The sequence below is a fragment of the Oryza sativa genome, chromosome 2 (genome assembly GCF_034140825.1).
Source record: "Oryza sativa Japonica Group chromosome 2, ASM3414082v1".
NCBI lineage: Eukaryota > Viridiplantae > Streptophyta > Magnoliopsida > Poales > Poaceae > Oryza > Oryza sativa.
This window is the reverse complement of record NC_089036.1, coordinates 23,310,858-23,371,805: the sequence shown is the minus strand read 5'-3', so window position 1 is coordinate 23,371,805 and position 60,948 is coordinate 23,310,858. Positions and strand designations below refer to the sequence as shown.

Genomic DNA, 60,948 nt, shown 5'->3' with positions numbered 1-60,948 from the left:
AATAAAAAATAGTTTTCAAACAATTGTAATAGCTATTTTATTCAATGTTAGATTAAGGGTTGGGAAAAGAATATTTATAGTTTAAGGTTACCTAAGAGATGATTTTTAAGGAGGTAAAAAATATCAAGCTAACAATTTTTAAAGAAAAAGTATTAACTACAGCAAAATAAACCAATTCGGAGAGAAAGTACTCTCTCCGTTTTACTCAGTGTCATATTATTTCTTAGTCAAAATTCTTTACATTCATTCAATCAAATTTATAGAAAAACTAGCTTACATTCATTCAATCAAATTTATAGAAAAAATAGCTAACATCTACTCTATTCTTACACACAAGATTGGCTTTATGGGCATCGAGAAATGCAAATATGTAGATTGGCTTTATGGGCATCGAGAAATGCAAATATGTAGAATTAATTATTCTTGATCTGTAGATGAAATATGACTATAAGAAATAGATGAAGAGAGTACGTCATTCTAGCATTTTCTCTAATATTAATGAATATAAACATATAAATCTCTTTAAATTCATTAACATCAATACTCTTTAAATTCATTAACATCAATACAAATGTAATACGAATATAAAAAATGCTAAAATAACTCACATTAAATCGAAGTACTACAATTTAATTTTATTTTATATTAAACATATTTTAATACAATATTTGTTTTTATTATAAATATTACTATAATTTATTACAAATCAAATTTGAATTTTTTTAAAAAGAGTTCTATTTAATTAACTATAGCTAAATTTAGATTTGGTATTTTGTGGGTAGGGAGGCCCACACAGGCAAGTCCTGCAAAAGTAAGCAGTGTCAATACCCGCGCGAGCCTCTTCCCCTCGCAAAAATTGCCGTGCAGGGTTTGAGTCCCGCACCGCGAGCGGCTCTCACCGCAACGCTTTGTTTTCCTTACTCATTAGTTTAAGGCAAGTTTTTTCGTTGCACCTCACCCACCTTATATAGCACCAGCCGCACCCCGCATCTCCTCCGGCCAGCGAGGTGGGATTATTCACCACATTCCCCCTCTCGTTCGTTGCGCTGTGTCGACCATATATGGGCCGTGGTGGCCCATTGACCTGAGAGGGTTGGAGCCCAGCCGTAAAATGTGGGCCGCACTGCGTCGGCCCATAACTAGATGCGAACATGGGCTAGGCCCACTTAATTCAGGTCTCTGACCTTAAACCCTCCGCTCGCCTCCTCCGCGAAGCATATACACCCCCATTCTCTTCCTCGCGCCGCCGCCGCCGAAGCAGCTGCGACCGCCGCCGCCGCGATTCGAGCCCCAGCCATGGCGAAGAAGCGGAAGCGCTCCTCCGATGCGGCGGCCGCGGTGGAGAAGCCCGACGAGTTCGCGCCGCAGCGCCCGGAGCGCACCCTCTTCGGCTTCAAGGAGAAGCCCGCGGACGACGAGGAAGCCGAGGCCGAGGCCGCCTCTGAGGGAGAAGAGGATGCCGCCGCCGCCGCCGCCGCGGCGCCGTTCCGCAACAAGGAGAAGGTGCTCGTGACCTGCTCCCGCCGAATCAACTACCGGTGAGTGGCGCCGCACCGCGCGCTCGTTTTTTTTTCGTTCGGTGTGATGTGGCGGCGGATAGATCGATTGATGTGTGGATGTGTTGTTTTTGTGGGGGGATTGGGGTGGTGGGTTTTGCTCGTAGGTATCGGCATCTGATGCAGAACGTGGTGTCGCTGCTGCCGCACGCCAAGAAGGACAGCAAGGTCGAGTCGAAGCAGAGCAAGGGCAATGCGCTCAACGAGCTGCTCGAGCTCAGGAACTGCTCCAGCTGCCTCTTCTTCGAGGTATATATTTACACATATACTGCTACGATCTCAAGTTGCTTCAGGCCTCATCTTTGATGCGCTGATGGTTGCGTGCTTGATAGGAGAAGCATGCAATAGGATTATCACTAGCTGTTGAATCGTTCTATACTTCTGTTCTTAACATGCATTAAGCTAGTGATTTGTAGTTCTAGCGCTAAAACAATTTCACTCTTTAGTAATTCTATATTTCTTTTCTGCTGCGGAGATTACTGAGCTACTACTTCACTATGATAATAAAGCTTGGAGCTTCAAATTCTCTGTTCAGTTTAGACCTTAGTATTGCAATTCTGATGGTGGAACTTCTTCTATATGTATACTACAGTGCAGAAAACAGAAGGATCTTTACCTTTGGATGGTTAAGTCCCCTGGAGGACCATCAGTGAAATTTCTAGTTAATGCTGGTAAGTATGTCAAGTATTTGTGAGCTGTAATCTGTACAAGATTATGGACATTATTCCATCAGTGCCTAAATGTCCAGTAATGTTTACATGCAGTTCACACCATGGAGGAGTTGAAGCTTACAGGGAACCATCTGAAAGGGTCACGGCCTCTTATAACATTTTCTACAAATTTTGATGAACAACCTCACTGGCAGCTTGTGAAAGAAATGCTAACCCAGGTGCATGACTGATTTGATATGTTATTTTGCTCTACATGCATTCTTATCAATGAACAAGTTGATCATGCACTAGACTAAATAACTAATCTTTATCAACTTATTGTGACTTTAGTCTTGGTTTTTTGCCTGGTAACAGCGTTCAAACTTGAGTAGTTGAATTAAATACATGTTTTTTGATAATGTCTTATTGTACTTGTAGAACCCAGTTTGTGAATTCAATTCACAAGTATTGAGAGTGTTCTGTTGTTTATGGACTAGCCTGTAGGTATCTGCTGTACTGTCTACATGAAACACTTTACATCCATTTTTGACATGTTGATAACTTTGATTAAGAAAGTGTAATCCTTTTAAAAATCTGGTTCTAGACTTCACAATTTTTTAGTACTTTCCATCATACACCTTTTTCTTAATGCTGTCAGTTTTCAGAATTAATATTTGGTCATGATGCCAATATGAATGTTGTTTTAGCTTTCACATGTTATGAACTTTATGGAGAACTGGGGGAATGCAATCCGTGATGAAGTTATACATGCTTCTTTTCTAGTAAAGCAGTTGAGAAACAAACTTGCCCTAAAAAACATAAGAAACTAACTATTATTTGCTCTGCAGATATTTGCTACTCCAAAAGATCATCGAAAGGCAAAGCCTTTTCATGACCATGTGTTTGTCTTCTCTATCGTTGATGACCATGTTTGGTTTAGAAATTATCAGGTAATATATTAGTCTGTTTGTTTTCTTAATTTTCATTAACTCCTGCCAGTTACAAGCAATAGAAGTTCCTAGCATTGTCTGAATATTACCGTATGATCAACTTTGTCAGATTTCTGTTCCCCACAATGAGATTGACAAGGTTGATAAAGGAGGTCTGGACAAGATGACACTTGTTGAGGTAAAGGCGCATAGCTTCTATTTGTATAATATTTTTTTATGTTTCCAAGTTTAGTTTCAGTTTTGAGATCGAACTTGCTGTGTAGGTTGGCCCAAGGTTCTGTTTGAACCCAATCAAAATATTTGGCGGTAGTTTCGGTGGCCCTACATTGTACGAGAATCCATTCTATGTGTCTCCCAATCAGGTATCCCTTTTTTACCACCAATTGATTGCTGTGTATGTACAATACATATTTCTGAGCATCTTAGGTGAGCACCTGAAAATGTTAAAGCAATCTAGGTTTGTTTGTTCTGGTCATGCTTACGCTTTCTTTTGTGTATCATTAAATGGACCAACAAAAGTTTTTGCTGTTGTGTTTGCTCTGTTCATTGATTCGTCTAAGCATTGTGATTTTGATTCAACTATAACAAATCATTTACCCTCATGTTGCACGACTGCACGTGTAGTTCATATGTTTATTTTGTTATCTTCGTCAGATCCGTGCACTAGAGAAGCGGAAGAAGGCCGGCAAGTATGCCAAGAAGGTCAAGGCTAAGGTGAGGAGGAAGATGCACGAGATGGAGAACACTCTGGAGCCTGATGAATTTGCTGAACTTTGGAAAGGGGAGGACTAGTTCAGCTATAGTGATTGAACCATCAACCCCCGTTAAACTAGTTGCTCTCGCTGTCACCCGACACGAGTTTTGTTTACTATATCTCGTGGAATTTCTTGTATGACACCATGAGTCTATTATTTACATGAATAAGATTTTAGTGTCCTATCCTAACTCCATCTCGTCTCGTGCTTAAAAGTATAATTCGCATTAGTAGACTTATATGTGCTTATTGCTTGTTACGTTTTTTTGTTACCACTGTTTTACCATGTTTTTGGCACAATACAATTTGAAGGGCCTGTTTGGGGGAGCTTAAAATTCTGAGAAGCAGCTGTCAGCTTCTGGCTTCTTAGTTCATTTTTCAGAATTTGTAACTATAGATTCTCAGAAGCTATGGATTGTTTGGGGCAGCTTTTGGAAAAAGCTACAGCTGGGACAAGCTCCACTAAACAGGGCCAAAAACGAGGACCCGATGTGAGCAAGCTTATAGGAAGGGGAAAAAAGAGTCACTTTCCATCGTTTGGCGCTCTGCTCATAAGTCAGTTCTAAAGTTTAAATTTTAAAACTTAATTTTGAAGTTGATTATAGGTTTATTTTTTATGTTGGTTTTTAAACTGCAATAACACAAACATAAAGTTTACCAACAAATCTTTTTTCTTCTGTTGCTTATATGTCGTTTTATGCCCTATCAGACAAGATCATGCAACCGAAAGTAAGTACCAAGGATAGCCGTGAGGTAATCAAAAAAGATTTGAAATTACTTTTTGTCAAAATAACGAGGGGGAAAACATCTACCCGTAAAAATCTGTCTAGAGCAAACGCTTCGCTCTTATTATGGGCTGTGAACTTAGCAAAACAAAACGGACGGATTAGTTTCATGTGCGTCCCTGATATATGTCTGAGTTTCATTTGCATCCCTCAATCATATAATAAAAACGTTTATTTTACATTAGTTTTACGAGTTGGAGTATACTCTATATCTGGTTTTGCATCCCTCAACCGTAAACCAAATATAGATTACGTCCATTTTGTACTTAGTTTTACAAGTTGGAGGCATACCCAGTTTTGCGGTTAAGGGTCAAGCAATCAATACTTTTTGAGGGATGTTAAGTGGACTTTTTTTCCACGGCCGAAACATACCGCGTGCATACGTGCTGCGTTAAACGAGCCCAAGACCAAAATCCAGGAGAGCCCAAGAAGCTAGGGTTTCCGCCTCCACGCCGCCGCACGTATATAAACCTGCGACCAAACCCTCCCCTCCATTCTCCTTCCCACCCCACCGCCGCCTCCACCCTCTCTCTCGCGCCGCAGCGAAGCGCCTCCCGCAGCAATGGCGCCGACGTCGAAGCTGTCGCAGGGCATCAAGCGCGCGTCGCGGTCGCACACCTACCACCGCCGCGGGCTCTGGGCCATCAAGGCCAAGAACGGCGGCACCTTCCCCAAGGCCGGCAAGCCCGCCGCCGCCGCCGAGCCCAAGTTCTACCCCGCCGACGACGTCAAGCCCCGCGCCCCCAGCACCCGCAAGGCCAACCCTACCAAGCTCAGGTCTCAGCCATGCGACCAACTATCGGCTGCTCGTGATCTATGGATCGGTGTTCCTGAGTGATTTTTATCTGTTTGTTTGTTTGTTTGCGTGATGCAGGTCGACCATCACGCCGGGGACGGTGCTGATCCTGCTCGCCGGGAGGTACATGGGGAAGCGCGTCGTGTTCCTCAAGCAGCTCAAGTCCGGCCTGCTCCTCATCACCGGTAAACCCCTTCCCGCCTCTCCCCGTGCCTGTGATACTGCGATGATTGATTTTGGCTTGTGGCTGTGCCATCTGGGAAGCTTGTAGTGTGCGGATCTATGAATTGATTTTGTATAGTTGCACTTCGTTTGTTATTTAGTTCGGGAATTGTGAAATCAGTACCTGTAGCTTATGTCGATTTATATCTGATGCAAATGTGAGATTTATTACCCAATTTATAATCGAGTGTTCATTTCCCTAATAGATACTGTATTATTCATATCCATGCGATTGAGTCATGTTAATTGTTAGTAGTAACAACTGTATTATTAAGAAATAAAACCAAATAACTCAAAAAAAATGTAGGGCTAAAACTACTAAACTTTTGATGTTACTATGTTCTCTAAACCGCAATTTTAGTGCCTACTCTGAATTGCTCATAAGAGCTGGTCTTTCAAACAAGCAGGGACAATCAATCCATCATAGTTATTTTGGCAAATATTGTTTTGTTAGGAATCTTTTGCCTCATTGATATAGATTGAGCTGAAATTTGCATCTGTAATACAAAGATGTAAAATGGATTGTGCTGTTTTTTGTAATGGAAATTCCATATAACATGCACACTGAATGCAAAAAGGGAATTGTATATTTTTGCCACTCACCCTCTGGCATATTTTGATGTTTTTAGTAGAATGTAATAGTCTCACTTTGTTTTAATCAAGTTAATTTCATTTTGATGGGATCTGACCTAAGCCAGGAAATTGGTTAAGCTCTGATTACAATCAATGAATTGGTTGGGTTCAGATTTTTACAATCAAAGCACTGGATTTTGGCCTAAATTCTTATTGTTCTCCTTCAGGACCTTTTAAGATCAATGGAGTGCCCATCCGCCGTGTGAACCAGGCCTACGTCATTGCCACATCCACGAAGGTTGACATCTCTGGTGTTAAGGTGGATAAGTTTGATGACAAGTACTTTGCCCGGGACAAGAAGGCAAAGGCCAAGAAGACCGAGGGTGAACTTTTTGAGACAGAGAAGGAGGTATGTCTTGATTCTGTATGGCATTCCTCCATGGCCAGTTACCGGTTTAGCTCCAATGCTAACTCACCTGCCTATTCTCTGTTGAATCTTATAGGCAACCAAGAATCTGCCCGACTTCAAGAAGGATGACCAGAAGGCTGTGGATGCTGAGTTGATCAAGGCTATCGAGGTTGTCCCAGACCTGAAATCCTATCTTGGTGCCCGGTTCTCTCTCAGGGACGGCGACAAGCCCCATGAGATGACATTCTAAGTTAGTCGGTACAAGTTTCAAGTTCTGAGGAAGTCTTTTTGCCTAGTGTGTTTCTGTACTTCTGAATTTTGTACCCGGGTAGTGAACTCTCCATTTCTGTTGAAGTCTGCCTGTCAAATATTATGAGAAGATTAAGAGAAGGATTATCTACTTTGGTGGTTCATGGTTACCGTACCTACTCAAATGTGCAATGCATAACATTTGAGCCATAATTAAGCTATTGCGTTGCAAGTTGTGTACTGGTGTCTATTTGATTTTTTTTTTGCTTGTTTCCGCGAGGTTAACTTATTTAACTTTCAGTGCTTGATGCATGCCACTTAGGCCGGTGCAATGCTGACGAGTTGCCCTTAACGTTTCGGTTGTTTACAATTTGTTTCAACTTGTTTACGGATATATTGATTTAAACAAAAAAGCATGTATGAGTTTGATTTGCAGCATTAGTGTATAGACAAGATGATCTGATAAAAGAAGGGCGATTGCTGTGGTTGCAAACAGTAATAGCAGATGGCCGATTTCGCAACAAAACAAGGTAATAGCGGATTAGTAACATATCAGCGTGCTCGGCCAGATTTTGGACATCCCTATGGAGTGTGGGTGTCGGTAGGAGTACGAGGTTTATAGATTCAAGTATGCAAACGATAGTGAAGGTATGATCTAATAAGAGTGATTGCTCCGTCTCCTCCCGTAAAAAAAAAACAACTTATAACTGAATATGATTGTAACATAATACAACAAATCGTAACATTTATAATCGTATATTTGTCTTTTTCGGGATAGAGAGTAATGAAGATATAAGTGGTATTGAGGTGGTATATAAAACGGAGACAGGGAATGGTGGAAGTAGTGATGGTTGGTTGTATGTTTTACATGAGGAAAGGGAAATGAGTATCATTCAATTCTATATTTGTCTTTTTTGGGATAGAGTGAGTAATGACGATATCAGTGGCATTGAGGTGGTATATAAGACGAACTAAGAAAGGGTCGCCACCGCGGGAACGTGAACGGTTAGATCGACCCTACTGCGAGATCGAACGGACAATATTGGTGAGAACCAATATGTTATTAATAAAAACTTAGGGTTTTTTTTAAAAAATGCTGACGTGGCACGGTAAATTCTCAGTGATCCCATGGCATGTAGAGAGGTTAATATGTGGAAGGGCATGGGGAAGGGGCGAAGTAGTGATGGATAGCTGTATGTTTTATATGAGGGAAGTGAGATTAGGGAGAACGGATTGATGAGTGCATACAACGATAGATACATATTGTTGAATCTCAATAGAATGGACAAAAATGATTTAAAAAATATGCTAATAGCAATAATACATAGTCATATTTTGGCGCGAAAACTCAAAACTATGGTACAATCATATTTAATATATATTAGTGACGATGTGAGTGGCAGTGAGGTGCATATATGTGATAAATGAGTTAAAGGTGATAAGGCACATGGATAAAAGGGGTTCTTATTGTATCTTGTAACTGTTTATGATTAGGTGAGGTGATACTTGTTGTGTATGGGAAGGATGGAGAATCGGAGGCGGTGGTTGTTCATTTCCAGTATGTTTTACTCAAGAAATAGGAGCGTGGGAGAACGGATCAATAAGTCGATGTAATCATAAATAAAATACCATTGAATCTCAATAGAGTGACAAGTCAATTTTAAAATATGCTAATAACAATAATACCTTGTCTCTTTTTATTTGTTATGTGTTATTTTGGCGCAAAAACACCTAACAACGGTAACATCATGTTTACAATACATTTTTTCCAATTAAAACGGGAGAATATTTATTCTTTGTTTCTCTTTTCTATCCCGCTATTTGGAACAACGATCACTGTGACTAAACTACATTCTCTATTTTAAGATTACCTCTACATTAGTTTTCCTTTTCGTTTTTGTTCAGGTATATTTAATTGATGGCAAATACTATTAGTGCACCATAGTTGATGCAGAAACTAGGACTTTGCATTTTGCTTATCTAAATTAATAATTAAAAATAAAAACCTGAAATTGATATAATATTGTAAATACCGCTCTACAGTCCATCCATACATTATATATTTTTCAAATCCTTTTCTTTTGTTTCCCAATTTTTGTGTTGCTGGGTTTTTTGCTTTCCTCCCTTCCAAAATTCAAACGAAGCCCTAGGCTCCAAACAGCCCTAGGCTTTCCGCATTGCGGCGCGGCCTCAGCGGCGGCCGGCGGCGTGGGCTCCGGCGGCTCGAGCTCCGGCAGCGCCGGCGGCGGACGGCTTCCTTTTGGTCTTGCGCGCGTAGGTTGGATTGGATGTTTTTTTGCTGCCTCCGTTTCGATGATTTTTGTTTTTTTTTTGGTTTGCTCCATTTCCATTTACAGCCATTTCTTCGCCGCAGGAAATCGAAGCCTTCGTTTGACGATTCCTTCCCAAAGCTAAGCCCCTACCAAATGGAGAAGTTCCTCGTGGCGGCGCCTCCACCTTCCGGCGATGCTCCGGCGGCACCGGTTCCTCCGAGGTGCTCCCCCCTTCCCCGATCTCAGTACACCCGTTACTGAACTGGATTGCGTTTTTTTTTTCGCTTCTCTGACCTTATCTCGATCCGCAGACGGCACCGGTGGAGCCGCGTCGCCGCCGAGCTGGACGGCCGCATCGACGCTAGGTTTCGGCACCGGGAGTCCGTTCGCCTGCGCGATTCGTTCTCCGAGGTGACAGAAATCTCGGAAAAGAGCATTTGCTTTGTTTCCGTGTTGGTTATTACGAAGTTGTTTTCACTACTGGGATTACTGCATATGAGTTAGACACTGGAACTGGAATTCTCTAGAGCGGCTAACGACATATTTACTTTTTTGTTTCTTTTTAGTAATGCTAATCATAGGTTGTAGATTCCAATAGCAAAGCTGCTCCCTTATGTTTCTTCTGTTGCAATAAGCTGGTAGAAGTGCTAGAACTTGCGAAGTAGCACTTATAGGATGTCATTGGTCGCCCTGATCTCTTTCCGGTTGCTCAATGTTCTTTCCTGAGCTGGTGGTCAGGCATCAGGAAAGGGGTCCCTAACAGCTTAGGCGCGGGTTCGATACCGTCGTCGTGCTCGCTGCCTAGTCCATCTGGAAGGAAAGGAACAACAGGGTGTTCTATCAGCAGCAGCACTCGTGGCCGGACGTAGCTAGGGCAGCGGCAGAGGAGGCTGCCTTGTGGAGATCGGCAGGTCTGCTCCCGGAGTTGACAATCAGCATTAGGGTCGCAAAATTTATGCCGGGACATATCACCTTTGTAACCTTCTCTTTGTTTCTTTTTTCTGTCCGGGTTGGTTTGTAAGTTGTTGACTTTATTCCCTAATCGTAATACAAAGATGCGCAAATATTTTGCGCATTCTCGAAAAAACAAAGCTATGGCCCTTTTTGATTTAGTAGATCAAGAGTTTGTGTCAATGTCCTCCAAGGTTCAAATTGGTGCTTATGGCTCTATGCTCGCTGCTGGAGATGTGGAAAATATTGTTTAAGAGACCATCTCAACTCGTGTACAATTCTATAGATGTAATATGAATCAGCCAGTAGCATAAAGGTATAACTTGAAATAGAGCTTATGACATGTACTTTATTAACTATCCTAGCACAGTATCTTTCTTTGAGAATGGCAGAACCGTGTATGCCATCATAGCAGGGTTTTAGTTTTGAATTCTGCAGGACAACAAGGAGGGTGGTTTTAGTTGTTACTATGCCAGTTTTCCAGTTCTTTTTTTTTAAGGAAAACCATTTTCATGTTTTATTGCAACATATTTTATTGGATTTTGATTAATTTATTTATTTTTATGTTGGGAAGATAAGGACCTTCAGTCACAATTACTACATGGAAGGCCAGGAGCGATGTACAACATATGTAATGCTCATCCTGTGCTTTTTTAAAAATCTTTTTTAGTGTGCCTCTCCCCTACCTTATTTCTACCGACAAGGCTCATTATGTACCTTGTAATGTTGAATCCCTGTTCGTTATTTGACTGATGAGTTCTACCATTGCTCCTATCAGATGAATCGAGTTGTTAACGATTCAGTCCTGGGATTTCAAGCAGTAAGGTCAGCATTTTTATTTTATGTTATTTGCTGTATTTCATTATAAAAGCACAATTTTAAACTTTAAAGTAGTTGGCTAGTTGCTATAATCTCCTTCCTAGAGTTTCACTCTGCTGTTTGTAGCCATCCTTTTAATACACTAATAACCTTGCCTTTTTTTTTTCTTTTGGCAGAGAGGGGATTTCAGCAATGGAATTTGATAAAAAGGTAGCGTTGAAATGTCAGTTCAATTTTCCTTGTTTAGCATGACTGCCTACTGCAATTGCTTGTAGGCTGGAACATATATTTTTTTTTGAAGACTATTGTTACATATTGTTCTGTAAAAGGAAAAACAATATTTATGCAATAATACGTTGTAATTTAGAATAATGCCATTAAAAGTTTCCTTTTTCATACATGCCAATGCCATCGCATAGTTTCTAGTAAGAGACATGCCATTATGAGCTACTGGTGTGCACATTTTACCTAATTACCCCATCTTCGTCGCTTTCCTCCCAACCTTTCTCTACTTGGCTTCCATGCCCACGGTATGCACTACGATAGTGCAGCTGCCTCTGCCATCTGGTTCTACTAGATCTGTCATCTGAGTCTAGCAGGAGGTGGCTGAGATAGAGTGGCAGCATTGGAGGAGGATCGACAGCACCATTGGGGTAGGGTGGATGACGGTCCTTTGCATGCAACGCACCTATTGCAAAGTGCTGGCACCTTCCTTGCAGCACTGGCAGCCATGGACTTTGCTAGCAGATCTGTCCATGTGGCTCCCTTGTTGGCAGCACGTCCATGTTAACTCCAATTTGTCTTGTAGCGTTAGGCCGTCCACATCTTGAACGGCAGCCTCCACCTTTGAGGGATCCAATTCATGTCTCCAGCACACCTCCCATGCTCAAGAGGTGTGCTGGAGATGGGAGTGGAGGAAATGTGGAAACTGTGGGAACATGGGAGATGGTGGAGAGACTGAAAGGGAGGAGAGAGCAAGAAAAATGGGGCAAATAGGTCAATTTGGATATCCAATGGCATATGGTGAACACATCAACTTTGTAATGGCATGTTTCTAAGCATAAATTTGTGATGGAATATCTAAACTATAATGTTTGAAATGACATTTATCTATTTTTCCTATATAAAATGTTTACACACATTTCTTGTGTTTCTGATTGGCAGGGAATATACCTTGCATCAGTTACAGCCTCGGGATGTTTAACCGTGCATGATTTTGAGACCTTATACTGCTCCACATATGGTCCATCACGGGGTAAGTTAAAACAGAGCCCAACTTGACCATCTAAGAGATTAAATTGGATTATATCAAGTCCACAGACATGTCGGAATCCCCTTATACATAAGCAAGTACTCAAACCGTTATACATAAGCAGACCAAGAGTGTGAGTGTAGTTTTAAAATGTGGATATTTCCTTTCTAGCACAAACCATTATGTGTTTATAAAATTGCTTTTCCTTGTCACTGAGATAGACCTGCCTTTTCTTGTCAATGTGATATTGAAGTTAAGGACTTAATTCTTTTTCCAAGAATATGGGTACACTTCTGTAGTTTTTGTTACTGCATTATTGTTGGTACAAAATGATGCAATTCAGCATTCAAACTTCTACACATCTAGTTGGAATATATGCATCTGAGAGCACACCAAAAGAATTGCAATGGTGACCAATGCATCATTTCCATTTTTTTGGAATGAAACTACAGTTAGGCGCACCCAGCAGTTAATTTTATAAATTGGGTAAACAATTTGTACAAAAAAGGAAAAGAGACAAACAGTTTCAATTACAAAGTTTATAACCAGGCAAGAACAATGCATTGTTTCATTTTCCAACAACATACTCTAAGAGAAGGGATAAAGTGAGAGGTGGCACTCCAAATGTTCTTTCTCAAAAGTTGTTATAATTTCTTGATAAGTTGCTTTTTTTTGTAAGGTTCTCCATAACTTTCTGCCTTTGTATTTATCATAATCCTTCTGCAATTTACTGTTTGTTGGTAGGTTTGCCAGATGAATCATCAAACTATTTGCTACATATATCAAACTCAATGCCCCTATGTGCTGTCCGATGGAATCCAGCAAATCAAGATGAGGTCTGTAATTGTGCACTAGCTGAATCTTTATGTGTGTGGTATTTTAGATTTCTAGCTTATTTCAGATCAGAAAGTACTTTGTCGATTTAACATTGATGGGTTCATTTTGTAAGGATGAACCGTGTCTTGTATTATCTGTCATTCTATTTCTTATTGTTGTATGCCTGCTGAGGATAGTTTGTACATGTATACCAAATAACATGGACACCTGTTTGATATTGGCTATGTCCCATCAGTGGCAAATCTTCTTCTCCATCATTTATCTCTTATAATTGCATTCATGCTGCAGATAGTTTGTGTATCTAGACAAACTGACATGGTTCTCCTGTTTGATATTGGCTGTGTCTCGTCCACGCCAACTGAAGTAAGTGCCCTTTTCCCATTTATAGTTCGTTTTGTCTTCTCTCATTACAAGAACTGTATTCTAGTAACTCTAGATCAAATACTTTTGCTTTGCTTTGTTTGCCAATTTTAACTCACCGACCTTCTGTTATTAATAATTTAGATTTTACGGAAAGGAAGATCCAGATATCCTGTGCTCTCTGAATTCCGCAAAGGTTTGACTGATGTAGCTTTTTCTTCAGATGATAAGTCATGGTATGTGACAAAATTTGTATTGTTCACCCTTGGCATGCCAATTATGTTTGCTTCTTTTAAATAATGCAACCGTAAATGCATAAACTATTGCTAGCTAGTATTTGATGTAAAGCTTGGCTGTGATTGACAGCATATTGTGTTCTTTCTTAATTTAGAAGTTGAGGTTAATTTTAACCCCTATTGTACATACAATACTATGTAAACCCAGGAATTCTACAAATTTTGCACATTGCAATGATATTTCTTTTGTTGTTTGGGTGGGCATGGGGTATGTTAATATAGAAAATAGGATTATAGCCAGGGTATGTGGATTGACTGGATTCTGCTTATGGTGGTTGTTGGTTTGTAAAAGCAAGCTACTACAGAGATTGCCAACAGCGTCCCTCTTCTTGTTTTTTAAATGAAACAATGTTGTTACTAATATGCTATGCTTATTTGTGCTCCTTCCTTAGGTTATTTGCATCTGGCCTTGATGGAGCGGTCTTCATGTGGGACATGCGGCTAAGTAAAAAACACTGTCTTGAGCTCATAGGACATCCAGAATCTCAATTTAGCAGTGTCAAGCTAAATATAGATAACCGGGTACGCTAATTTAGCAGTGTCAAGCTCTTTGCCTCTTTAGCTTTCTGAATTATGTTCTCATATCGACCTATCTCTGTTTAAGATTCTGAGTTTCCAACTTGGCTTGTAAATTGAACTTAGTGTTACAGAATTTTAGAGATGTAAAAAGAAGTTTGGTTATTTGTGTTAAAGTTTGGGCCATTCATAGATGGAGGCTGACAGTTTATTTTCTAGACCGTGTTTGCTGCAACTAAAGAGGGCACCGTTCATGCCTGGGATCTCCGTGGAGGGAGGGCATCAGCTGCTTTTCAAAGCCATAATGAGGTACTCTGCTAGCTCTTCCTCATTTTTATGCGGTATCGCACCATCCTACTTGATCTTCATTTTGATAATTTTTATGATCATATATTCAGAATAGCAAACTTCTGTTCATGATTTTTTCTTTTGGGTCTAGGTTCAACAATTATCATCAGTGAAGATATCAACTTTGTTGGGCAAAATTCCATCGCTAAAGGTATGAAAAACAAAAACAAACTTATGATTGCGCATAAGGAAATTAATTTCTCCTTTTGCAAGTTTCCATTCTTGTGAGCATTTAGATGTTTCATGTAGTCACAGTATCGGTGAGATGTGAATTATCAAATTCATATAGAGTACTTATTAAATACCCAAATTTAGAATTAATGCTAGCTATTGTTTTGCATGCAACTATTAAGTTTGATGATATTGACTTGCGGTAACTCAGTAGAATATAGAACGCCAAACGGCAATGATATATCCCTCTTGAGCTTGTTTACTCTTCTGAAAACTGTTTACCAGAAAAAAAAAACTATATGTATGTTAACTTGTCAATTCTCTTGGGTCAAGTTTTTTCTTTTGAAAATTTTGAAATCTTGATATTTGGAACAAACCTAACAGTCATTATGCACATCTAGCTGAAAAGGGAGGTCACTGGGGATTTATTTAGTGCTTTAAACCAGTCAGATTATGTATTCTTGCTGCGAACTGGCAGTTTGCTTAGTTTTTGCCATATCAGGAAGTACCTAAACCCTGGACATACTTCTGTTGTCCTAAAATAAGTTCATTTCTTGCCATTGGGATTAAAATTAGTATGGAGGGAAAACAACAAAATGACACATCTCAAGTAATGAAATGGAGGGCATGGTTTCTACGGCTTGTTTGAAGCTATTATAACTCATCCTCCAATTGGCACCTTCATTAAATGTGAGATAGATGGTATATCATCTAATGGGGGTTTCCTTGCTACTATATATATTATTTTCTTTTAACATATTTGATCACTGTCTTCAGGACCAAACGAACATTGTGTCGAGTGAAATTCTTTCAATAGACTTCAACCCTAGTTGCTCATATCAGTTAGCCTTCCATCTTGACAATGGCTGGTAAGTAGTGTGTTGCACTGTTATTAATTATCTGACTGTAAAGCAAGGTTACTTTGTTGACTTATTGGAATTTTCCATCCACCATCCTTTCGGGTGACATATTTAATTACTCTTCTACTTGTTTAAGTGTTCTGTGCTATGGTCTAGATCTCAGTGACAATCTTTTCCATATGCATGTTAGGTCTGGAGCCTTGAACATTAACACCCTCAGTGTGAGTCACCTGCACTGCCCTCCTCCTGATTGGTTGTAAGTAGATTACTTCTGCCTTCACAAATCTTCTTAGTCAAAGTAACCTTTGCTAATTGGACCTATTGTTTTGTTGTTCTCTTCTGTTTGTTTTACTAGGGAGCACATGAACTTCATGTGGCAAAAGCTACATAGAAAACCGACCTGGTTGCCGACATCTTCAGTAAGAATATTATAGATCACATGCAATTCTTTTTATTAAATTTGAAACCTGCATATCTTGTTGCAAGGTGAAAAGGATTTCAATAATGCTGAATAAGGCACTTTCATTTATCACTGTAGTCATAATAATAAATATCTCATCTGGCATTGAAATACATTGGAGCTAGATGCATAACATACACTTTACATTATCCAGATTTATGCAGTTGGATCTGCCTCCAATACTGTTGGCATGCATCTACTGGATTTTCATCCAGATACAAGTTCAGCATGCCATGTCGACTACAAGTGAGCTGATATTTGCTTTCCTTTTCTTCTTAATTTACACAATCATACATTTTGTCAACAATCTTCTTTGGTCTTTATTCTCACTTGGCATTCCATGTTTCAGTGAGGAAATAAGAGGCTCCGATGAAAAGAAACCTGCAGCAAACAAGTTTATTCCTTCATCTCAGAGAGTTGTTTCCTGTGCAGCACATCCCTTCTGTCATACTATACTTGCCGGTACTCAGGTTAGTTCCCTTCCATCTTCAGTTACTAGAATGACCTCCATCTCGGCGTATAATTGGGAAAGCTATATGCATTACGCATCAGTTGCAGATCTGAGTCTGTTGGCAAAAGTTAACTTCTTGTTATCCTCTTCAGTTTTCATCTTTGCTCGTGTTATCGCAAAAGCAAGAGTCTATCAAAAACTCGGAGTAGCGGTGTCATGGAACAATCTTGATTTGCCTCCAAGACAATATCTCCAAATGCAGTCACAGTGCTCTACATTAGCTCGTGGGCCGTCCTGCATCGGAGAATGATCAGCCGCATGGGAGCACAATCTATTGGTCCCACCACAGAGGCTCCCAACCTGATCGACCGGTCAAAAAGAACTAAATCTCTTGGCGTTACATGATTCGATCTTCTGCCAGTGCATTGCCTCCAAGATGGGCGACAGATTTCTGTGTTGCAACCGACCATGTATGTACTTTCATGGCATGCTCCTAGGGGCTCTGAAGGTTCGCTTACCTGTACATGATTTCCCCCGTTCCCTGAACTCCCTATCTCTGTAGATCGTACATAAGTTGTGTTTCCCAGTTTCTCGCAATGTCGGTGTATCTCCTGGATGTAATACTGTATAATGAACTGCTTCATCCGTTCCAAAATATAACATACTGGTACTAGATTATACATAACCTAGTGCCAACATGTATCCTGTGCGGTTGATGCCGCTGCTGATCCAGACCGTGGTTGTCCTGGGCTCCTGGCCGGCGGCGCCGTTGGGGTGGCGGTCAGCAAAGGAGGCGGTGTGGGGGATGCATGCTCACCGAGCCAGGAGGCCCTGGACAGCTCTCACCGGAGGCGGCAGAGATGGCACAGAGATTTCGACAGGTTGAGCCGAGCAGGCATCAGTCAGTATAGTGCGCAGGCTTCCGTTTCCGTGCTCTGATCAGAAGCGAGCGGCTCCTTCCCTGCATCAGTTTCTGCCGCAGCGTGCGCCCTTCTCCGTGGAGGCCTGACATGGAGCGCCAGTGTAATCGTGTGGAGAGCACACGCTGCATGCGGTCGTCTCTGGCGCCGGCACCGGCACGGCGGCAACCGTCTCTTGCGCGGCCGGGCGCATGGTATCACCGGCTCACCGCTGGTGAAAAGGGAAAAACGAGATTTGGAGGGAGAGACACCCCTCTAAATACTTTTTTAAAGAAAAATTATGAGTGTGTCAATTGAACATGAGACTTTAGGGTTGAAATTATAGACCACTTGTCACTACACTATCAGGTGCATCTTGTAGCACCGCCAGTGTCCAGGTGGCCTCCGCCTTCAAAAAGTATTCGCCTTGTTTTTGTTCGCCCATGCGAATAATTCCTCTTTTATTAGAGAGCATGAGAAAGTTGCTTGAAATCATCGTAGTGTTAGCTAACAGCAACTGCCAGTCACTATTTTCTGCTTCGGTTGCTCTTCCCTTCTCTTGTCTAGCAAAAAGGATGATGTGATCTGCTGCTAAATCTGGACAAAATTTCCCTTTTTTTTTTGCCCAGATTTAAATATTGTTTGAAAATTTCGTTCAACAATCGTGATAAAAATCCTGAAACCTCCCAAAATTCAGAATATGGGTGCCCCAAATTTTCTTTTCCCCTTCCGAAAGTGCAAATCAGCAATGGGTCAAAGCATGTTTGTTTCAGATGTTTTCAACAGAGGAGTTATAAAAGCTGATGCACATAAATATGAAGATCGGATCCTTCAGGGCACTTCTTCGAGAATCTAGAATTCTACAAAGAAATGGTGTTTGCATGTGGCTGTGTTCTTTAGTCTGCTTTCTCTCATTTTTTCGCGCGCACGCTTCCTAAATTGCTAAACGATGTGTTTTTTTGCAAAAAAAAATCTATAGAAAATACTTAATTAATCATGCCAAATCGTTGGAAATGTTCCCAACTCCAACTAGGGAACACAGAGGATTGAGAAGCAAAGGACATTGGGGTCCTTGATAGAGGAGGCAAGCTAGGAAGGTGTATGAAGCTGAACAGGTGGAAATGCTGAGAAACGAGAAGCCTGCCATCCAGGAGGCTGAGAAGGAAGAAGTGATTCCCATGTGCACATTAGACCACTTCTTTTGTGTTTGTTCATTTTCAGTATCTTTTGTGTTTGCTTATTTAACATATGGAAAAAACTGATACGATCAGTGTATGCTTGTTTCAACTTAGATAAATCAGACTGGTGTTCCTCCTACCTGAATTAAAATCATATATTGAGGTGTTCGAGTCATTTTGATCATCTTTTCCATTGGAATTGTTGATTCCTGGAATTGGAGCTGTGCTAAATATACCCATGCTTGCCATGCCATGACGCAATAAATAACAGACCTAGCACACATCTCAGCGTGTATCATACGGTAAAAAAAAATCGAGTGATAGCTAAGAAAAATCGTTTCGAGTGAGATATATTTCAATGAAAAATCATTGGTTGAAACAGAAAATTGGGGTTACGGAAAAAAATATTTCAATGCCGCCTTTTCTCCCAAATAAAATCCCCATCTTTATTTAGATCGTCGTACCTTTTCAACCAAAAAAAGGGAAAAATGACAGTTGATCACCAAGACAATCTTAAAGACTGAATCTTGCTACCAGCTTGGAAGCATGCAAAACTGAGATAGGCCTCTATGATTTTCTAGTAAAGCAGTATAATTTCCATTGGGAAATCACCAACAACGTGCAAAGTTCTGATGATTTCTACTGCTCAATACTGTATAATCAAGTAAATCAGGACGTTATGCGACGAGTCACAATGTTCACACCAAAGAGAAGTTATGTTCTACGACAGAAGTGCCATACTGTAGTTAATACAATAACAGAGTCACAGAAAATCTTGTCTTGTTAGCTACTAACAGTTGTCGATGTCTCAATGGAGCGTGCAGTAAAAATATACAGAAGCTATACACAGTTGAAGGTCTGCTGCAGTAAGCATGTACCAGTACGACGAATGGTATTATCAACAGCTAATCCTATCTATGCCCTCAAGAAGAGAGCTAGGCTACCCCCCCATATCCCAGGGTCCTCAAGCAGAGATCCCCCTCAATGGTACACAAAACTGAGCACCATGCCTCAACAAGCCCAGGATCACAGCAGGGATGGAAGAAGAGCAGCTGATGCAAAGGGTTTGGCTAGGACTAGCGGCTAAGAAAGCAGCAGACAAGTGGGAAAACCTCGCAGTTGCAGGCCTGAGCAGGCCTCACTCTCTCCTCTGGACAGTGTGATCAGCTCATCTCATCTCATCTCATCTCATGGACAACAGGGTGCGCTTCTGGATGGTCACCTTGGAAGGCTGAGCAGCCTTCGGAGCTCTCTTGAGGTTCTTCCTTACCATCTTCTCTATCTGCTCTATGGAGCTGGACAGTTCCTTCTCCATGAGATCAGCAAGAGCTGGATCATTTGGTCTGGATGGTGTCTGAAAGGAGCAGTCAGATGGAGAAGAAGATGATGCCTTCGGCTTGCCCTCGGCCAAGTAAGCTGTTGATGTGCTTGCAACAGCTTGGGTTGAGCCAGGACAAGGGGCAGCAGCATCCAGGGCCTTTTGAGTTGGTGGTGTTGGTGTGCTTTGAGGGACACCTTCTTCTTTTTGTACTGGAGTTGCTGGATCCACAGATCGTGAAGAATCTTCACTCAACTGGATCTGCTGCCGAACCGCAGCATTTCCGAGGCGACTTTTCCTCTCAACTGCCTGCAAATGGTAGGTAAAATTATAAGCATATTGTCATGGATGCGTGATTATATCCATTAACTTGAAGGATGTATCAGCATTGTTATCCTGCTACGACTCAGTACTGCACAAGCATATGTTCAACATATGAGCATAAATACAACTACAGGGAAAAAAAGGCATGAATAACTATAAAAATGACAGAGAACTATGTACAACAAAATGAACAACAAAACCCCTTTTCTCTTTCCCCCAACGACAGCATTGAAGCAAAATGTGAAATCTGGATTAACTGGTATTATAATAAAATGAGATATATAACTCTGGTTGTTTGACACTGCGGAAAATACACTTATTTTTGCTATGAAGATAAGGACTAATATATCAGCTAGCAAGAATTTCATCAAGGCCAAAAAGGAGCTGTTTTGTATTTAAGCAGCTATATACACAACAAGCCGAAGTACTGAATATGTACCAATCAAAGTACTTCAAAAAGTTATCCTTAAAGTTTAACAGGAAAGTATCTGTTAAACTATCGAACACTGAGTAAAATTTAACAGGAGAAGAACAGAAGAAAGCACTGTAGCAAAGCCAAACTGAAATCGCACCCGGTAAACTACAGCTTGATGAATACATTTAGTTCAATTTTTTCAGGTTAAGTGAATCTCAAAAGATATGACTACTGGCAAGGCAAGCAAGTTAGGCTGTTGCCAAGGTTCTATATAGCACAAATTCCAACATTGAGGTATTTCCTCATCCTCTATTACCTTCGGTGCACACCATTGAAAAAAATGTATATAACTAAAAAATGCACCTACCTCTATAATGCAAAGCAGCCATGAATTATGATTCATGATAAAACAGACCCAATCCCCCAAATTGGTGGCTCTTTAGTTTTAGTCCATAAAGTGTACAACCAACAAGTCCAACGAATCACACATATCATAGTTGATTCCTCACATGATCAGAAGATCATTAAGAAATGCAACAGACATGAAATGGATGAATGGCACATTTACATGTTTTAAGCCTGTTATTTCACTGAACTTCTCAGAAAATTAATCAGTATTTTATCTGATTACTGGTCACTTAAAATGACGGATAGGCATATCAAAACAGATAAAGAAAAAAACAAAAAAAACACCATTTGTTCAGAAGAAAGTCCCTCGTTGCTTCTTACTAACAAAATTCAGCGATTTTGTTGCAGTGACAGAAAAGATGCCCAATTATAACCAGCAGTAGCCAGAAGACACTTAATTTGCTAGACTGCAACTATTGCTAGTAATATTCACAATAGGTAACCAAGACATCCTCAACTCAAGCCTAATCACAATTTCAGAATCATGTGCACAACATTTAGCATTACCATATCACCGTGAACATATCATGCATCAAATATAACCTAACCTGAACACAACAATATATTGACACAAATCCTCAAGAACATACCATGCATAAAAACCTAAAGTATTAAAACATGATATTAGCACAAAATGACCACACAATTTTACAGGATTCAGAGAACATCCACCACAAAGCCCATGGGAACTGTTCATCACCTTGACGACTGATGTGATATCATGGAGTGGGCTACACGACATATAATGCAAATTTGTCATGAATTATGATGATTCATGTTATAACAGACCGAATTCCCCAAGTGTGTACAACCAAACAAGTACAACAAATTAGACATGTCATAGTTGATTACTCACATCAGAAGAGCATTCAAAGTTTAAGCCTGTTATTTCACTGAACTTCCCTGAAATTTTGCATAGTATGTCATCTAATTACTGATCACCTAAAATAAGATAGACAGATCGAAGAAGATACAAAAAAGAGCGAAGAAGCATCGGTTGGTGAAGTCCCTCATTGCTAATTCATTTATAGTCTGATATGATTTTGCAAGTATAAAAAGGTACTAATTGATTATAGTATCAAGCAATTGTGTTCCTCATTTTAGTGATTGAAATGCTTACTAACAAAATTCAGGGACTTTGTTGCGATAAGCAGAAAGAAATGCATATTTATCATCAGTAGTAGTCGAAGGACACCTTAATTTCCTAGACTGCTACTCTTGCTAGTGATATTCACTATCTGTAAAGAATTCAACCTCGAACACAAGACCACCACAATTCCAGAATCACGAGCACACCAATCTTAGCACTATCATATCTTCAAGAACATACCATTCACCAATTATACCCTACCTAAACATGATAACTGACACAAATCCTCAAGAACACACCATGCATCAAAATAATAAAAACCTGAAGTCCTACACATGATATCAGCACACAAAAAACGACCACACCAATTTCACAGGATTCAGAGCACATCCAACCCACCACACAGCCTACGGGAATGGTTCATCACCTTGACGACTGACGTGATGTCGCGGAGTGGGCTCCTCGGGTACCACTCGGGCAGGGGGCTCCTCCTCTTGGGTGTAGCCCTCACGGTCACAGCCCAGGACGGCGGCACGTTCTCCTTGTTGCTCGTCGGCGGCAGGGCCCGCCGAGCCAGCGGCTTGACCGCCACGGCTCCCGGCGGCGACGTCGTCCTCCTGATAAAGAACCCACCACCCGAGGGGTCGGCGAGCGCCGCCCTACCGCCGGAATTTCTCACTTCAGGCATCCTGGAGATCTGCGAGAAGAACTCATGAGCAACTAATGGAATGAAGATTTTTCGCACAAATTCTGCGCGGCTCAGATTTGGCTCCTGCCTCTTCCAAGTAAAAAGAAAAAAAAACCACCAAGACAAGAAATTGCCCCCAAGAAACACCAGAAAACATCTAAGCTCCGGTTTTTTCAACTCAGATTCGTCCTGAAATCCTCTAATCCCCATCGATTTGCAACTAAATGACCCAGAAAAAAAACACAGAAGGGTTTGGGGGAAACGAACACGAACCAACGAATCCCCACAAAAAAACCAACCAAATCTCCCAAAATTCAGCCATCTCACCTTCAGATTCCTGCCGCTGCAACCCCCCGCACGCGAATCCTATCCCCTCCCGCAGATCTGCAAAAGATCAGAATCACACCACAACGCATCAGGAAAAGAAAATAATCGCCCAAAGAAACCCAAGAAAACAAACACCACCCCACCCAACCAAAAAAAAAAAAAACGCGAAAACAACCTACGATTTGCTCGGCTCTTCTCCGATTCCTTCCGATCCGGGCCCCGCGGCGACTACTAACTCCCCTACGATAGAATCACCTAACTATGGTGGAATAGATCCCTAGGGTTTGGAGCTTGGAGGTGGCTATGGCTATGGCTATGGGCTCTAACTAACGGGAGGGGGGGAGACCAGGAGAGGCGGCGCGTGGGCGGGGGGATTCTTATCGCGTTTTGAAATGGCCGGTGCACGGCGTGATCCGTGGACCGAGAGCAGCATCTCGCCGTCCGTAGGAGGGATGGACGGCGGGGATTGTTCCGGTGTATGGACCACGTGTATGCGGTTTGGGGATTTGGAGTTCTTGACCGTTGGTTGCTTTGCTCTGCTCTCTCGGCTGAGAAGTGAGAACTCTGCATCAAGGTGTTCTTTATTATTATTATTAATTTATTTTTTGGAATTTGGACGGTAAAAATTGCTCCGAAAATTGGCACATGATGATTATTTTTTGAGCCTCAAATGGGAGCATCGATTTTTATTCATCTCTATTAAAATATGGAGTATATATTTACAACAAAGTGTTCCCTAGAAAACTGATTTCAAGTTGTTGAGAGAACATGACAAACATACTTCGACATGTGGGACTTTGTCTATAGTTTGTGTATTACTGCTCTTGTTTTTAATTCATATAATATCATGTATGCCATTGTGATTAGGCACCTTTGGCGTATCGTAGGGACATGTGCCTCCGACATGTGGGACCGTAAGGGTGGCCCCACCAGTTAGGGACTCGCGCCACTACCCGTAACTCTGTAAGAGGAGTTGATTCCAAGCCATTGATGATCGAATTACGTTTGTGCCAGAGCTTGCTAGTGCTCTTGCTGTTGTGGATGGTGGTGGCGGAGCTTACTGCTTATGAAAAAAAAATCAATGTTACAGAATATGGACCGATATGTGATTTTGTGGACTATAGAGTTCCTAGAGAGTTGTGACTATGCATTTCCAGCTTCATATACTCAGAAGAACAAATATGTCTTTTTTACTTAGGAGTTAACGGTCAATACACAGTCAACATATAGGAGTGATATAAGAGGGTGTAGAAATTTAGACCAATGGCATATAAGAAATTAGGACAATTTTCAGTGGCATATGAGATTCTCTCATATCTAGTTACACGGCAACTCGATCTTGTTTTTACGAGTTCAACTGCAACAACATTACTTGAGCATAGACGTACTCGTTATAAACCTCTAGACATTATCCATATCTTGAGAACGAAGGCGGAGGTTAAGGATCCCTGTTCTTTGCTCTATCTTCCAAACTCAAGCTCGCTCGTTTTCTTTCTGTACGCTTCCCAAATGTACTAATCTATATGTTTGAGTACTAAACTATACGTTTTCTAAAAAAAATTCTATACGAAAGTTGTTTTAGAAAATCATATTTAAAATTAACTACTCCGTTTTACGTGAGTATGAAATTAGTTCCCAACACCACATGCCGAAAGCTACGAGGCAAGGCATAGAAATCATTCCATCGTTGTCAAACACCCTAGCAAAGAGCAACAACGCGTACAGTACCCCCAGCTTGTCTCGCTTCGAACACAACAACATCCATCGCCAGAAACTGCAACGGTCGATCCAAGCAGGAAGATGCTACTGGTTTAGTAGCATGGCATGTCCCCATCTCAAGGAACACTAGTTGATGCGAAGGAAGGACTTATGCCTGGTGTGTTTGGATTGGCATGGCCTATGGGGACAGATTAGAAGTAAGCGCTCCCATGATGTGCTTAGCTGATAGGTGCATTCTCGGTGCCTCCCAACCTCAATCCAGCTCGTGTGGTCTGTGAGAACTGAAGATTATTTCGGCTCAAGATTGTACCAAGGATGCAGAAATGGTTTCCGTTTAGAAAAGATGCAGAACTAGGTGTATGTGTAGGAAGAAGAGGCAGATGGATAGCTGCTGATGACTTTGAAGTTGAAGTAGGTGAGAAAGAGGACTAGTGAGGCAAATATCTTGCCTTTTTTGTTTCGCAAAATCAAGTGGAGTAGGTTTCAATTTAAGAGAGGTTAAAGACAAGCAAAGGAGTAATGTGGAGCAGATAGAAAAAGAAAAAAAAGACGAATTACCCCTCGAACTATTATGGTCGTCCGAATTACCCCTCTAAACCATAAAACCGAACATCCTTTACCCCCAACTATGCAAACCGGATGAATTACCCTCCTCGACCCAATCTACGGTGGTTTTGGTCTACGTAGCGTACGCGTGGCAGTCCAGTCACCACTCTATTATAAAAAAAAAATGTGGGACCCACCTGTCATCTCCTCATTCTCTCTTCTCTCTCTCACTCTTCCTCTCTCTCTCAAACGGGTCGGCGGCGGTGGGGGAGGACGTGGTGGCGGCGGTGTGCGGGCGGTGGCGGAGCGCGGGGAGGACGCAGCGGTGGCTCGTATATCCCGCGTGCAGGAGCTCGAGCTTGCTCGGCGGCTCGTCGATCCCGCGAAGGAACTCGAGGAGGGGCGGTCGCCATCGCCATCACTCGCGCCGCGCGCCGTCGCCATCTCCCCTCGAGCCCCGCCTGCGCCGCGCGCCGTCGTCCGTCGTCGCCGTCGCCTCGAGCCCCGCTCGCGCGCCGTCTGTCGCCGTCACCCCGCGCCAGTGTGCCCGCGTGATGCCGCCGTCGCGTCTCGAAGGAGGCGAGCGCGGCGACGGAGGAGGCAAGGGGGCGGCGGAAGAGCGCGGTGGAGTCGGAGTCCTCCACCTAGCCTACTCCGCCCTAGCCGCCGGAGTGCTCGTCTCCCCTCCAAGGCCGCAGCCTCCTCCGCCGCCGCCGCCTCTCCTCGCCTCACCTCGCCGCCGCAGCCTCCTCTGCCGCCGCAGCCTCCCCTCGCCTCACCTCACCGCCGCAGCCTCCTCCGCCAGTGCTCGCCTCCTCCGCTGCCACAGCCTCCTGCGCCGCCGTCACCTCGCCTCGCCTCACCTCGCCGCTGCAGCCTCCTCTGCCTCTGCTGCGGCGGCCGCCTCGCCTCGCCGCCGCAGCCTCGCCTCGGCGCCCTTCCCTCGCCCAGCTGAAGAGAGAGAGAGAGAGTGAGAGATTGGGAGAGAAAAAGAGTAAGAAACTTACAGGTGGGATCACCTATTTTTTTTATAAATAAATTGCTGACTGGACTGCCACGTAGGATCAAAACCACCGCGGATTGAGTCGAGGGGGGTAATTCGTCCGGTTTGTATAGTTGGTGGTGAAGGATGTCCGGTTTTGTATTTCAGGGGATAATTCGAACGACCGCGATAGTTCGGGAGGTAATTCGTACTTTTTCCATAGAAAAACTTGCGCGGTAGGAACAACAATCACACATCTCACAAAATTGTTCACATGAGATCGAAGATTCCAAATTAATTCTACTATCAGTAGAGCTATGAGAAGTGGGTGCACGACTTCAAATCACAGATGCAAAACTAGCATACTGCAGGACAACGCTATCGGCTGATTGAAAATCCAATAATATGAATAATAACATAGCATTGATTGACTGGCTACTGCAGAGCAGTGCTCATACGAACAAAAATATCAAGATTTTGATTTAATGAAAAATTAAGACACAGCCACGATGTGGCTCCATGTCAGTGTTCGTAACAAGTTTGCAAGAGAATTTATGTATGCCAGTATTGGTAAAAAAGAGAAGCTTTTTTTTTTACTAAAAAAATAGAAGCTTTTGGACAAAGGAAAAAACACATCACAAGCCGTCGATCAATAGTTTGACGAAAAAATAACTAATTACACAGATTGCATGTAAATTACGAGACGAATCTTTTAAACCTAATTGCGTCATAATTTGACAATATGGTGCTACAATAAATATTTACTAATGACGGATTAATTAGACTTAATAAATTCGTCTCGTGGTTTACATGCGGATTCTGTAATTTATTTTGTTATTAGACTACATTTAATACCTTAAATGTGTGTCCGTATATCCGATATGACACGCCAAAACTTTACACCTCTGTATCTAAACACAACCTGAACTTGCTGCAGGTTTGCACATGTTAGAACTCACTAATCAATAATTTTGCTGAAAAGCTAGACACATACGGGACTACGGGAGTCTCGAGTTACAATTTTTGGTTTATGGCGTACTACGAGCAAGTTTAATAGTACAATTAGTTACAAGCTATAATTTTATACATGTCATCTATAGATAGTTTTAGAGATAATTTCTACAATAGATATCTCTAATCTCTTCACTATACACTTGACTATACAGTGGGTCCTACCCTCCTCTCTCCCTCCTACCTTTTCTCTTTGCCCTCCTGTCTTGTGCGCAGGCTAACATGGTTTCACCAATCACAAATTAAGAACTGAACATGAAATGGGGCTCACCAGGTGTGGAGGAATGTGCTGCAGCTAGCGCTTATTTTGTCGCCCGCATTCCTTCTCTCTCTTAGAGCAGGTTTAATTAAACAGGCGACTGCCGGCGGTAAAAAACACCACATCAGCGATAGAGATAACTAGAAGATGGGTGTATGTACAGCTGTTGGTTATACGCACAAGCACCAATAAATTGATTATTATTTTTTTACGCCTAATCCGTACCCACGCATTGCCTCACATAGACCCACATGGAACTATGGGATAAGCTTTTTCTATAGTTTCTTTCTTCTTGGAGTTTGTGTGTAGTCGGCGATATAGTCGTCCGCTACCACCCACTCTCCTGGTTTTTTCCATCCAGCTCATCACTTTGGCCAGGTTGGATGCGCTATCGCCTGCTTAAACCGTTTATTATACCTGCTCTTACCCTCTCTTTCTTTCAACACACCAAAGAATCAGACGTGGTATTTTTGTGCCTGCTCTACTAGACAAACGTATGCGCCGGTTATGATCATCTTGAGCGGAGAGCCCCCAAGGCCCCAAATGAAATCAAGGCGTTGGAGGACGGTCCACTATTGTCACCTTGTCCTCGATGCAGGAGGATCAGCAATTCGATCGATTATAGTCACACCCTGCGACCGCTGCTACTCCAGTCCCTCGTAACACTCTGCTTAGGGCCCTCGCTGAGCGAGACATAAAACCATTACGGGTGCCATACGAAGAGGGGTTCTCCACTGTTTTCTAGCTGGGCTAACAGCTGGATTTCTGATGCTTACCATTCCTATATCGAACGATATTGGGATGAAACAATTACTATACGTCGAGTAGTGTATCTGAACTCAAGCTTGAGACAAGGTATGTGCATGGAGTGATAGAGTAGCTAGCTCTTTCTCCTTATATCACTTGTATATCTCCTAATTGCTATTTTGGATATTTTTCACTGGGTGTTGGGTATAGTGAAAGGCGGCCGGACAAGGAGGAGAGGAGATACATAAGTGGTGCCTCTTAATATTTGGTGGTTCGGCTAGCTTCAGAACCTCTTAAAGTGATAGAAAAAGCACTGACAAGAAGGATTGCACCAACTATATCTTTATGCTAATTAACTTATGGATAACCATAAGAGCATGCCCATCACAAAGTACTAAGCCTAATTTCCACATCATCAAGAGCCAACCATCTAAACAACTCATACAACAGTTAGGTCTCTACCAATAATGCCTAATATGGAGTATTTATTTTAATGACCCTAAATCTTATGCTCTGTTGATTGGCGTGTTTTCTCCTTAAAATTAACTGAGCCTGAAATCTGAAGAACAAGCTAGTGATGATTGATATGGATTTAATTAGGGAAAAAATTTAATCTTGAAATTTTCAATGGCCATAACTGACCACAAAGAAATACTCCCTATGTTTCATATCATAATTAAGTCTTTCTTATTCTTTTTTCTTTATCAAATTTCTTGCGGTTTAATCAAATTTATAGAAAAACCCAGTAACACCTATAACATCAAATTAATTTCATAAAATGTAACATCGAATATATTTTGATAATGTGTTTATTTTATATAAAAATATTGCTATATTTTTCTATAAACTTGATCAAACTTTTAAAAAATTTAACTACGAAAAAAATCAAAACAGCTTATAATATAAAACGGAGAGAGCAGTAACTTCGCCGAGACAAAGATAGCAACTTCATGTTCTTTATTTCTTGAGCCTGTCACCGAAATGCAAGCAACCATCAGTCGTGTCACAACGTCCACATATACAAGCGGCGGAGGGCGCTAGCAGATCTTCCCACGGATCGGTGCAAGAACAGAAGCCGCGGAGGCCGGACGTCATGCCAGCCGGTGGCATAGTTCTCGTGAAGCCCGGACGAGTACTAGCGTATCCGCTGAGTACAGATTATCGAGACGTCGCCTCGCAGCTGATCAGTTCTTTATGGGTGATACTTTGGTTCCTGGTGCCTCCTAGTCCCAGTGAAGGATCAGGGGTGTCTGTAGAACTGTAGTACAAGATTACTTGGCCTTTTTATTTTCTTTCTGGACAGCTACTAGATTTTTTTTATTGATCCCATGAAGCACATGTTTGGTGTCTGTATATACTATGAGAGAAGAGGATTGGAGATCAGGCATATATGTATGCTGAGGTTTTAGTGGCAAATATAGGATGGAAAAGATGGTAAATATTAAGAGGACTCTTCCGTCTAGATAAAAATCAATCATGGGCAGCAAAGTTGTTTTCATTTGTATTTGCCCTTTAGTTTAAATTTTCAATTTCATTAAGAAAAACTAAATACAAAATGAAAAATAACTTTCTCTTTTTTTATACATAGGTCATCGGCATTGGATAAAAAAGGGCAGAGCACTTTCTAGTTATGGACCCAAATCCTTTAGCATGGAATATTTTCTTTTTTAATTAAAAACCCTTAGTATATGAAAGAATGAAAATGTGTTTTTGTTATTTTCTCGTGGAATAAGAAGCCCTCGTACCTTAATGAAATGAAACAACAGTAACCAGCACATGTTTATATATAGTCATTAATTTGGTGCATGCTGTGGTTATTGCATCTCACGAGAGTTATTGTCCCTTGTCGAGACTTTCTCTATGGGCTCTATATATAGGCTGTGTTTAGATCCAAACTTTGGATCCAAACTTCAGTCCTTTTCCATCACATCAGCCTGTCATACACACAACTTTTCAGTCACATCATCCCCAATTTCAACCAAAATCCAAACTTTGCCATCAACTAAACACAGCCATATTCTAGACACACAACGACTAGGATGTAATTCTCTGCCATAGAAAAAAGGTGATGGGCGCATGGAACAAGCGATAAGAAGGACGGAGCAACACATCCTGTAGGGATTAGTGGATTATTGCCTGGATGAGTGAAATATACTTGTCTGTTGTCTCCTAATTTACTGACATCACTCAACTCGAAATGGAGAACATGTTCAAACTACAAGGCATGTCTAGTATGGATGTACTGACAAGCAAACAAACAATGGCTTTGATCGTTTGTACTTGCAGCCAGCAAGCTGCGTCCTGTTGCTGCTACATCAAATCAGCTTGCATAGAGCTGGCTGGCTGCAGCTGCGGTGTTGTAGCCAGCACAAACGATCAGCCCCAATGTGTGTTGTTCTTGGTGCAGGCGCGCGATTCGTGCACTATTCGGCCGGCCCTCTCCTTGCTCTATCCACGACACATCTAGGCTCGATCCATACTACAACCTTCATCCCAAGCTATTGCCATGGCATCTCTGGTCCCAGCACTAGGATCTTGCTAAGTGCTCGACATTATATTGTCATGTGTACCATATCTAGGAGATTCTACCAAAACACGGAGGCATTTCTAATGGCTATGTTTCCAACGCCTTCCATTCCTATACGGAACGATGAAGCTAGCTAGCATTATGTTTGGCTTCTATCTGAACTCTAGCTTGCACAACAGGCATAGCATGGCAGCAAGATAGAGCTCCTCTTTATCACTTGTATCTCTCACTATTCTTTTGAATCTTTTTCATCATATTAGTGAAGGGTGTGTGTAACTAGAGGAGACGAGGTAGGCTTTGGTTCTTGATATAGTTCGTGTGTGTGGGGTTGGGGGGGATTGCACCAAGCCACCAACTACAGATTAATTCACTAGAGCTAGCCTACTGATGTAAAGATGGGAAAAATATTCAGAGCACATGAGTAAGCAGGTGGTACTAATAGTAATAGAGCCTGAAATCTGAATTAGGAGCCAGTGTTGGTCGATATGCATTTAATTAAGTGAAGACTTTGATCTTGAGATCTTTTAGGTACCATTACTGATTACAGATTAATAGCTGTGTCATGCCAAAAGGATTAAACAAAAGCTCTACGAAAAAAAAAAGATAATAAGGATTGAGAAGCTAGTGCTGTACTACTGTCCAGTACTTAATTCTCAGACTTTCAGAACCAACGTGACTAGTAAGCCCCCCGTTCTGGTCAAGGCAGCTTCGTGTATAGATAGCCATATGGCCCGAGTCCCACGGCCCAGCCCAAGTCACGTCAATTTGGTCCGGCCCAAGCACAGCACGGCCCGATTGGGGTCATGCTCGTGCCGGCCCAGCCCGACAGCCAGGCCGCGCTTGGGCTGCTCTCTCGGCACGGTGGGCCGGCACGGCACGGCACGATCAAGAAAAATAGTAGAGGCACGTAAAATACACTTAATTAACCATATGAGGCAAGGCCCAAAAACATGAGAAATACAAAATAGACTTATTTTTCAGTCATATGGACACAACCTATAGAGTTTAGGGAAAAAGTAGACTTATTCTGTGGAGAAGAATGATAGCTGTTGTGCCTTCAGGCCAGCCCGGCACGTCCCGAGTCTTACTGGGCCGTGTATGCAGCCCGTGGGCTGGCACGACATGGTCTAGCATGTAGGTCGGGCCGTGCCGGTCCGACTGACCTCAGCCCAAGCCCGTATCAGGCGGCCCATTTGGCCATCTTTAGAACGCATCCTCTTCAGAGCAATCGATCGAGCTCCAATGTAACTCGAAATGGCTTGCTGATCATGATGCTGGGCAAAGCTTCGTCTTCCACCTGTGCAATATCCTCATATTAACTCTACTTCTTAGCCTAGCTCTTAGCACTTGCATATCGTCCGCCGAAGAGCAGTATGTATATTTACCCAAACATATAGACTGATCAGCCCTGATCAACGTGCTCAACACATCCAAAACTCAGATACACACATTCATATGTTATGTGTTTCAGATTTACTACTACTCTCTAATTCTTCCATACGAAGAGAGCATACAATACCATATGCATCAGCGACAAATATTTCTTAAGATAACGAGAAGATACGAGGAAGAAGGCCAACGTACAGGAGACACAAAAGGCCTATACATTGTGTCCACAACCACAAGTGAAGAAGCAAGCGCCTGTCGATCGATCGCGAGCTCCCTCGCTCCATGGACACAAGCCACACAACTCCAACGGCGAGTACCTCTCTCCGGAGCCATCCGCCGATCCATCCACACCAAACGATCATCATGATCACTGCGCCACTGGACCGGCTCCTGGACAGCACGCAAAGTGTCTGAGCAGTTCTTCACCAACACAGAAGTTCTTGTAGGCGGTCAGGTTGGTTTGTGTGATTCTTTGATTCCCAGTGCCTCCTAGTCCCAGTGAATGGAAAATGAGCATGTACGTACACAACTGTGATACACTTTTGATCGATATTTTACTTCACTTCACCCTTTTGGCCATCTACTGTATATAGTTTTTGTTGGATATATAGAGTATATATCCCATGTAACTGCGTGGTTGGTTTTTGTATTCGGAAGAGAGGATCGATCAGAGAGCGTGTGTAATAAATAATGCTAAGGTTATGGTAGCTAGAAAGGTAAAGGCGAGGCGAGCTAAATGTACAGGTTATATAAGAGCAAGGTTAATAATAGTGCCGACTGCTGACTCCAACCGATTGCCACGTCCTTCAATCACCAGCCATCTGCAACAACATACAACAGCAGCGAATACTTCATCTTTTAATGAAGCTAATCTCTAACCAGCCATTACTTTAAGTCTATTCATTTTTCCGTTGGTTGTTGTGAGGGCAGGTGGGCCCATGGCAGGCAAAGTGCCTAGCTAGACTCACGTGTAGAGCTGGACATAAGGCCTCCTCCAACAAGGATGAGTCAGCTAGCTCATAAATCTCCACATCAGCTTTTGTATGATGTAGAAGAGAGAGAAGATAAGGAGAGAGAGTGCACTATCTCTTCTTCAAGAGCTAAGCTCCTAAACAAAATATGAGAGGGGTTGTGGAACCCAAAGCATTTTGAACAATGTGCTATGAGACAACCTATTAAAAAGGTAGACTTTTTGCTATCTCTTGTATGAGGTGGACAAGCATGAGCTAGTGCACTAGCTCAACCATTGAAGGAGGCCTAATAGTCGCTCGCTTCTCTCTTTGCAAGCTTTCTTTCTCTGCCACACGTGCTAAAATCGTATAAGCAGGCTATAAGCTCACTATTGTACCTGCTCTAAGACTCGTACTACCAGTCCACCGTAAAAGGGGTTACAAATTTAACAGCAAAACTAATTAGCACATATTTATTTAGTGCATGTTTTACTCAAAAGTCATGTTGTACGTACTGATTTAAGACTATTTTTTTATAAACTCAAAATCCATGGCTATATGCATTTTGGATGTGGAGGCTGGCTGTTAGGTTTGCACACAAAGTGTAGATTGTTGGTCACAAGTATGTAGCATGATTCAGCTAGAAATTAATTGAGTGTATCACATATATATATGGGTCCTTAGTTATACTAGCAATGCAACATGTATAGCTTCATCAAATTTCAACAAACCAACCAAAAACCGGGATATTAAATTGTAGCACATGCAACATGCCTACAGGTTGGTGTGAAAATATATGGCTACGAACTAAACAAGCCTTTAAGGATCTAATAACATCTTCCTTACTTTGAAAGAAATAGTACCGAGTATAAATATATATACCAATGTTATACAACGGTGGTTTAATTTCAGCTTATAGCCGTGTTGTATATCATGTTGTTTTGTTGTTTTTTTCCTTGACCATAATTATAGCCTCGTAATTTTTTCATCGACCGTAACCTAATAAACCTTGCTGAGCGGCAAGGGGATTGGGGCTGATTTACAGAGCCAAAGACAACCTAGGCTTGGTGTTGTCTCCGTAGGCAGCATTAGTGAGGGCGGCAATGTCTTGTGCTGCGTGCTTGGTGCTCGCCATTCATTCATACATTGGACACAAGGGTGAGTAATGTTGGGAGATGAGGTGATCTGGGCATATTCCATATCAATTGTTCTTGGTGACCATATTGCATCCCGGCTACAGTATTCCCCATGCTTCCTAGGCCCAAGGTATGTTGAGGTGTAAGCTGTGTGACATATGGTGCATGCCCTATCTAAACTGCAGACTGCCTTAATATGATAGAAATAAGTCTATTTTTTCATCCCTCATCTCTTTCAGCTAGCCGCCGATAGGCTATGGCCATGGGAGGGGGGGGGGGAGAGGGGGGGGGATCATTGGGCCATGACATGCTGGGCCGGCACGCCATGTTGAAGAAGAGGTCCATGCACGACTCAACGGTTGGTCATACCGTGCCGTGTCTGAGCCAGGACAAATCTCCATGCCATGGACCGAACCATCAAGCTGCGGGTCTTTTGGTCAACTACAGTTGCACCGGTCTGAGCCTAGCGTAGAAATGCATATCATTACTCAACCAAGACATCTAGACTCTAGACATTGTGCGTACAACGACTCTAGTACATGGTTAGTACTAAGACCGTGCCCTGTCTTAGTACGTAGCTCCACCAAACATCGAAAATGCTAATTGGCAGCCAGTCGCGCGCGCCCTCCCCTGCGCGACTAGACATGTGTCGCACACGGAGAGGGTACGGTGGACGGCGCGCCGCACGGAGGGAGTTTTTCCCCTTTTTTGTTTTTTTTCGGTTTCTCATTCTGTTTTGGTTTTTTCCGGTTTTGTTGGGTTTCTCTTTCTTTTTTTCTTCCGGTTTTCTTTAAGATGTATGTTTGTAAAGTTTGTATTTGTATGTATACCAAGTTTTGTACTCGTATGCATACAAAGTTTGTATTCGTGTTTTTTTCTCTTGGTTTTTAATATGTACATATACAAGGTTTGTATACACGTATGCAAAGCTTGTATATGTATATGCAAAGTTTATATACATGTATATTTTTTATACGTCATTTTTTTGTACACATTAAAAATATATATACGTGTGTATATACTTTGTATAGATATGTAGAAACTTTGTATTATCAATGATGAGTCAGAAAATTCATGCCACCTCGGATTAGAGCTTAGTGCCAAGATCCATGGCGCTGAGTTCGCGGCCTATTTTTGGTTGAAGTTTTTTTGCAAGGACTAGTTTCAAAAAAAGTTTTTGAAAATGGCCAATTTGTTAAAGAAAAGGGTATATCATGATGGTGGCTTAACTTCAACGACAGAGAACATTGTCTGTGTAATACAACTGTGGTGATATGGTTTGCTCGTCATGAAGGCCATAAGAAGGAACTGGCACATGGTTTGCTTTGTGAATATGTAGGATTTCATATTGGAAACTATACCTTACTTCAAATATGTACATACAAGAGCAGTATCAGTATCATTAATTAGAAAATTAAAGTACAAGAGAAAAAAGTTTATTTTTTAGAAACGGCATACATTTAGTGATAGATCGTCATCGACTAACGTACGCCACCACTACGGTCGATGCATTCTCTCCGCTCTCAGCCATCAGTTAGGTCTATGCATAGGGTGACTGCCTCCGTGGTCATGATAGTCATGGCGATCAAGGCTCTAATCATTGTTGTGGCAGCCGACCCAACTCCACCAATCTCTGTATATGTTGGATTAACTGCATTCCCAGTACCTCCCACCCCTAGATGTTTTGGTTAAAGCCAAAATGTGCCTATAAGAAACAAGTTCGTGGGAAACATCAAAATTTTGGCAAATCAATGTTCTAATGGAGCTGTTTGTTTTGTTACCCTTTTAACAAATTTTATTAGGGTATCCAAACCAAAATAGCCCTACATATTTAAGAGAGGAGAGGATAGGAGGGTAGGTATATAATAATTATGCTGGCTGATGAGGTTATGGTAAGTAGAAAAGATTGTATTAGTTCATAGCCCATAGCTATATATCTTACAGATAGGGGTTATAAAAGTAATGATAACTTCTTTTATTACTTGGGTTCATGCATGTTTTCCTTATTGCATCTTATGAGGGTTATGTCCATTGTTGGAACAAAGCGCAACAAGGATGGCAAGGGCCTCCCTCCAAAGGGAGCGAGCCCAAGCTTGGCCTGTGAGGAGATAGAGAAAGGGGATGAAGGCTGAGAGAGGTGGATAGAATGGGGAGAGATCCCCCTCCTCTTGCCCTTGAAGGGCTCATTTTATTCATATGTAACGGGAAATTACATTCTTACCCTTGATTTGCTATATATGTACAACCTCCTCTTGGGGGTATTTTAGTTCTTTATACATTAGTTTATACAACACTCTAAGTATGGGGTTATTCCCCAACATCCCTTGTTGAGGTTTTCTCTAGTGGCTTTATATAATTCTTTGCCTTACTTTACACAAGTAATGAGCGATAAACATGACACATCATGGCATCGGCTTAACTTCATCAGCCTAAATCTGTATACATTTGAACTTGTGGTTTTCTGGGGCTGCCATTGGACAAGATTTCTGTTGCATATGCGCTGGACTCGAAACGAAGATCAACACACAACTGCAAGGCATGGAGGCGTTGCTACCGTGGACTGCCGGGTGATGTCGTACGTCTTGTTCACGGTGAAGGGCTGGAGGCACCTTGTGCGCTACACCCTCTCCATCCTCCATCCTCAGCCGCTGCCATGCTCAATGCTCCAATCTGAGCCCTCGATGCCCGGCAATGGCATGGCCTCTCAACACCAGCACCGACCTTCGACTCGGCCCCCTCGTTAAGTACAGTCATGCTATCAGCTGTACCAATTCTCTGGTAGATCCTACGGAAATCCAATGTATCTCTAACGGCTCCATTTCCGATGCCCACTATTCCAATGTTAATTAAACGATGAAGCTAGCTATAGTATTATGTCATGAACAATATGAACTCTGACTTGCAAAAGGCATGCTGCACATGGCAACATAGAGCTTGTTGTGGCCCTCTTTTAACACTTGCATCTCTGTAGAAATTAGTTCTCTTGAAACTATATATTTCATCGTATAGTGAGGGGTGTGTAACAAGGAGAGGTAGACTGTGTCTCTTGATATAGTTTGACGGTGTTTTTGGATAGCTTTAGGGCATCTGAAAATGATGAGAAATAAGCAGAGACAGGAGTTAGCTATGGGCATGAACTGCACCAACTACCAATGAGCTAGTTGATGTATATATGGATGTAAAAATGGGACAACATTTAGAGCACATCAGTAAATTGATTTTCACAAGAGGGCCTAGGCCGAACACAGAATACTGTTGGGGACCTCATCTTTAATCCCGTTTACAACCCCTTTAGTCCCGGGTAGCAAACCAGGATGTCCAATCCGGGACTACAGATGGGCATATTTAGTCCAGGTTGAAATAACCCGGGACTAAAGATGGTAGCGTCACGTGGCTGGCGCTACCATCTTTAGTTACCAACCGGGACCGGGACTAAAGGTTTTTTTCTTTTATTTTTCAATGTTTTTTCTGCTTGCATATTGATTTCGAACCGACTCAACAACAAAATCATCACATTCACAAAATAATCCACAAATTCACAAAACATCTAAAAATCATCCACAAATTTACAACACAAAATCATCTACAAATTCACAAAAAGATCTAAAACTCATCCACAAATTTACATCACAAAATCATCCACAAAATCATCAACAAAACCATCCAGTGTCATTGCCGCCTGCACTGGCCTTCATCGCACCATCCCGGCCAGCGCGCCCGCCACACCGTGCTATCCTGGTGGCTGTCGTCTCCCCTCTGGTGGACGGCCCTCAACGAGCCGTGCGCCGCCGCCTACCGCCTCCGCTCCGCGCGCACCTGGCCGCCTACCGTGCGCCCGGCGACTACCGCCTCCCCTCCGGCGGAGGGCCCTCAGCGAGCCGTGCGCTGCCACCTGCCGCTTCCCCTCCGGCAGAGGGGAGGGCGCTGCTGCTGCCCGCTGTCGGCGTAGAGGGAGAGGGGAAGGGGAGGAGGGGATCGGAGGAGAGGGGTGGACGAGGAGGGGATAAGGAAGAAGGCGTGCACGCGGTTGCCGATGCTGAGGAGATAAGTAAGAGAGAGAGAGAGAGCAAGAGATGTCGGGATTAAAGATATGATCTTTAGTCCCGATTCGTGATACCAACTGAGACTAAAGTTCGTTGGGGGCCTGACAGCTATTGAACCGGGACTAAAAATTATCTTTAGTCCCAGTTGGTGTTACTGATCGGGACTAAAGATCAAAAAGTACCGCTGGGCTTTTGAACCGGGACTAAAGATCCTTTAGTCCCGGTTCCTATTCAAACCGGGACGAATGTGATTTTTGCCATCCGGGCAAAGATCGGTTCTCCAGTAGTGGAATATCGTCAGTGAATTTTCACAAATAGGTATTTTTTTAGTCCGCTTGTAAAACTAAAGGGGTATTCACAAAAATCATTTTGTACTAGTGTGATAGCCCAAGATGGGTATACAGTTTCATATCTAGAAATTATTAAATTTCAGAAAAATAAAAACTAAATGAAAAAGCTCATGGTGTTTTCAGTGGTATGTTTTAGTTAATTCTGAGTGAAATAAACATAAGTAAAAAACTAAAGAAATCATTGTATTTCCAATGGCATGTTATAGGACAGAGTATATCCAAGGTCCCTAGGCAATACTATGGAAAAGCATATTGGTGTCGATGGAGAAATCCTCATAGTTTCTAGATTTTAATTTCCAGCCGGCACCCCTTAGGCGGGTTGATGACAAACATCATCGGTGCCAGTTACACAACTAACACCTATAGTGTTTATAGATGCCGGTTATAAGTGTCCAAACCAACACCAATGATTCCTAAGAACAGGCACCGATGCCCCCGGAGGCACTAAAGAAGTTATTAGCCGGCTCAATTACTACAATTGCACAAACTAAATCCTAATCACAAGTGCTATCGTATCAGTTCATCACATCCCAGAATCCCATGTTCATTCATTCACAAGTGAACAGAAGAAAAATCACAAATCTAACTTAAAACAAAAAAAAAAAATCAAATTTGGCTACCCTACAATCACATCTCAAACAACCACTGTGGATAGACCGGTCATCCCCTTCACTGCAATCGGCAACGGAGAGTGGTGAACGATGTATTCCCTCCGTACGTGCTCAGCCATTCAACTAAACTATAGGTCTATGCGTAGGCGAGTGTGTTCGTGGTGATGAAAATTATGGCGATCGGGGCTCTAATTGTTGTTGTGGCAGCCGACCCGACTTTACCAATCTTTGTATATGTTGGATTGACTGCATTCCCAGTACCTCCCACACCCCTAGACATACCTAGTTCGATCGATCAAGCTTAGCTCTAATCAGGTCTTTACTGTGTATCATATCTTGTGTGTGCTATATGTTTTGGAATACAGGCAAAGTACATGAATGTTCGTTGTGTTTGGGGTCCTTGAGCATGGCCTCTCAACACCAGCACCGACCTTCGACTCGGCCCCCTCGCTAAGTACAATCATGTTATCAGCTTTACCAATTGTCCAGTGGATTATACGGAAATCCAATGTATCTCTAACAGCTCCATTTCCAATGCCCACTATTCCAATGTTAATTAAACGATGAAGCTAGCTATAGTATTACGTCATGAACAACATGAACTCTAACTTGCAAAAGGCATGCTGCACATGGCAAGATAGAGCTTGTTGTGGCCCTCCTTTAACACTTGCATATCTTAGAAATTAATTCTCTTGAAACTATTTCATCGTATAGTGAGGGGTGTGTAACAAGGAGAGGTAGACTATATATGTTTCTGGATATAGTTTGACGGTGTTTTTCGATTAGCTTTAGGGCATCTAAAAATGATGAGAAATAAGCACAGACAGGAGTTAGGCGCATGAACTGCACCAACTACTAATGATCTAGTTGATGTATGGATGTAAAAATGGGACAACATTTAGAGCACATCAGTAAATTGATTTTCGTAAGAGGGCCTAGGCCGAACACTGCTAGGGAACTTATCTTTAATCTCAGTTTGTAACCCCTTTTGTCCCGGGTTACAAACCGGAACATCCAATCCGGGACTAAGTTGAAATAATCGGGACTATAGGTCTATGCGTAGGCGAGTGTGTTCGTAGTGACGAAAATTATGACGATCGGGGCTCTAATCGTTGTTGTGTCAGCCGACCCGACTCCACCAATTTTTGTATATATTGGATCGACTGCACTCCCAGTAACTCCCACCCATAGACCCAGTTTGATCGATCAAGCTAGCTCTAATCAGGTCTTTACTGTGTATCATATCTTGTGTGCTACATGTTTTGGAATGCAGGCAAAGTACATGTATGTTCGTTGTGTTTGGGGTCCTTGAGCACGGGATGCATAGATCATTTATATAGGTGCAGGTATGGATAACTGACTTGTAGAGACTAAATCGAATTCCATTATTGAAAAAAAAAGCATGGACATCTCACTAAATTAACCTTTGCCTACCTCGCAAAAAAAACAATTTAATTAACTTTTTCTAGCTGAAACAAGATTGGGGCTAACAATGTGAGCGGAACTGAGCCCTTATAACCTGCCCTTTTTATTGCATTGGATCGAGCCATAAATGCAATCTTTTCCACTCGCCTTGAGTCACCATAACCTCCGCACAATTGTTATATACTTACCCCTCCTATCCTCTCCTCCCAAATATTAGAATAGCAAATTTGTACGCAGGCCATTTTGATTTGGAACCCTATTACAATTTAATTGTTGGTAGGGGTAACAAAACAAACACCTCCGTTAAAACATTGATTTGCCAAAATATTGATGTTGTCCACAATTCTTATAGGCACACTCCAAACCTACCTTTTCAACTCTATCTTACTAAAATTTTGATAGTACCAAATCTTACCCAAACTTTGACATTACCAAAGCTGTGGTAGGACATCAAACTAAAAGTCTCCGTAGTTACATATGTTCAAAGTCTAGTGGATGACGAAAAAGACAGACTAGCTAGCAATAATAGACATGCATATATATTAGAGCTTGTTCGCTTCATCAAACCGGGACTGAGTGGCATCACGAGTGCGGCTAACAAGATATTCGAATAGCATGGATTGGAATGGCCAGCAAGATGGTTTGGACAATTCTTTCACCTATGGGGACGTTCTATATCAAGCCCATGCTCCTCCTCTGTACTAGCTAGCATGAATTGCATATCGATCAAAAAATAGAGGGACTAGTTTTCAATCTGTCATATAGAAGCACCAATCTCAATGCTCAAACCATCAAAAACTTCTTGGCCTTATGAGCAGGGTGGGGTTGGAATTGCTCCCTTACTCACGTCCTGTGTAGCTAAGTTTCAAGTTTTCAACGTTACTGGATCAGTTTCTTCTACCATTATTATTTCAACCCTATGTATGAAAAACTATTTGCTACTATAAATTCTATTAGATTATTCATTCTAAAGATGACAAAATCTTTTATAACAAAATTTGATTTTTTTGTTAGATAATTATAACAAAATTTGGTTATTGATGAATGTCCACTAATATTTTTTTTCAACAATATCTGCATGTACAATTTTTGCGCATAACTTTCTATATATAAACTTTATGCATGCAAATTATTTATGTACAAACAATTGAGAAAAAAAACCATATGAAAAGTTGTCGTTATTTTCAGTCCACAAATCATAGAGGCTAAGATCAAATTTGACGTTAATATTCGGTCCAAAGGCTAAAGATCAAAATCGGTGTTATTTAGATCCACAAATGATCATGGAGGATAGATTCAAGGCATTGCTGCATGCATGCTTGATTCTTTGAGGGCATTCATAGGCAACCCGGAAAGCCTGTAACAAAAATCAGATTTAATGCCACGCGCTAAAAAAAAGAAGAAGGAAAGGCCGGTGATCACGCGCGACTCCCTGATTGATGCTCGGGTGATCGCTAAGAGAGCCCGCAATGGTAAAGTAAGGTGCTATTTATAAAACATGTACATCTCAGCAATAGACTAGATTAATAGTAAACCACTTCAATGGTATGTCTACATGGGTATCTATAGCTCTCTAATCCATTGCCTTATTTTTCTCTATAGACTATCTCCATGTTAGTAGATAGCTTTGCTCTCTCTCTTCATTTAATCTCTTCCAAATAGGAAAATATGCTGACATGGATCTCTTATAGAGAGCTTATAGATAACTATTGTGGGTGCCCTAACTAGCCTTTTCGTTATGAACGGTTAACGAAATAATCCATTTAGAGCAAATTTAATAGTATAACTAACTACTAGCTCCAATTTATCTATAGCCAATCTAATAACTCATTCATACAATAGTTACATACTACACTATTAATACCTGGTCCCAACTGTCATACATACATCGCATCTTGGAGTCCGTGTTGCAGCTGGCTATAAATCTATAGCCCGCTCCTCTTCTCTCTCCTTATTTATTTCCTTAAAATATGTTTGCAGTTGGTTTATAGCTTGCTATTGTACCTACTCTTATCCTGACTGGAACGGCGGCGGCGGCTCCTTGGGTTCGCTATCGGAAACGAGAGTGCCTCAACGCACTCACGAATAGTCCCGGCCGGCAAGGGGCAAATGTATTTCCAACCTTGTGTTAAAATGTCCAGTTTTACTCTTCCACTTTTATATTTTACTCGCTCCGTCCGAAAATATAAGCACTTTTTAACTTCGACACAGTCTTCGAGATGCTTCTTTAACTAACAATACCTATAAAAGTAAGATGGTTTAAATAAAAAGAGTTGCATATTAGGATAATTTATTTAATGATAAATCTAACATCAAATTTACATGATTGATTATTTTTAATTTCTTTTTGCTATTAGTAGTCAAGATTTAAAAACTTGGCACTATTCTAAAAATACTTATATTTTGAGACGGGGGAGGACTAGTTATGTGGAGCTAACAGTGGGCGGTGGTGGTATAGCACCGCCGCATGGAACAACTAAGGGAGTAAAGATTAGACAATTATACCCCTTCTTAGTTTGGACCAACGGGCGCTCTCATCTTGTGCTCGGTGAGGGGCAGAAGGCGGATTTTGCACTAGGCCCCCTCTGCAACCTCCATCCTCAACAATCGTGCTCAACTCTCCAAACTCTGTCCGGCATGGCCTCTCGGCACCAGCAGCGGCCTACGGCTCAGCTCACTCACTAAGCACGAAATTATGTTATTAGTTGTGCCAGGTTTCAAGGGGATCCTACATGAATTCTCCCTCTGCGTAACAGCTACATTTCCGACGCCTACTATTCCCATGTTAAAATGGAGCTAGTATTATGTCGAGTACTCTATAAACTCTTGCCCCTCGTTTTACCACTTGTAAGTTGTATCTCTGCATATCCTCTCTGGTTTTTTTTTTAATCAAGCATATCCTTTTTTTGAAATCTGTTTCATCGTATAGTGTGGGTTGTGTAACAAGGAGAGGATTTGGGCAGTGGCTCTGATATGGAGTATATAGCTTCAGGGGGTTTCGGCTAGCTTCAAAGGATCTGAAAAAAATGATGAGAAATAAGCACAGATGGGAGATAAAGGTGCATGATCTAATCGCACCAACTGCATATTAATCAGCTAGCTGATGGATAGATGTAAAGACGAGACAATATTTCCACCGATCTAAGTAGGTGGTACTAGAGCCTGAAATCTGGGCATCTAATTAAATGAAAATTGATCTTGAGATCTTTGAGGTGTTATTACCGATTGCAAATTAGTAGGTTTTTCATGCAAAAAATAATAATATCAGGGAACAAAGAGATGTTCCATGTAAAAAGAAAAAAGGTTTAAACAAGACAAGTCTTTTTCTTGCTACTGCTCAATGATAGATTGAACAGAGAACAAATATGCTGAGAAGGAAAAAAAATTGTGAGGCTGGATTGCAATTGTGTTATGTGTGATCTTAATCAAGAAGAAACTCTTGAACACATCTTATTCAGGTTCCCTTTTGCACAGCAATGCTGGGATCTCTGGCTCTCTGCCCTACAAGATTGAGGAATGTATCAGTCCAAGAGGCACTTGAAGATTTGAGAATCAAGTTGCAAGTCCCCTTCTATATGGAACTCATAATCGCAATGGCATGGAGCTTTTGGCTACCAAGAAACAACAAAATCTTTAGAAACATCACTCCCCATTTCTCAGTCTGTCAAGATCGTTTTAGTCAAGAATTTACGATGGTTATTTTTTTTGAGGAGAACGACGGCAGGAGATCTGCCGGAATTTAACATTAGAAGAGAAAAATTACAAAGTAGCACAGAGATTCAGAGGTTACAAGCCAAGGAATGGAAAGAGAATTACAGCTGCAGGAAAAGCTAAAAAAAATTCATGGGGGTTTAAAGGCCAAGCTGCGCATATCAATAGCTTGCTTGATAAAATAAGCTACTTCAATCTCTGAACAGGAAGAGTTTTGGAAAATTCTTCTATTTCTTTCCAACCAAATATTCCACCAAGTAGTTAGAAGAGTTCCTCTGACCAGCTGCACATCCTTCTTAGAGCCTGCAAATTTGGTTCTAGACCACCATGTTGACACATCCAGGACAGGATTTATTCCGACCGAAGACAAGTTTTGGAATTGACAAATTAGGGTCCACACTTTTCTGACAAACACACAGTAACTGAACAAATGATTTGTATCTTCAAAGGCACAACCACAAAGGCAACATATCCAATTGCAAGGCCAATGCCTGCGGAGCAGATTTTGGGCAGTCAAAGTTTTTTGATGGAGAACTAGCCAACCAAAGAATTTTATTTTTGGTTCAGTCGGGGATTTCCATAGAGAATCAAACTCATTGGTGGCAAATGAGCCTTCGAACTGGAAAAGGTAAGCACTCTTTGTTGTGTAGACGCCAGACTCGGTCCAATTCAAGGTGATGTTGTCAGGATCCTGGGAAAGCGAAACCAGTTGGAGTAATCCACCAAGCTGTACCAAATCATGGATTTGTTCCACGGAAGTGAATTGTCTGAAGGAAGTGAGCCATCTATTATCTCGCATTTCCATCTGAACTGATCTTTGCTTTCTCTTTGCCAGGCTAAAACAACTGGGCACAATATCTTTTAAACAACGGTTTTGGATCCAATTATCATGCCAGAAGCTAGTTTTTGCTCCGTCACCAATCGTTATTGTCGTTGCCGCTTGAAAGAGTCTTGTGTCCATCTCATCACAAGGCACATTCATGCCTACCCAGGGTTTATCAACTTCTTTCCACTTGAACCAGAGCCAGCGGAGTCGGAGTGCTCTAGAGAACCTGTCCAGATCCGGAAGGCCTAACCCTCCTAAGCTTTTCGGTTTGCAAACAGTTTGCCAATTGACTAGACTATCACTTGGATTTGAATGATCAGGGTCTTCGCCCTTCCACAGAAAAGATCTTCTGAAACGGTCGATTCTTTTGAAGACCCATTTTGGCGCATGAAGGACTGTAAGATGATGCATCGGCATAGCACTAAGAACCGAGTTAACTAGGGTTTGGTGACCTGCAGAGGTAAAGAAGCGACCTTTCCAAGCTGGTAGTCTGGCCCCGATCTTGTCTATAAGAGGAAGGAAATCAATTTTCCTTAATTTCCTGAAGTGGAGCGGGAGGCCTAGGTAGCGGCAAGGGAAATTCTTGATCTGCCCTGGCCAACCGGCAAGAAGCTGTTGCATGTCGATTCCATTGCAACTGATGGGGAAAATCTCAGTTTTGTTGATGTTAGAATGTAAACCAGAAATTTGTGCAAAACACGAAAGGATGCGAGAAAGAGCATTCAGGTCATCGGGATTTGGGAGAGCAAAAACTGCCACATCATCCACGTAGAGAGAACATCTGAATATGCCACTTCTCACACCAATCAGGGCTAACACATTGGCACTCTCCGCTGCTTTAATGATCCGGTGAAAAGGCTCCATAGCTACAATAAACAACATCGGGGACAGGGGATCTCCCTGACGGAGTCCCTTAGCATGATTAATTCTCATCCCTGGGGAACCATTTAGGAGCACCTGGGACGAGGAGGTGGAAAACAGATTAGAGATCCAATTTAACCAATGATGTCCAAAGCCGAAATGACGAAGGACCTCCAGGAGATATGGCCAATTCACAGTGTCGAATGCCTTTGCTATGTCTATCTTAATGAATAGACTCTGTTTTTTTGATCTATGAAGCATCTGCACCATGTTTTGGACGTACAGAAAATTGTCATGAATTGCCCTTTTATGAACAAAAGCACTTTGATTTTGTGAGATCATTTCATTTAGTCGAGGAGCAAGTCTATTTGCCAAAATTTTGGTGATAATCTTGACGAAGCTATGCATGAGACTAATGGGACGGAAGTGATCAGCGCCTGTAGCATCATCTTTTTTAGGGATAAGGCAAATAAAGGCTGGGTTCAGTTCTGCAAGTTGAGAAGTGTTGAGATGCATAAAGGATAAAATTGTTGTGAGGAGATCATCTTTCACCGTGGTCCAAGCGGTTTTGAAAAATGCCCCAATGAAGCCGTCGGGACCAGGCGCCTTTTCAGGGGGCAAATCAAAAATTATGGATTTTAATTCTTCCTCCGTAATATCTTCTTCTAGCTCATTAAGGTCCAACGAAGGTAAATGTAATAAATGTAATAGAGACCAATTTAGACTTAAAGTTCTTTGGAAATTGGTCCCCAATCTCTCCTTGAAAAATCTAAAAAGTTCTTCTTCCTTGTCTTGTGCCGAAACAGCCACTCCTGACGGGGTTTGAAGCGAATGAATGTAGTTTTTCCTTCTTCTTGTGTTTGCTTTGATGTGGAAGAATTTGGAATTTACGATGGTTATCTATAGAGCAAAAGCTATATATCTTCCTCTTATCTCACGATGGCTAAACAACTTGTAAATAACTCTGTTTTTTTTCCCTACAGTTTTGTTGATATTTATAACATTGCACCGTAGGAATGTTTCATACAGTATTTGCGTTAAAGAAAGTGCTACCAAGAAAATCTATTATGAGAAAAGGAGTGAAACACCCTTGAGCAGCTAGCTAGCGCTATACTGCTGTAGTGCTCTTCACTTATTCCCTGATTTCCAGAACCAAAACGGCAAAACCCTGGTTCCAGATTTTCATCGAAAACAAGAAGCTGTTCTGCTCAAGGCAATTTCATACGAGCACCACTCACAGGTCACACAATCTTGGATTCTTGGTGCAGCAAGTTTAGTTCAGAATCTTCAGAACAGTACATCCTGTTCAGAACAGTACATCTTTGGTCGCTCACTTCGCCTTCGATGGCTCCGGCAGGAATGGATGGATGAAGATAAACCATGGAAGGGCTCAAATCTACCATGTGATGAGACCGATAAGCAACTCTTCAGGGCCTCAACGATCATATCCTTAGGGAACGGAGGAAAAGCCAAATTCTGGCATGACAGGTGGCTACAGGGATCCTCACCAAAGGAATTAACGCCTTCCCTCTACTAGTTGGTGACTAGAAAAAACAGAACAGTAGCACAGGAGTTACAGGATAACAGATGGCTTAGACCTATGAGGAGGATGAACTCGACTACCCAAGTAAGAGAGTTCATTCTCCTTTGGGGTTTAATCCAACAAGTCCACCTGGATGAAAGCGCAACAGACTCCATCACCTGGAAATGGACGCCGAATGGGGCATACTCAGCTAGCTCGGCATACAAAATCCAATTCCTAGGTAGCATACAGGACAACAGAGCAAATTTCTTCTGGAAGGCAAAGACAGAAAACAAATGTAGGTTTTTCGCTTGGCTTATGGTACATAAAAAAAAATCCTAACCTCTGACAAACTCCAGCTAAGGGGATGGGATAACAGCCCGATATGCTCCCTATGCGGCATTGAACTCGAGACGGCTAGGCACCTTATCATGGAATGTGCTTTCGCAAAGCAGGTTTGGAGCTCAATTTGGTCCAAGCTGGGCCTACAAATGCCGACCACAAGCCTCTTCAATGGAGATATCTTGGCATGGTGGGATTCTTGTAGGAAAAAAATTGTCAAAGAGCAAAGGCGAAACCTAGATGGCCTCATCATTTACACGACATGGGGAATTTGGTTGCAAAGAAACAGCAGGATCTTTCATGGCACCTACAACACGGTCTCACAAGTGGTGGAGTCAATTATACAATTGTGCAAGTCCTTTGATGAAGCTCATGTCACTTAGATGATTTTCAGACGTATTTTGATGCTTGTTGCCTTACATTCCCTAAAAATTGCCTGTCTTCCCCGCCAAATGTCGACGGGATCTAGACCCATTAACTTGTTAGGGGTTGTTTGTACTCTTGCTTTCTCTCCTTAAATGAAATTGGCAGAGCTCATGCCCTTTCCCCTCAAAAAAAATTGTGTTGTTCCTGATCTTTTTCAATTCCACCATGTGCAGTCTAGCTATCCTCACATTCTGCTTCATTGCACTTCAATCCAATGAGCAACATTTACCGAAACATATAGACAGATCACCCCCCTCAACTTCCAAAGTTCACATGCACAATTGTTCCTTAGATAGAGCATGTTATATGCTTCATATTTAATTTTCTCCCAAATTAATTTTTCAATTCCACAAGATTAACTGCATCACTGGACAACGTGCATCAGCCAAATTGGAGGAAGAATTGAATAGCTTGGCGCTCATCACCGAAATACAACCACGAATTTGTCCCCGTGTTTTCTGGCCGACGTCTTCGCCTAGCAATCCTATGCGTGCCAAGCCACATCCCACATCTGTTCAAGTTCATCCCAGAACAAGGCCAGTCGCCGGCGGTCCAAAGATTGATGTCATGGCAGAAGACCGGAGCGACGGCCAAAGCTCTGGGAAGCTGTCCAACGATTGATGCCATGGCAGAAGACCGACGTGTGCGCTTCTTTATCTGCTCTAGCGTCGAGTGAGATGTCGCAAGGATGATAAGCACTAGGCCACTCTACGGGGTCCCGTTCTGTGCTCAAAGAATCCCATCAGTTTGGCACGGCGAGACGTCTGGCTGAAGCCTTTTAGTCTGGTTGAGCTGATACTTTGATTCCCAGCGCCTCCTAGTCCCATTAATATTAGAATAACATTGTGTGTACACTCTCATCTTTCTTCTCTTCATGTCATCTACTATGGATTTTCTTGTATCCTATGTGTTGAAACAAATTATCCCAACGAGATAAGGACCCTCCTCTTTGTGAGAGGGAGTCATTGCTAGTGTAGAGTAGGGAGGAGAGGGGGAAACTGAAGATGACAGTGGATTGAGTATAGAATGAATGGAGATCTCCACCTTTACCTCTCGGGGTTCTTTTTATTCATATGTAACGAGAAATTACATAATTGCCCTTAACTCTATTCTGTACATTAGAGTGGCATTGTTCTAGAAACATTTTAGTCCGTTATATATACTAGAGTGAGCTCGCGCGCTACGCTGCGCGGTATTGTAGCATGTAAGACTGTAACACATAGAAAGAAATATACGATTAATGCAAAGGTTTGTCTAAGTGGATTACCTACTAACAATACTCAATTCCTAGTGTACCTACCAAGAACATTATTTAACCTGAATAGTTTTTTTAATAACTTAAGTTCCCAGAAACAGTTCTAGATAGTTAATAATTTAAAAAATAATTTCACAATAATTTCACAATACATAGCAGGGATGACAAGCATACTATGATTCATCCAATATCTATGGGCACAAGATGCAATTCGTTCTGTCAACTAACTGAAAAAGGTACATGGTTAAATTTCTCGTAATTTTGTTTGCGAGAACTGCAGTATTAAGATAATACCTGTAAACTCTAGAACTGGCCAAAAACCCAGTCAGATGAGACAACAGTAGTGCATTTATCAATTATGGTATGAAAAAACGACTACATTTCAGATTCATTAGTTTTACGAAGAGACTTGACTCTTCACTATGAGAGCTTTCTGTGCAAGAAACATATCTGCCTCAGCAATTTAGTCAATTTAGATCACCAAATGCAATGGCAATCATCTGCTAAAATCATTTCTTGAACACTAAGAAAAATATGTGCCAAGTTAAATCATTCTTAAGTTAATAGTTTGGAGAATTAACTCAGCATATTGAAAGATGTTACTAAGTCAGTAGAACTCAAAGTTTGGAGAATTAAGTCAGCACATGGAGAGATGTTACCGAGACAGTAGAAGAAACGTCAAATTAATGAACAAATCCTCATTTCAGTCAATGTTATGTTACTAATCAAAGCAGTGGACTCTTAAAACAGCCATGTAAAGGAACTTAAATATAAAGGTTCCTGAAAAGAGACATCTAAATGCAACAAGTAATGTATCCACTGTGAATCAATGGACGATGTAAATGTAAGAAACAAATATACATCACCTACCAAACTAGTATGAGAGTCTTGAATATTTGTATTTTTCTCTTAGATGCCCCTCGTATTCTAGTATAGCTAAGGCAGTTGTTGTTGACAAAGATGATGGATCTACCTGCCTTACAGTATTTCGAAAAGAAAAGATCATCATGGTTAACACATGTGTAGGGATAATTCCATAGGTATTTCAAATGGTTTTCCAGCTAAGCATGAGCTTCAATCTTGTTACAGTCCTTGAGGAGAATCTATATGATATTATGAAATATAAAAAAGTGAGTGAAGTACATCAATTATGCAAGTGAGAAAAAGCAGTAACTACTACATCAGTGCAGGAAACAACAATTATTCAAGTGTGGGATTGAATCATCACTGCAGCATGATTTTTAGCTTGGAAACAGCTTTGGCAGTGTTATGGTGGCAGAACACCAATGTAAGAGCTATATCTGCACAGGCTATGGAGACCATACTGTTTGCGCTTTGCAGCACTCAATTGGCTTAGTTAGTTTGGTGGGCAAAAGAGTTGAATCGGAGTGCTCCAACCTAACACAGCTTAGCCTTCAGAGATGAAGACCACAGCACAGTCTTCAGAGACTAAGATCAGCTCATACAAAAGCATTAATCGTTGCTGCACATGGAGTATTTTTCCTGTATGGTTCAGAAAATTATCAATTGGAGTGCTCTTTCTTTTTTTTTGTCAAAATGGTAATACATATACAACACAACAATTTACTAATTACATATAATCAATGAATAAAAATAAATAATTGGAAGGATTAACTTTTCTTTTCTCTAAGGAGAACATCAGAGAGCAAAGCACATGAAGGATCTCTTCTGCCTATTTACCTTGTATTTGTTTGTCATTTATATGCTGGCAGCTCCATTCCTGAAGATCCATGAGCTGAGCATAGTGGATTGCCCCTCCCAACATTAGCATGAATTATCATGAAGTCTAGCCGTCTGTTTACCTGTATGCTGAAAAACACCAAATAATTTGTTTAAAAAGATTCTGCTAAACTTGTTTCAATCCTAAGCTGGCCACCTTGACCTTTATTTGGAGTTCAGTTTTGGACAACAAAGTAGTGGCATACTGACATGCTTAAAATACAGGAACAGAAAAATGAATAGAATCTCATTCGCAGGAGAGGATGAGAGTAATTGTAACTTCTGTCACCAATCAAAAGTTTAGAACATTAAAAGCCCTAATGGAAGGAACCTATTAATGTGAGAACTCATCCTAATAAAACATCTATGTTGCCAGGGAATCAACAGGTTTCAGGGAAGCTCACCAGTTCCTGTCTTGCCTCATCACATCAACTCTCTTTCCATCAGAGGGTAGAGGAATTGGCTCAGAGTTCAAATTATCAGAAGGCAAAATTAAAAAAATAGAGAGAAATCTCGAGGCACCAATATTCGGAAATGTATTGGGTTCTATCCGAATCTTGAAACGAACTTCGCAAACAAACATCTGATAAATTTAGCCTAAATTCAGAACCACTTGAATCTATGTTAGATGAGAGATAAGAGAAGGGAGACTGTACCGGAGGAGAATAGGTAGATCGTACACCGATTTCTGCCATTGCGGAAATGGCTGCGTCAGCTAGCAACACCGTCGGGCAAGTCGCTGAGGAAGAACTGAAAGATCCACTCCCCGCCCGCCATCTGTGCTAGCAGTGAGCCACCGAGTTGACCTGATGCCGAAGAAGAAGGCGACGTTGCGATGCCATGTGGGACGCCGATGCTGAGGACGGGATGGGGAGTATGTGATGCCATTCAAGCTCGCTGTACGTGCAGCTACAGTGAAGAACAAAAATATTGGGAAGAGATGCGGATGCGGAGAGGACGAGGACGACGAGCGGATGCGGAGAAGTGGAAGGAGCAATGTGGATGGCTCGGCGGGCAGCAAAACCACGTCTCGGTAAGGGTTGGCCGCGCAACTTAGAAGGTAGAAAACAAAAAAACAAATTCAGTTAGCATAGACATGGTCGGAAGAACGTCGACATCACAATGGGAAAACCTAGAGCAAGGCACAACGGGAAAAGATCAGAGCGTACGGGATGATGCGATTAGGGAAAGTACTGTCTCGAAAAAAAAACAGAGGAACACCATATATAGGAAATCAAGCGAACAGACATCCAGTGACATAACCATCTCAGTTTATCTATATACCATAGCACCACACGTGTAATGAACTCAACGTCCATCCCCGTGATAAAACCAGCTGATCTTATATACCTCAGTGAGCAGTAGCTGAGGGAGGCAAAGATGCCCCCCTCCCTCCCCCCAAAACAAGATGCGATGTGGAAGAGACACCAATCCAAGAGCACAGCCTGGAAGGGAAAAAACACCCAAAAAAAACAGTGAGCACACGCATGGCTGGAACAACATTGGCATCGCAATGGGGGAAATCGAGAGCGAGACGCAGCAAGAAAGATCAGAGCAGTAGAGACGATGCGATTAGGGAAACTACCGGTTGAAAATCCCCAAGAACTTAGGGTGTGTTTGGATAATGGGAAATGGGGGTTGGGATTGGGATTGGGAAATGAATGAAGGGTTAGGATTAAATGAAAGAGGGAGAATGAATAGCTAGGATTTAAAGATATCTTTTAATGGATGGGAAAAACAGGGCCTAAGCGGGAGGAGCAAGGAATAGAACCGGCGTCATATATGGAAGAAAGAAGGGAGCGATGCAGATTACCTCCCTTGGTCCTCATGGGGTTCTCTGCGTAGTGGAGCAGCGAGCAGCAGCCAACCCGTTGCCGCCGTACACTATGGCAGAGCAGCAGCCAACCCCATCGCCACTGTACTCCATGGCAGAGCACTACCGTGGAGATTGAGAGAGGGGCCACCATGTGGGGCTGGGCCGCTGGGCGTTGGAGGCGTCCCTGATGGCTGGATAAGGACGACACGCGTCGAGAGGATAGAGGCGACTCGCAGATGGATCAGCGCACAGGAAATCCAGGACGGTGGAAGACCACGGCACCGATGCTGCGATGACCACTAAAAGGCCGTCGACCACTGGGCTAAGAAATCAGTTGGCCCATGGAAGGATAAGCTAGCCTGGTAGCTGATCCACTGTAACCAAACAACGTGGCAAGATTATATTGGATGCCGGTTGCCTAAATCGCCCGGAGACCAGCTAATCCAGCACCTTTAAGATATCTAATATATATTAGACTAGTTAAGACAACACCCTACGAATAGGGTTTATCCCCAAACATTATGCTGGACTTTTTTTCATGTACATTGCTGACATTATGGTAGGCATTCAGAGACTAAAATGTAATCTTCTTCCTGATTAAAAAAAAAAGTTGCGAGCACATGGCGGCCTGGTCTTTTCAGATCATTCATCGGATTATTAAAATCATGATTTGCTACATGCTTTAAGAATATGTTTCGTAAGAAATTTTCTTGTACAGCATTGATTAGACTTGTTAGTTTATTTCTTAAAATATCCAATCTGTTTCTATAATTAAACAGATAATATGTGGTAACAATCTGTTTAATTAATAATGTAAATCAAATTAGAGCCTATGTATCTCAAAGAACTGAGCCTTAACTTCTGGAAACAATCATGAGCTGTACAAGTTTGTCATCTATTTTATTATTTTAATATGATATATGAGAAACAAATTTATTATATTAACATATATTTTATTTCTGATTTTACCCTTACAAAATTTCTACTGCCCGTACTACAGTGATACAGTCAATGTAGTCGATCTAATAGAATTTGATCCATTAGATTCAAAGAAATGGATGGCTCATAACCATTTGAGGGTAGAGTAAACTAAAAATCTCTACAACAGCCAAGGCACCAAATGTATGTCCCTCCTGGTCGATCAGGATATGCAGTGCTCAGCACCAAATGTAACTTGCAGAGTTGTGTTCACTGTCGTCGAGCATACACACACATACATACAGCCATACAGGACAGCGGAGAGCAGAGCGCTCAACTTGATGGCACAAGTACTACCGCAGCCGAGGCTACACACCATGTTAGGCCTTGTTCTTGCTCGTTTAATCCGTCCTACAAGGAAATTGCGGAAGATTCGAAGGGGAATAATTTCACATCTATTCAGGTGTAGAATTAATCTCTCAATCCCCTTCACTTTCACTCTTTTGAGGATGAACCGAACAACCTCTTAGCAACAGGGTTTTAAATGTCCCGCTATAGCTGCCGCTATCTTCCGCTATAGCTGTTTGAGAAGGGTTCTAGCTATTTGTTCTCATATACATTTTAGCCGCTATAGCTCCATTTAGTTCGCTATAGCTACCGATATAGCTGTTTGAGAAGCCAATCGCTAAATGCCTTACCCCGCTATTTAAATCATTGCTTAGCAGGGGGAGAAGCCATGTGTACCCGGTCATCGTAGTGGATGCATGCCATTTCCCCGAACAACGACCAAGCTTGAATAGACTAGCCATCCATCGATCCACGCCATGGAAGAGAGGGCAGAGGAGTAGTGCGCGTACGCTTCCCTTCCAGCGTCCAGCGCGGCTCTTCTGGGATGTCATGCATTGCCACCCAACCAGCTGACAAATACAGCCTAGATGAGCCATTCCCTTGGGCACAACAAGCATCTTACTAGCAGCCGATTGGTTTGGTTTTGGTGGTGCTTCGATTCCCAGTGACTCCTAATCCCCATTGATCATCGACAAAAGATTTGAGTGCTATATATGCACATGTGTGTGTACAAATGTAGTACATGATCAGTGTTTTTTTTTTGCCTTATTTTTCCCCTCTTCTCCTTTCAGGCTGGTGTACTAGAATTTTGTTGGATCGCATGGACTACATGTCTGGTTTGCTTGGTTTCTTATATATTCGGGATGGGAGGAGAGGATCAAATTAAGAGCAGGTATAGGCCACAAGGGTGAGTGATATTGAAAGCTGTGGCAATTAATCAAGGTTTGTCCCAGTACTGTCGTTGTTAGTAACCATTGTATCCGATCAACTGCATTCCTTTTGTCTACTAGACCTAGTTTGATCAAGCGAGCTCTAATTAGGTGTAATTAAGCTATGTGGCACATGTAGTGTGCATATTTGGACTACTGCAGAGTTCAGAGTTCAGAGTGCAGGCTGCAGTGTCATGCACGCACAGTCCTTGGGGTTGGGGAGCTTGGCATAGGCAGTCATTTATAGGAATAAGTTCATCAAACGAATCCGATTTTTGTCTTTAAAGCCCAAAACCAAATACAATATATCTCTTAACTATTAAAACCGGTGTAGATAAGATCCCTCAGCGGTTTAGATGGCAGTTTTGACTGACGTGGTGCATATGTGGCTAATTTGACTGATGTGGTATTGACGTGGCGCTTACGTGGCAATTTCATCCGAAAAAATAATAAACCCCATGGGACCCACATGTCAGTTTCACATATAAATTAATAAAAAAATGGTGGGGCCCATGTGGCCCCACATGTCATTATCACCCCTCCTCTCTCCCCCATCTCCCGTCGTCTTCATCTCTCTCCCATCTCTTCACAGGGCGCAAGCGGCGGCGGCGTCGAGGAGGGCGTCGGCGGCGCGCTCGGCCCCAAGGCGCAAGCGGCCGTGACTGGCGGCAGCGGCGCACGAGCGGGACATCGGCAGCGCATGGGGCCCCATGGCGCAAGCGACCGTGACTGGCGGCGGCGGCGCGGGAGCGGGGCCTCGGCGGCGCACGGGGCCACAGGGCGGAAGCGGCGCCATGGGACGTCTCCTCCGCCTATGCCGCGCGCCTCCCGGAGGTCGTCGTCGGCGCCAAACCGCGAGTCAGACCCGAAGCTGTTGCTCCCATCGAGCCGGCGGAGGAGGAGGGCACGAACACCGGGTAGCCGAACGCGGCGTCCGCCGGCACGCACCGCGCACACCCCGTCAGCCCCCTCACGTACATGTCCCACGCCCTCCCCACTCCCCAGTGCCCTCGCCGGCGCCCTCCACATCCAGCTCAGCCTGCTCCCCCTGCTCATGATGGTTGTTTGGTTTGGGTTGGGTTGAAGACGATGGATTTTGGTTGGAGACGTGGAGCTCTCACCGGTGAAGGGTAGGGCTGCCTCTTATACAAAACAATGGTGGTAGCAGCCAAAGCAAGTGGATGGGCTGGTCGGCTGGAGATCGTTGAGGTGGCCACCGGCGAGCGGCTGTCCCGCTGGCTTCGCGCGCCGCCGCTCCGGCCACCGTCGCCCCACTCCACCCGCCGTCCCAGTCCACCTGCTTTGCCTTGCCTCTGCTCTGCTCCCTCCAAACTCCAAATTAACAGAGAGAGGCTCTCCGCTTTGGAAATTTTGGAGGGGATGGAGCTCCATCACCATGGAAGCAGCAACGTCTGAGGTTAGGTACCTACCATCGTCTCCCCCCTTCCCTCCATGTTAATCTCTAGTATTAGTCAATGCGCATAAATCTTTCTCTTGCCGGAAAGAGTTACCACTGCGATGATGATGATTTTTGGCCTGACTTTTGGTTTCTGCTTCTGTTCTTCATTTTTTTTTCTTATCTCGGTGTGCTTATCTAAGACCCACATTGCCGCTCTTCTCGAATCGCTTTGCTTCTTCCCCACTTTGGATTTGAACTGAATCTTGAGGAGTTTCAGCATTGCAGGAATTGAACCTCCAGAATTCCTGCAGAAACTCAAAACATGCAGGTTCTTGTAGCAAATCAATACAACAGTTCTAGTGAGTTGTCTTTGAATTTGTTCTTCAGGCAAGGCAAGCTGCCGCCCAGACGCCGCCTAGCCGAGCACGGCTGCGCCGACGCCGCCCGCTCCGAGCGCCGCTAGCGGCAGCCGTCCTTCCCCCTGCCGCCAAGCTCCCTCCTCACCGCGCCGGCCTTCTCCCCCATTCGCCTGACGCCGCCTGGCCGCCCTCAGGCCGCTGCCGCGCTGGGCCGACCGGCGCCCGACCGTCGTCGCCACGGCTCGCGCCGCCGTCGCCTCGGCCCGGTCGCCAGGTCGCGCCGCTGCACCGGCCGTCGCTCGCCTCGCCAGTCGCTAGCCCCGCTCCATCGGCCGGAGAGAGAGAGAGAGGAGGGAGGAGTGAGGATGATATGTGGGGCCCACGTGGGTCCCACCATTTTTAATTATTTTATGTGTGGAACTGGCATGTGGGTCCCACGGGTTTATTATTTTTTGGGTCGAATTGCCACTTAAGCGCCACGTCAGTGCCATGTCAGATGAAGACCGAGTCAAATTAGCCACATAGGCGCCACGTCAGCCAAAACTGTCCTCAAAACCGCCGAGGGACCTCATCTGCACCGGTTTTAATAGTTAAGGGACCCGTTGTGTCTAGCGGTTGAGGGACGAAAATCGAATTCGTTGACAAGTTAAGGGACCTTAGATGAACTTATTCCTCATTTATATACTATGTGCATGTCCACGGAGCTACTCTATCCTTTCAGATTATAAGTCATTTTAACTTTGATCGAAATCAAAGTGTTCAAGTTTGATCCATAAAAAAAATAATAACATTCTCAATCCAAGACAAATATATTCAATTATCGATTTAATAGAACTAATCTGGTATTATAAATATACTATGTTTACGTATAAATTTAGTTAAATTTAAAGTAATTTAATTTTAACTAAAATTAAAATAACTTATAATCTGAAAAGGAGGGAGTAGTAATGAATTAATCGAGCGAAACCTTGGTGTAGCTGAACATAATGCAGCTGATCTGGTTAATCTAAGCCCATGTGGTAACTGGGCCTCTTTGTTTCACTGGCTTGAGCCCAGCACAACACAATGCTTATCATTATTCAGCCCAGACGTCCGGCGCACACGCAGGCAGACCAAAGAGCTCTGTATTGACTGCACGTGCATAAAGGAACATTGTGTACACAATTAGCAGGGATAGTTTTTTTTTTTTAATAATGGTGTAAACCCGGCGTTAAAAAGGCAATGTCAAAACAAAAGACAAGAACATATAAAAAGAAAATCGTGGATGAAAAGATATTGTTTAGGACGTAATCCTATTTACTAAATCTCTATCCATAATTAATAAAGATTTTCAGGACTATCGCCTCTAGATTTCGGCATGCCAATTGAAAGTTGTTCTTGTCCTCACAAAATGGCTCCGAAACTTAATGCAGTATGTTCCTCTATAAAGTACTCCCTCTGTTTTTATAATATAAGGGATTTTGAATTTTTGCTTGTAACGTTTGACCACTCGTCTTATTCAAAATTTTTTAAAATTATTATTTATTTTATTTGTGACTTACTTTATTATCTACAATACTTTAAGTACAATTTTTTATTTTTTTATATTTGCAAAAAAAAATTTGAATAAAATGAGTGGTAAAACGTTACAAACAAAAAACTCAAAATCCCTTATATTGTGGGACGGAGGGAGTACCTATATGTAAGATTAAATTAATGGTTTTTGCTATTTCACTTGTGATATACTTTTGTCTCCTATCTTTCACTTTTTATCCGTAGGATCTTGCATCAGGATTCGTATTCTCGTATATTTAACTTATAGTTATAATTAATTACATAGCACTTATACTCAGTTACATAGCACTTACACATAGTTATGTAGCACTTGCATTTAGTTGTAGTGCATTAAAATTAGAATTTAGAACATTTTTTCTTTAGACTTACGATTTTTTACATGCTTATCTTCTTTTTGTTATTTGATTTAAAACGGGCTATATCCCATTGGTTAAAAAATATGTACGATTTGAAGTAGCCCCTTTAATTAATCGGAGAATTGTCAAACACCAAATCATTTGTATTGTTACAAAGAGCCAGGTAGCGGCATGGACAGTTTAGTCCTTCAGGTCTACACACAAGGCCTCTTTGAATCATAGGAGTGAAAAAACAAAGGAATAGAAAAAGCTTTTTAGCTTAGAATCCACTCCAACCAACCAATCTTCAAACATATGAGAAATACTATTACAATTTGGACCACTCTCCACAAAAATTTAGCATAATTTCAATAAGAAAATTATGCAACGACGTTTACTCGGGTTCCAGTTCCGTCTCTAGCTAGATTATCTTTAGTAAAAACAACGCCTTTATGTAAATACTGCATCAAAAATCATGATTTTAAGCAGCGTCTGCAATTTCCACATAGCCCTATTCATCTCTATGTAACCATTATTAATAACTGCTCCATAGCGGACGAGTTATGTTCAAAGTAATCGTAACAAGGGCCACCCGTTTCTTCATTGTCGCACGCTGGCATCCGAACCCAGACTACTCATTCTTGATAATGTAGGATCAAATCATTCCCCATGCATCCTAATCCCAGGGGTCGTTCGATCGAGCTAATAGGTCTAAAATCTGTAAGCTGTGTAGCAATATACATTGTGTATGTCACTTTAGAATGCAGACCAACCTTGGGTGTGTGTATATAATTTATATACAGCTAGTTTTAACTAATTAACCTTTTCTTGCTGAAACGAGATTTTGGCTGATCTGATCTGATCCAATCAGGTGTGGTAACTGGTAACTAGGCCTTTTCATTGCATTGGCTATAGCTCGAGCCCAACACAGCAAAATTGCATATCACCATCATTCAGAACCAGACATATTAACACACTGGCAGAGGAAAGGCCCCTGTCTAGTAGACTGCAACAAACATGCATGAAAGCCATGAAGGCAATAGCTACGCATACTTGCAACAATTTATTTTCCTGGATTGATACGTGCATGAATTAAATGTGCTAGTACAGCCTAAGCACGGTCTTGATGATATATACGGAACGCCCCCCAAATACACATATCTTTCCTACACGGCTACTCTACTGCGAAGTCTACAGGCAGTTCGCTGGTCTCTTTCTACATTGGCGAAAGCAATGGCCAAACCAAAACCATATCGTTTTTTTTTATTTTCTCCTCTTTCGCAGAGCGCTACCTCACACCCCACCTCTTGCAGGGCCCATCTCCTGCGCACATTGACACCAAATCACGAAAAATAAATGGCTCAGATCTTCTAAAAAAAAATCCAAAGTCTCCGTGCAAATATTAGTACTTCTATAGTACTATATGTCTATATGTATGATGCCGTACGACTAGTTTTTTAATTATCACTGTCATCAGCACCCATTACGGAGCACTACATTGTGTTACAGTAATAAGCACTGTAACTGAGCATAAAGCCCAGATGTGTACTAGAGCATCAAATCTCAATTATTTATGGTTCACAGAAACACGGAAAATTTCAGTCGTCGTTGATCTGATCTGATCTCCATGTGAAACTCAAGACTCGTAGCTGACGACCTCGACGCGACGAGAAGCCAAAATCGCAGTCGGTTTTGACAGCGACACCAACAGAAACTTCCAAGTCTGA

At 42.2% G+C, this 60,948-nt stretch overlaps 4 protein-coding genes, 2 long non-coding RNA genes and 1 other non-coding gene across 11 annotated transcripts; 4 read left to right on the top strand and 3 right to left on the bottom strand.

The window, feature by feature from the left end:
* Positions 1-780: 780 nt before the first annotated feature.
* Positions 781-938, bottom strand: LOC112938051 (U12 minor spliceosomal RNA). The gene has a single exon (XR_003241100.1). It is a non-coding gene; the product is annotated as a U12 minor spliceosomal RNA (small nuclear RNA).
* Positions 939-1,248: 310 nt separating this feature from the next.
* On the top strand, positions 1,249-4,101 carry LOC4329832 (ribosome biogenesis protein BRX1 homolog 2). The gene is made up of 8 exons (XM_015767709.3): positions 1,249-1,538; positions 1,664-1,805; positions 2,149-2,227; positions 2,321-2,445; positions 3,055-3,156; positions 3,266-3,334; positions 3,420-3,518; positions 3,811-4,101. Exons 1-8 carry the CDS (start codon positions 1,297-1,299, stop codon positions 3,946-3,948), a joined length of 996 nt encoding a protein of 331 aa, XP_015623195.1. The 5' UTR covers positions 1,249-1,296; the 3' UTR covers positions 3,949-4,101.
* Positions 4,102-5,188: 1,087 nt separating this feature from the next.
* LOC4329831 (large ribosomal subunit protein eL6x) lies at positions 5,189-7,180 on the top strand. The gene is made up of 4 exons (XM_015772092.3): positions 5,189-5,472; positions 5,570-5,676; positions 6,514-6,695; positions 6,790-7,180. Exons 1-4 carry the CDS (start codon positions 5,258-5,260, stop codon positions 6,943-6,945), a joined length of 660 nt encoding a protein of 219 aa, XP_015627578.1. The 5' UTR covers positions 5,189-5,257; the 3' UTR covers positions 6,946-7,180.
* A 1,854-nt stretch (positions 7,181-9,034) lies between these two features.
* Positions 9,035-17,223, top strand: LOC4329830 (uncharacterized). 2 transcript variants are annotated; one of them, XM_015767711.3, is made up of 19 exons: positions 9,035-9,218; positions 9,319-9,438; positions 9,529-9,628; positions 10,743-10,799; positions 10,947-10,993; positions 11,164-11,197; positions 12,152-12,242; positions 12,984-13,075; positions 13,365-13,439; positions 13,581-13,672; positions 14,125-14,254; positions 14,468-14,557; positions 14,688-14,747; positions 15,545-15,636; positions 15,818-15,883; positions 15,983-16,046; positions 16,242-16,333; positions 16,437-16,557; positions 16,691-17,223. In XM_015767711.3, exons 2-19 carry the CDS (start codon positions 9,371-9,373, stop codon positions 16,745-16,747), a joined length of 1,428 nt encoding a protein of 475 aa, XP_015623197.1. In that variant the 5' UTR covers positions 9,035-9,218; positions 9,319-9,370; the 3' UTR covers positions 16,748-17,223. The 2 variants fall into 2 exon arrangements, with proteins under 2 accessions (XP_015623197.1, XP_015623196.1); XM_015767710.3 differs by having other exon boundaries at positions 9,035-9,222.
* A 2,089-nt stretch (positions 17,224-19,312) lies between these two features.
* On the bottom strand, positions 19,313-23,532 carry LOC9272490 (protein POLYCHOME). 2 transcript variants are annotated; one of them, XM_015769304.3, is made up of 4 exons: positions 23,361-23,532; positions 23,186-23,242; positions 22,598-22,867; positions 19,313-20,242 (listed from the first exon to the last, which is right to left on the bottom strand). In XM_015769304.3, the coding sequence occupies exons 3-4, from the start codon at positions 22,856-22,858 to the stop codon at positions 19,799-19,801; spliced, it is 705 nt and encodes a 234-aa protein (XP_015624790.1). In that variant the 5' UTR covers positions 22,859-22,867; positions 23,186-23,242; positions 23,361-23,532; the 3' UTR covers positions 19,313-19,798. The 2 variants fall into 2 exon arrangements, with proteins under 2 accessions (XP_015624790.1, XP_015624791.1); XM_015769305.3 differs by having other exon boundaries at positions 23,365-23,532.
* Positions 23,533-50,846: 27,314 nt separating this feature from the next.
* Positions 50,847-53,546, bottom strand: LOC9268149 (uncharacterized). Of its 3 annotated transcripts, XR_010739584.1 has the most exons (6): positions 53,377-53,546; positions 52,914-53,008; positions 52,220-52,615; positions 51,968-52,146; positions 51,525-51,653; positions 50,847-51,326 (listed from the first exon to the last, which is right to left on the bottom strand). It is a non-coding gene; the product is annotated as an uncharacterized lncRNA (long non-coding RNA). The 3 variants fall into 3 exon arrangements; XR_003240411.2 differs by lacking the exon at positions 51,968-52,146; XR_003240413.2 differs by lacking the exons at positions 51,968-52,146; positions 53,377-53,546 and adding an exon at positions 53,149-53,361.
* Positions 53,547-56,118: 2,572 nt separating this feature from the next.
* On the top strand, positions 56,119-58,031 carry LOC136355142 (uncharacterized). The gene is made up of 2 exons (XR_010739280.1): positions 56,119-56,996; positions 57,361-58,031. It is a non-coding gene; the product is annotated as an uncharacterized lncRNA (long non-coding RNA).
* The last annotated feature ends 2,917 nt before the right edge of the window (positions 58,032-60,948 follow it).

Bases quoted from the DNA above. Each gene is read 5' to 3' on its own strand.
- LOC4329832 (XM_015767709.3), top strand. From the start codon at position 1,297: ATGGCGAAGAAGCGGAAGCGCTCCTCCGATGCGGCGGCCGCGGTGGAG. The intron at 1,806-2,148 runs GTATATATTTAC...TGTATACTACAG, and splicing joins CCAGCTGCCTCTTCTTCGAG to TGCAGAAAACAGAAGGATCT. The intron at 3,335-3,419 runs GTAAAGGCGCAT...CTTGCTGTGTAG, and splicing joins ACAAGATGACACTTGTTGAG to GTTGGCCCAAGGTTCTGTTT.
- LOC4329831 (XM_015772092.3), top strand. From the start codon at position 5,258: ATGGCGCCGACGTCGAAGCTGTCGCAGGGCATCAAGCGCGCGTCGCGG. The intron at 5,473-5,569 runs GTCTCAGCCATG...TGCGTGATGCAG, and splicing joins GCCAACCCTACCAAGCTCAG to GTCGACCATCACGCCGGGGA. The intron at 5,677-6,513 runs GTAAACCCCTTC...GTTCTCCTTCAG, and splicing joins CGGCCTGCTCCTCATCACCG to GACCTTTTAAGATCAATGGA.
- LOC4329830 (XM_015767711.3), top strand. From the start codon at position 9,371: ATGGAGAAGTTCCTCGTGGCGGCGCCTCCACCTTCCGGCGATGCTCCG. The intron at 13,673-14,124 runs GTATGTGACAAA...CTCCTTCCTTAG, and splicing joins TCTTCAGATGATAAGTCATG to GTTATTTGCATCTGGCCTTG. The intron at 15,637-15,817 runs GTAAGTAGTGTG...TATGCATGTTAG, and splicing joins TTCCATCTTGACAATGGCTG to GTCTGGAGCCTTGAACATTA.
- LOC9272490 (XM_015769304.3), bottom strand. From the start codon at position 22,858: ATGCCTGAAGTGAGAAATTCCGGCGGTAGGGCGGCGCTCGCCGACCCC. The intron at 20,243-22,597 runs GTGATGAACCAT...TACCATTTGCAG, and splicing joins ACATCACGTCAGTCGTCAAG to GCAGTTGAGAGGAAAAGTCG.